At 40.5% G+C, this 72,089-nt stretch overlaps 1 protein-coding gene across 1 annotated transcript; it reads right to left on the bottom strand.

The window, feature by feature from the left end:
* Positions 1 to 15,688: 15,688 nt before the first annotated feature.
* On the bottom strand, positions 15,689 to 55,642 carry LOC134575849 (prosaposin-like). The gene is made up of 14 exons (XM_063435284.1): positions 55,586 to 55,642; positions 44,247 to 44,380; positions 44,073 to 44,147; positions 43,472 to 43,597; positions 43,131 to 43,322; positions 42,787 to 42,927; positions 42,316 to 42,372; positions 23,346 to 23,459; positions 22,709 to 22,807; positions 21,261 to 21,444; positions 18,348 to 18,511; positions 18,062 to 18,142; positions 17,863 to 17,970; positions 15,689 to 16,597 (listed from the first exon to the last, which is right to left on the bottom strand). Exons 1-14 carry the CDS (start codon positions 55,623 to 55,625, stop codon positions 16,562 to 16,564), a joined length of 1,551 nt encoding a protein of 516 aa, XP_063291354.1. The 5' UTR covers positions 55,626 to 55,642; the 3' UTR covers positions 15,689 to 16,561.
* Between the last annotated feature and the right edge of the window lie 16,447 nt (positions 55,643 to 72,089).

The following is a 72,089-nucleotide window of genomic DNA, read 5'->3' as shown; positions in this document are numbered from 1 at the left end:
TTTTTTGTTTGTTTGTTTTTTACATGTCATGTAGGTCCTTCTCATGCTACCAAAACAGCTCTGATGCATTGAGGCATGGACGTCACAAGATCTCTGGATGTGTACTGTGGTATCTAGCAGCAGATTCTTTAAGTCCTGCAAGTTGTGAGGTCGGGCCTCAATTGATCGCATGGTATTGGTCGTATATATATAAACATACAACTCACAATTTGCAATAGTTCTTTTTTTTGTTTTTTAAACAAGGCAAAAATTATGGAGTTTTAGTTACAGTATGTGATCATACATTGCATAAGCTTGCCACAATATTAATATACCCTATTTTTTGCGGGTCCTACTCTAACAACCTAATGTCTGAGATTAACTACTGTGGCAAAAATAAACTCGCCACTGGGTTCTGGAGGGGCCTGTTTGCTCGCCTTTTGCCTCAGTATTATGGCCCTGTGGTGTATGGCCCTTTAAAACTGTTATTTGGTCATATTGGATTTTAAAACACTTTTTCTGCCCCTTTAAATCCATGAGAAAATGTGCCTCTTCCCCTCCTCCTGTTTCCTGTCCCATTGTTCTCCAGCAGGACGTTGTCCCAGGGACACTGCCCGACCAGTTTAAACTGGCTGCTTTGTCCCTCCTTAATCTCTCATCAGCCCTTGCTAAACTTTAACCCCATGGCGATTTTTTTCTGTTTGTGGTATCTGAGCGCTGTTCGGATATATTGAGCGCTCAGATCCAAGCTATCTGGATGTGGGGGTTCTGTTCAGTATAATAGGAATTATGTATTTTTATGTATTTTTACTGTTGTTGTAAATGGAGATATTCACTGTACCTGGAGATAATTAAGTTACCACACCCACTTTGTACCTGGAGATAATTAAGTTACCACACCCACTTAAGCCAATTATCTCCAGGATAGAGGAAAAGATAGACCGGCTGCACAGCCTGAATCTGTGGAACTGTTTTGGGCAGGAAAGCCATGCTTGCAGTTGGTCAAACAGGACTTCCACCTAACTTTTAAACCACTTGACCAATTTGTATGATTTTGACAAATGTTTGTATACTGCTTATGCTGGTTCAGAATATGTGACTTTATGTTAATTGCATTTATGGTTCGGAAGTTATGAATATTGTATAAAACTGTATATTTTCCTGCCTGTGATAATTAAATTAACCCATTGTGTTCAGTAATTATATCACAGGCAGAGGGGAGGGTTTGTGTGCCTTGGCTGGGAGTATCTGACTGTACTGTTCTGTTTTGATTGGTTTTTGCATCTTTTTGTCCTGTATTCCACAAGGTTCACGTCGGGGGTAGCCCTGTGGGAAAACGTGTATATAAATGCCAATAAACCCTCAAACCCCAATAAACCCTCAAACTGCTGAGTTCCTGTTTTACCCTCAACATAGAGCCTTGTCTCATGTGTGGGGGAAAAGGCTGCATCTACACTGGGGATTGCTATACACTGTATACTCCCTTGGCTATAATCACTAAGCTATTTTAAGAGCTTGTTCCTGCTTCGTTCTCTGATGGAAGAGAGGTTCAGTCTGCAGTGCTTATGGTGTCGAGTGGAGTGCTTGGAGCCCTCAGGAAGCACTAGGAGCATCCATCAACGTAGGTACCCAGGCGGGGTGCCAGGTGATCCGTTACACCTACTTACTTGTGAAATCCATCCTCCAGGGATTCCTTGCAGGGCCAGTTTAACCCTTTAACCCCTTAAGGACACATGACATGTGTGACATATCATGATTCCCTTTTATTCCAGAAGTGTGGTCCTTAAGGGGTTAAGGACGGAGGCAATTGTACAAGTTCTGATCAAGGTAAAATCTGAAATTTGAGCTATATGTCTGTTCAACCATAATTTACCTCTTTCATATTAAGTGCACCAACACTTATTATAAATAATTTTGTTCAGGAGAAACAGGGCTTTCATTTCACATCAAAATGAAATAAATTGTAGCGCAGCTCCCTGTACCCTGGCTGGGAACCTCCCCCAAGCACCGCTTCCTAGCTGGATTAGCGCTTCTGCCCCAGTCGCCGTGGCTTGACTGGGGTCCTCCTGGAGCAGTATAGGGGACTAGCTCTATTCTCTCCTAGGGACTGGACAACACACAGTCCTGGGAGCTCTGGTCCTTACAAGGACTTTCCTCGCTGAATCTCCCATGAGCTGGAACAACGTGCTAAGCAGTGATTATAGCCCTTCCCCTCCCAGTAACTAGATGACACATAGTTCTGGGAGTACAACTGGTTTATTGCATCCAAATACAGTTTTATACACAGACCCCAGCATGGGGTCTCCATTGACTTCATCACAAGCAGCTCCCAGCAATCGCTGGGCCTGGGAGATAATTCCATTAAAGACTGGTAAGCTAATTATCTCACAGGAACAGAGAGGCAAACAAACATAAAAATACCCCAAAACATAATAAAAACATAAAATAACCCCACAAATAATACATTGCTAAATAGCCCTGATCTGAGCGCCAAAGTTCATCAAATAACTCTCAGATCCATGTAGTATAGAGGAAACTCCACTGTGTTAAAGTTCTGATCAGCCGCACACATGGTCCTATGTCCTGAGGCACCTTCCCTCCAAAAAGCGCTCTCCTGGCAGATTTCTAAGTGGTACTAAACCACGGACCAAGTTGTCCGGGAACCGCACAGTCACCTCATGCCGAAGACTGTTCCATAAAATTTGCGGCTAAGTCCCGCTGAGGTAACCAGGAACCCACAAAGTCGTCATGTCAAATTTAGTTCCATAGCAGTAGTACTGCTGGGACTATTCGTGGGGTTGGTGCATGCGAACAGCCGCCAGAGAGCCAGCATTCGGTTCTATTCAAATGAAGGGAAAGTGCTGAACCAGGAGCACCCAGCTAAGTAGTGGCTGAGCAGCGTAACTCCCAAATGGTGTCCCAGACCTGGGCCATAATCAGTGGGCAGGCTTCTACACTCCTCCAGGAGTCTGTGGCAAAACATACGTGGGAAGGAGCGTTTGTTACATATAAATTGATTTTCTCACCCCTTCTGAGTGGTATGTGTTATTCCTCATTCTCGGGCCTGGGAGTTTGAGAGTTCTGCGCAGTATTTTAGCAAGTGCGTTGGATTGTGTATTTTGTATGTTGTATATTTTGGCTGCAGCAGCACCCTATAATGTTATGCATGTTCAGGTGAGTGCAGCCCTCTTGGTTTCATATATATCTATATATACATATATATATATATATATATATATTTAGTTACGGATACTGTCCCTGTTCCCCTATCTTTTCCCTGAACTAACTATCTCCTGTGCCCCTGGTTCGATACCTTCCCTCCTCTGTTCATTTATTGCTTAAAGCACCCTCTCTGCGAGTCATTCAGCTATAACTCCCGAACAGTCCCCAGTGGAACTTAACTGCAAACCTCGGTTATGGCTACTGGACCTCGCGGCTTCCAGTCAGCTTGAGCTGTTTTGCCTCATTTGCAAACATGCCAGGAGAGTGCTTTTTGGAGTGAAGGTGCTACAGACTAATTAGCTTCATGAACCCAACCTTGCCACACTCACCCTATCACTGTCAGGATTACAGTATGATCCAGCACGTAGAATTGTGTAACACAGAGGACTGATAGGTAACGTATACCGGACCTTAGAATGGCCGGACTAACATACCAAAGAATAGTCAGGAATAGCCGAGGTTAAGGGATACAGAAAGAGACACAATGATAAGGGGTCAGGGATGCCAGAAAACAGGGAAGTCAAAAACAATGCCAAAGTCACATGGAAGTCAAAAATTACCAGAACCAATAACGCGCTCTCAGACAACCACAAGGGAAACCACGACAGGGCACTGAGCAGGATGAGAACTGGGCCTAAATACCCCAAAGGCAGTTACCAGATTCCCATTTGCATAATTGCTGCTCAGCATAAACCCTCATGTGGATTTGATTGCTGCTCTGCACAAATTTTCCTGTCAGGACAGTAATGTTGTTCGGCACAACTTTTCCTGTCTGAACAGTAAATTCCATTAATCACATCTTTATAAGCGGATGAATACGTGACATTACCCCCCACCTGAAAAACGCCCACCGGGCGGGCAGGACCAGTCTTGAGAGGAAACTTGGCGTGAAAATAGCGAATCTTGCGGCCAGCATGTATATCAGATGCCGGAACGATCGGCTGGTCCATAACCTTTCCAATCCACCAAGTACTGAAAAGTGCCCCGAGAAAATCTGGAATCAAGTATGGAGGAGACCTCATACTCTTCCTGTCCAGAAACAACTAAGGGAGGTGGAGGGACACTTGAGACAGTATATTTATTGCAAACAAGAGGTTTGAGCAAGGACACATGAAAGGTATTAGGAATTTTTAAGGAGGCCGGAAGGGCCAGAGAGTACGCAACAGGATTGATGCTACGAAGGACACGAAAAGGTCCAAGGAACCTAGGAGCAAATTTCATGCTACGGACTTTGAGCCTGATGTTACGAGAAGATAACCAAACCCTCTCACCCACTTGGTAAACAGGGTTGGCACCTCGACGTGTATCAGCATAATGCTTGAAACGGTCAGCAGCAGATTGAACTTTAACCCAGGTATCACGGATGGAAGCCAGACGGTCATCCAAAGCAGGAATTGCCATTTTAGAAAAACAGCCAATAGGACAGTAGGATGCCGGCCATTATTATTATCAAAAAATGGACTATGCCCAGAGGAGTCATTGTTTCTAGCAAACTTGGCCCATGGTAGTTATTCGGACCAATTGTCTTGGGTGCTATTAACGAAACAATAGTGATGTCGCGAACCCGAAATTTTCGGTTCGCGAACGGCGAACGGGAACTTCCGCAATCGTTTGCGAACCGGCGAACCGGGCGAACTGCCATTGACTTCAATGGGCAGGCGAATTTAAAACCCACAGGGACTCTTTCTGGCCACAATAGTGATGGGAAAGTTGTTTCAAGGGGACTAACACCTTGACTGCGGCATGCCGGAGGGGGATCCATGGCAAAACTCCCATGGAAAATTACACAGTTGATGCAGAGTCTGGTTTTAATCCATAAAGGGCAGAAATCACCTAACATTCCTAAATCGCAATGAATATGGATTGACACCATTCATTATGTGTCAGAGTTCCTGCAGGCAGCTGCTCAAAGCTTCTGCCCTTTCTTGCAGTGGGGCTAACACCCACGAAACGCGTTAGACCATATCAGTCTGAGCAGGATACGGACGCAGGATTCTGAGAACCAGCAGCAAGGGATTCCTTCTCCTCTCCCTTCCACTGAGAGTGTAACATTCTAAGATCTGAGGACCGATCGGCCAACAGCGTGCATCACCCAGAGTGAGGTCTGGGACGCACGCCAACCTCACAGCCGACAGCCAGAGATCACAGTTTTTTGCAACAATGTATCTATATCCATCCTGGACGGTCCCTGCGGTTTACCCGATTTAAGAACTGCCAAACTGCTGGTAATATCCTTGTAATACGTTCCTGGCTCATATTTTTTAATACTTTTTAATATCTTTAATATTAATTTCCAGTGTTTTTATCTGATTGAATTACTATGTCTAATAAACTTTGCACTAATTTTATCTACCTATCTCTTTAATCATTTTTAAATATTTTTTTAATTTTCTTAAAGTGTTACGGCTTTATAGTGCATCACAGAATACAGTTACATATACTGTATGTCTACTTCATGAGGTTTACATCTTTGACATAAAGTATAATATTTGGTATATACTTCACCTTACTCTGTCTCTAACAGATTTAAAGACGCATACACCGTATATAATTGTGCCAATTTATACTACAAATAGGAAACAGTTCCTCATACTGTTTTCCTGTATCACCTTTACAGTTTGAAGCTTTGAATTAAAAGTATATTATTTGGTGTGTAGTAAGTTTGACTCTGCCTCTAGCAGATTTAAAGCCATACACCCCATACATGTAAGTGCTGTGTTCCTCCTGAACTACCAGAATATATTTAAATAAGCCTTTCTGAGTGAATTGACTCCTGGACCCACTGCACCTGATCTCAGGTGCGTTTCAAACTAGGCTATTATTGTTATACTGTATTTTGTAAACTTTTGATTTTATTTTAACTAAGTCCCTGAGGATGTTCCAACATTGGAACGAAACACCTAGGACCTATCTTTCTCATATACTTTTTAACCATCGGCAATAAATGAAGCTTTTTTACTATTTTCCTGATTCATGCTCTCTTCATACTCCTGAATATTGAAAAGGGGAAGGAGAGGAGGATTATGTTTAGCTCCCCGCCCCCCCCCCCCTCCCCCAGTGCTATCGGGAGAGGCCCCCTACAGGCGATTGTTATCCTAACATTCTGTGAGTGCAATTGGCGTGTCGTACACTGTTTAACCCCTTAACGCCGTTACTTCGTTCTATGCCGTCCCGCATTAAAAGGGCTTTAAAGCCGTTGCGGCGGCATAGAACGCCGTAACGGCTTGCAGCCCCTGGAGGTCCGGTGGACTTACCTCCACCGCGATCCTCTTCTGGAGGGCTGCCTGACAGCCCAGGCAGCCCCCTCCGGCAAATGAGGCCCCCGGGGGCCATGTGATCGCTCTCAAAGAGCGATCACATGGCCCCCTATAGCTGGCTGTGGATCTACCAGCAGGGGGACTGTCTGAAATGTCAGACAGTCCCCCTGCTGGTGGGAAGTATAAAAAAAATATTAGAGAAGTTTAAAATTAAAATAGAAATGTATTTATATATATAATATATGTATATCTATTATATATATAATATATACATATTATATATATATGTAACGTCATACAAAGTGTATTTTAATATTAATATAAGTACATATATTAGTATTAAAATACACTTATAATGACGTTACATATATATAATATGTATATATAGTATATATATATAATAGATATATACACATATATTATATATACGTATAATTACAATAATAAATAAAATAATAAAATAAATAAATAAAATATTGAAACAAAATTTAATATAAATTATATATTCATATGTAATTTCATTCTAACTATATTTTGTTATTAATATATATATATTGGTAACAAAATACACTTAGAATGACATTCTATATATATATATCTATATATAAAATACAAATAACCTCAAATATATATATATAGAGATAAATACATATAATTACATAAAAGATTACATTAGTATACACGTAGAATTTAAATAACTATAAATGCATATATATTAAAATTCTACATGTATATTTAAGTAATCTTTTAGCGTAATTATGTGATTTGATTAACTAAAATTTGATTGACATGCCTGACAACACAGTGAGAAAGTGCAGAGAATTTAATTTGCAAGCACTATATTTGACCCTGTAACTCTCCAAGACACCATAAAACCTATACATAGGGGGTACTGTTTTACTCAGGAGACTTCGCTGAACTCAAATATTAGTGTTTCAAACTGGTAAATTGTATTACAATGATACTATTTTAATATTTTTTTATTTGCATTTTTTACAAACGAACGGCACTTTTATGGACTATATTATTGTTGTAATATGTTTTACTGCTTTAAAACACTAATATTTGTGTTTAGTGAAGTCTCCCAAGAATAACAGTACCCCCCATGTACAGGTTTTAAGGTGTTTTGGAAAGTTAGAGAGTCACATATAAGGCTTGCATTTAATTTTTTTACATTGAAATTTGCCAGATTGGTTATGTTGCCTTTGAGAGCTTATGGTAGCCCAGGAGTGAGAATTACCCCCATGATGGCATACCATTTGCAAAAGTAGACAATCCAAGGTATTGCAAGTGGGGTATGTCCAGTCTTTCTTAGTAGCCACTTAGTCACAAACACTGGCCAAATATTAGTTTTTGGCTTTTTTCACACAAAAACAAATATGAACGCTAACTTTGGCCAGTGTTTGTGACTAAGTGGCTACTAAAAAATACTAAACATACCCCACTTTCAGTACCTTGGGTTGTCTACTTTTTCAAATGCTATGCCATTATGGGGGTAATTCTCATTCCTGGGCTACCACACCGTCTCAAAGGTAACATTAATAATCTGGCAAATTTCAATTTGAAAATGGAACATTCTATATTTGACCCTGTAACTTTCCAAAACACCATAAAACCTGTTAATGGGGGGTACTGTTGTACTCGTGACACATCACTGATTACAAATATGTGCATTTTTTTGCAGTAAAACCTAACAGTATTATGACATACACAGCTAAAATATCAGATGGAAATACAAATTTCAAAAGAAAATTTATTTTCTCACATTTTTTTTATTTTATTCATAATAAATTATGTTCCATATATGAATAGTTAATGATAAATTAAAGCCCTGTTTCTCCTGAACAAAATTATATATAATAAGTGCGGGTGCACTTAATGTGACAGTGGTGAATTTTGGTTGAACAGACATATAGCGCAAATTCCAGTTTTTGTTTACGTTTTGTTTTGATCAGAACGTGCACTATTGACTCCGTCCTGAAGGGGTTAACCCCTTAAGACCGGAGGGCGTACAATTACGTCCTTTTTTAAGCGGCTCTAAACGCCGCCGGGCGTAATTGTACGCCCTCCGTTTTTTTTTTACTTACCCGGTCGCCGGCGATCCCACGCCAGCGATCGCGGTTGGGGGGACTCCCAGGGAGCCCCCCGCGGCACCTCCGTCTTCTTCAGCCCACCTGGGCCATGTGAGAGTGAGGTCCTTGCGAGGACCTCACAATTACATGGCCGGGATAGCTGTTGCCAGCAGGGGGTAGTCCCCCTGCTGGCTGAAATAAAATAAAAAAATGTTAAAATGAGTGTAAAAAAAAATAATGATATACTTAGATCATATATATATACATACACACACATACACTGTCTAGGTGTATTTTAATATTAATATAAATATAATTATATATATATATATATATATATATATATATATATCTCAAATTACACGTAGACTGATACTGATTAAATATATATATAATTATTGTTATATATATATTTATATATAATATAAAAAAATATGTAAATACGTAAAAAAATAAAATTAAAAAATTAATTACAAATAAATTATTAAAAAATATATAGATGTGTTTTATTTCCTTCTAACTGTATTGTGATATTAATATATATATATTTAAATCAAAATACACGTAGAACGAAATAATACATATATCTATATACATAAATATATACGTATATATCACTATATATATACCTATATATAAATAAAAATATTTAAAAAAAATATACATATATTAATTTTACACATATATTTATGTAATATTTTTACATAATTAGGTATCCTAATTAATTACAATTAGCGGGACCTGCCTGACAACCCATGCCGAAAGTATAGGGAATTTAATTTGCTAGCACTATATTTAACCCTGTAACTTTCCAAGACACCATAAAACCTGTACATGGGGGGTACTGTTTTACTCGGGAGACTTCGCCGAACACAAATATTAGTGTTTCAAAACAGTAAAATGTATTACAACGATGATATCGCCAGTAAAAGTGACGTTTTTTAGCATTTTTTCACGCACAAACAGCACTTACACGGACGATATTATTGCTGCAATACTTTTTACTGTTTTGAAACACAAATATTTGTGTTCAGCGAAGTCTCCAGAGTACAACAGTACCCCTCATGTACAGGTTTTATGGTGTTTTCAAAAGTTACAGCGTCAAATATAAGGCTTGTGTTTCATTTTTTTTCACATTAAAATTCGCCAGATTGCTTACGTTGCCTTTGTGACCCTATGGTAGCCCAAGAATGAAAATTACCCCTATGATGGCATACCATTTGCAATAGTAGACAACCCAAGGTATTGCAAATGGGGTATGTCCAGTCTTTTTTAGTAGCCACTTAGTCACAAACACTGGCCAAAATTGGCGTTTTTTGCATTTTTCACACACAAACAAATACTAACGCTAACTTTGGCCAGTGTTTGTGACCAAATGGCTACTAAAAAAGACTGGAAATACCCCATTTGCAATACCTTGGGTTGTCTACTATTGCAAATGGTATGCCATTATCGGTGTAAATTTATTTCCTGGGCTACTATACAGTCTCAAAGGCAACGTAACCAATCTGGCAAATTTCAATTTCAAATGTAACACGCTAACACGATAAAAACTGTACATAGGGGGTACTGTGTTACACGTGAGACTTTGCTGAATACAAATATGTGCATTTTATTGCAGTAAAAGCAAACAGTATTATGACATTGACAGTTAAAATGTCATGTAGAACTAAAAAAATAACAACATTTCTTATTTTCTCCCATTTGTTTCATATTAAATTATGTTTCATAGCTAAATATTTGATATTAAATGAAAGCCCTGTTTCCCCTGAATAAAATGATATATAATAAGGGGGGTGCATTTAATATGAAAGAGGTGAATTACGGTTAGACAGACATATAGCGCAAATGCCAGGTTTTGTTTACGTTTTGTTCTGTTCACAACTTGTACATTTGGCTGCGGTCTTAAGGGGTTAAGGGGTTAAGGACTGAACCAAATGTACACGTTGTGATCAAAACAAAACGTAAACAGAACCTGAATTTGCGCTATATGTTTGTTCAACCGTAATTCACCTCTTTCATATTAAATGCACCCCCCCTTATTATATATCATTTTATTCAGTGGAAACAGGGCTTTCATTTAACATAAAATATTTAGCTATGAAACATAATTGAATATGAATAAAATATTTTAAAAATGGGAGAAAATAAGAAATGTTGTTATTTTTTTAGTTCTACATGATATTTTTCCATTATAACATTTTATTGCTTTCTTAAAGTATGTGGGGTACAGAAAGAAGAAAGGGATGGGGTACAGAACAAAAACACGGGGGGGGGGGAGATAGGGGAAGCGTAGTACATACATACATTGCAGTGTCAGCAACCTATACTTGCCAATGTGTCCGATGCTCGGTTGCGAGAAATTATATGTATCACTCTAAAAGGCAAAAGCACAATAGGTTGGCATAAGGCAGATACAAACATTGATCGCCATAATCAAGTGCTGGCAGGGGACAGGTCTAGGTGGACTCCGTTAAGTATTAGCCCTCATTGAGGGTCGCGTCTCCCTGCATAGGTTGTACGTTGCTCATAGATGCCTTTTCTGTTATTTTTAGTATGGCATTCAACCATTATCTTTTCTATTTGAATGCTTCTCCATTAGGGATGGGGGGAGCCAACCTAACCTTCCCATGTTTGCCCTTGTCTCGGTGTCGTGTGCCTCTACTAGGGAGCCGTGTGCGAGTTGAATTGTTATTTGTAGTGCTTGTTTAGTTTCGTATACACATACCTTACACAGCATTCCACCTTAATCGTCCCTTTTGGGCTTTGGTGGTATGGGCAGAGCTGTCGGACTAAGCGGCTGTCTCGGGCTGTGCGGGAGGTTCTTTATGAATCTCTACATGATATTTTAACTGTGAATGTCATAATACTGTTTGCTTTAACTGCAATAAAATACACACATTTGTATCCAGCGATGTCTCATGTGTAAAACAGTACCCCCTATGTACAGGTTTTATGGTGTTTTGAGAAGTAACAGGGTCAAATATAGTTTGCCATCTTAATTGGCACATAAAATCAATTCAGGACACTAATCTTGCCATTTATCATCGATTACATCACATCTTGACAGTCAATGGACAATTTGCAAGAAGGTATGTGTCACGTTCACATTGAGTTTGAAGGAGCTCAACTGCAGATTTCTGATTAATTAGATGTGAATGTGAGGAGTTGAGAAAATAAAGAGATGACTGTTCACCAGGAAGTTTAACTGATACTGTGTCTTTAATAATTTTGATTGAATAAACACAGGTACTGTATCTTTAAATGGTTCAAGTTGTTGAGTGGATTCTTAGATTCATTTATACAATTGAATTGAAGCAATAATATGAAGGAAGCAAAGTAGCTTTAACTTGCAGAGATTCGTTTTAACTTAAATGATAGAAAACATCTCATATGGTGGTAGAATGGTAATTAATTAGGAATTACTCCTATAACGATAGGAGGAAGTGTGAGCAGGATGAGCTTGCTCAGTAGTCAGGGAAAGTTCGTATAATACAGCGAGGTAACTTAGCTTCCAGAGGATTTGAAGTTGGTTCCAGAGTGCCTTCCGGAGCGGTTCCGTGGAGAGATGTCGAGAGGAGTCAAGTGCTAGCCGTGGTCGAGGAAGGAGAAGGAGGTTAGTCGTTTACGAGTCCGGGTCCGTACACAGGTAAGGTTGAAGAGATAAGTTGCAGCCGGTATAATTCCGCGGTACGCTGTTCATTAATCCAGCGTCTGTTGCCTGGCGCGGTCGCATTATGTAGCGCAATGAGACCGCGTCAGAGGGGGGTGTGGCTACAGTCCGTCAACCCGGAAGAGACAGGCAGTGCAAGTAACGGCCATGACAGTATCCCCCCTGTAACGAGCACCCACCGGGTGCTATCCACGTGGTTTGGATGGATAACGTTTGTGGAAAGCTGTACGCAGCCTATCAGCATGAATCTCAGAGGAATCTTCCCATGAATCTTCATCAACTCCATAACCCTTCCATCTAATGAGGTACTGTAGAGAGCCACGATGGATCCTTGAATCAAGAATTTTTTGCACCTCGTATTCCTCAGTACCATGTACCAAGATAGGATCAGGAGAAGTGATTACATTTCTTTGAAAGGGATCAGGATGATAGGGCTTGAGCAAGGACACATGAAAAATGGGGTGAAGCTTAAAAGTTGGTGGAAGCTTCAATTTCACAACATTAGAGTTTATGATAGACGTTATTTGAAAAGGGCCATGAAACAGGGAACTCAACTTCTTCGAAGGACGGTTGGTGGAGATGTTCTTTGAGGAGAGCCAGACAAAATCGCCAACTTTATAAGAAGGGGAAGGTTGTCTCTTAGCATCATAAAACTTCTTCTGGTTAGAAGATGCCACTTCAAGATTCTCATGTAATTGTCGAAATAAGGAGGACATATGAGAAATTTGATCCGAGACAGTGGGGTTAGATGAAGGAATGATTTGAGAAGGAAATGAGGAGGGATGAAATCCGTAATTGGAGAAGAAGGGAGTCATTTTGCTACTTGTATGAACTGAGTTGTTATAAGCAAATTCGGCCATAGGTAACCACGTTATCCAATCATCCTGTAGGTGGGAACAATAACAACGTAAATACTGTTCCAGACATTGGTTAACTCTTTCAGTCTGCCCGTTGGTTTGAGGATGATAAGCGGAAGATAGTTTACGTTGGATACGAAGGGAAGTACATAATGCATTCCAGAATTTGGAGATAAACTGGGTTCCGCGGTCCGATATGATTTCATCTGGGAGTCCATGAAGTTTCACAATGTTATCGAGAAATGTTTTGGAAAGTTCTGATGAGGAGGGTAATTTCTTCAAAGGAATGAAATGGGACATCTTTGTGAATCGGTCTACTACTACTAAAATGGTAGAATGGTGTTGAGAAGGGGGAAGTTCCACCAGGAAATCCATAGAGATGGATTGCCAAGGTCTCTCTGGAACTGGTAGGTTCATCAGCTGACCAAAGGGTTGATGACGGTCAGATTTGGATCTTTGACAGGTTGAACAGTTTTTCACGTAGGATTCGATGGTGCTGTCCTGACGCGGCCACCAATAATATCTTTTGGATAATTCGAGGGTCTTTTTGATACCTGGATGACCTGCCAGAGGAGAGTCATGAACAAATTCAAGTATTTTATTCCTAAGCGAGGGAGGAATGTAAATTCTATTATGAAAATAATAGAGACCGTCCTTCAGTGATAATTTAGTTGATTTAGGAAGGTCAAGAGCATCTGGATGAAGACTTTTTATGTCATCTATTAGGGATGTGACAATTCCGATGACTGTATGGGGACTTTCTACTTCAGGTTCTTGATGAATTCTAGAGAGGGCATCCGCCTTTTGTTCCTTGCCCCAGGTCTAAAAACGATTTGAAAATTAAACCGGGAGAAGAAGAGGTTCCATCTTACTTGTCTCGCAGACAGAGTTTTGTTGGAGTGAAGATATTCAAGGTTTTTATGGTCAGTATAAACTATTATAGGAGTTTGGGTTCCTTCTAGAAGATGTCTCCAGTTTTCTAAAGCTAATTTTATGCTTAATAATTCTTTTTCTCCTATAGGGTAATTCTTTTCAGCCGGAAACATGGAACGGGAAAAGAAGGCAACAGGGTGAAGAGGATCTTGAGGAGTTTTGTGTTGAGAAAGGACAGCTCCGAGAGCAGTTTCTGAAGCGTCTGTTTCAAGGACATATACACAGGTGGGATCAGGGAGTTGAAGGATAGGAGCAGTTGTAAACCTTCTTTTCAATTCATCGAAAGCCTTTTGGGCCTTTTCATTCCAATTGAAAGCATGTTTTTTGCTGTTAAGTGAATTAAGTGAATGAGTTACATCAGAGTAATTTTTAATGAATTTCCTGTAGAAGTTAGCAAAGCCCAAGAACCGTTGTAATTCTTTTACGTTAGAAGGAATGGGCCAGTTGAGGATACAACTGATTTTTGAGTTATCCATTTTAAATTTTTAAATTTGTGTCAGGGTAACCCTCCTTTACCTTATAAACTTATACCCAGGGTTATGCCTATGACAAAAGGATAATTGATTCCTAGCATGTTCGATCCCTAGGTATTGCATTTGGAATACCTGGTGCACTGCTTCATTAAAATGTGTGACAAATGATGTAACAAGCTCGGTTCGGTTCTTATTGCACTTTTATGATCCCCTATTCATGTGGTTAAAGTTCTACATGTTTAACCACATAACTCTTGTTACAAGGGCATTTAATCAAATATATTATAAATCTTGTCTAATAATTAACATAGTTATTAAAGTTAAACTATAGTGACAGGAATACAAACCTGTATTCCTGTCACCATAGCTGCAATATAACTATGTAGCCCCTCAGCCCTATGTTACCATTATTTAAGCACCACGCAGAATCAACTGGCGCTGGCCTGCCCTCGATACCTCTCCTTGCGTGACATAATTAAAATTGATTATCTCAGCCAATCACAATGTTTTCCAATAGGAAAGCATTGGATTGGCTGAGAAAGTCAATTCTGATGATCTCAGTCAAAAAGGCGGGGTGGGTGCAAAGCACTGCCTCAGGAAGCACCTCTAGTGGCTGTCTGAGGAGTGGCTACTAGAGGTTGTCCTAGGGAGCAATGTAAACACTGCATTTTCTCTGGAAAGAGTGTTTACAGAACAAAAGCCTGCAGGGACGGACTATAATCACCAGAACTACATTAAGCTGTAGTTGTTCTGCTGACTATAGAGTCCTTTTAAGCGTATAACCTAGGATTGGATGTGAGAAGTCTACTCTTTGGACATTATTGCAATTGAAACACCTCCCACAATCATACATTCCACTGTGGAGAAACACGCTTGGCGTTCCAGCACAGAGTTAGGCAGATGATTATAAAAGCCTGGGATGCATTTCAGGCTTTTATAATCTGCCTAAACTAGAGGAAGACCAGGACCCAAGTCCTACTGCTTTATACTCCTTATTCTACTCAATATAATTAGAGCCAAGAACTAGCTGGAAGTAGCACACATTTCAGCTGCAAATCACATGGCAGTGTCCATAATCACAGTGTTTCCAACTTATATTTTAATATTAAAGATTATTTGGCTACAAAAATCACTCTCATGTTAAAGTAAAGGTCAGTGGAATAGATCCCTGTGTGATTTAATGCAGGAGAGAAATACACGACTTAATTGATAAATACACTGATTCCATATTAAAGTTATTTTATTGCAAAGGCAAGTCAGTAAAAATAATTTACAAAAATATTGATGGCCATACCAGTAGTTACATCCAGACACGTTTCCAAAGCTCCAAAGCCAACATAACATGTCAACTGCCTCCATTTTGTCAACATTCATTTCTGGTCTGACCTACAGGGGCTCTGCTTACAAATTAAGGCAAGAAATCACTAGCATTACCCAGAGACCCAAGTGTACTACTTTGTTTTTTTAATAGACACCAATACCATTCACTCAAATAAGTGATTCACTGTGTGGATAACAGCCATGTGGCATTTGGTGTCTAGTTAATTTGTTTAAAATTAGATCTACCACGTAAGACAGAAAAATAATGGTAATCTTAAAATGATTTATAGCATTACAAACTGTAAAAATTTACTTTGCACCGGTAGAGTTTATATAGAGTATACCGCTCTATTAAAAACAAACCTACATTCCCATATGTTCTTTAGAACTACATTTATGGCAAGTTACATTCAAATAACGGACTATTCATGACCACCTGTTAATTTCCAGAAGAAAATAGATTGCTAAAATAACCATATGCCTGGAGCAGAAAAATCTTACCCATGTCCCAAATTTAAGACTACTTGGTAGTTAGCCCGGATGTTAAAGAGGCAACAGCTATCATAATGATCTAACTAGGACTTGAACTAAAACTTGAGTTTTTTTTTTTCTGTTAGATCTTATCTGTGATTTTAGATTAGCAAAAATTATGTACAGCACATTAACAATATCAGACATGAAGCGAAGAGTCCTCCATTGACAGGCAAGCTGGAACGAGACAATTTTCGATCTGCAGAAGTATTGCTTCAGATATTCTTCAGTCTTTCGGAAGAGATTAGTTCCACACGTGCCGTCTGCAGTGTTGAATTGCCTGAAGAAAGACGAGAATGTCTTGTTATTTGAGATTATTGACGGTTTAAACTGCTGAGCGGAAATGGTGAAAATTCAACAGGTTTTCACAGTTATACACTTAGGTCATGGAACACACATCAATATCAAATAAACAAAAAAACACTAAAATAGTGTTCTATGTTTTATGAAGACTTAGAGGAGTCTTTGATATATCTACATCATAAAGAGAAAAGGGTAATTGTTATTTTAAAACCCCTCTTTTAGTGCGTTCCTTCACTGGTGTTACTGTTTGTTGGGCAAGAAGTTGTGATTCACTTAAGTCATGGGCCCAACGGTTTATGATACACTCATGACAAGTTAGCTAGAGAAAGGTTCTGAATCAAAATATTTTTTAAAAAACCACGACAACTAGCACCCTAGATAATGAGGTTTGCCAAAGGATTGTTTAGCAGACTTCTCTGTTGAAGAGGAACGGAAACTAACAAGACTTACATAGAGTAAAAACAAAGTAAATTGCTATTGAGTTTGAATATCACAAATAAAAGCTCTCCCACTTTTGTTAATTTACAAAAGAGAAGGGAATTAAAAAAAAATTAAAAATATTATGCCCATCACTAAATTTTCATCATCTCAACTATAGCATGACCACGTTTCCAAATCAGTTACAAGCACAGGAGAGTCAAGTGAAAGATTCAGCAATAGGTGAACAGAAAGCGGTTCATAATTCTTTGCAGAGTTTATGGAACCAGGAGTAGCCCTTTGTGTCCCTTCACAAAGCGGCTTAGACACCAACGGACAGGTACATAGAACTTGCAGTAAAAGGTCAAAAGCATTTCCTGCTGGTATAGTTCAAGTAATTATATTTTGCAAAATTAAAAGCTAGAAAAACTGATCAAAGTAGGTAGGTATTATCCTATCAATCTTATGCTCATTTGTCCCCCTTTTCCCTTTATTGAAAATGAGATCTAGTCAGGTGCAAGACCAGTTCTGTATTTAGTGAGTTAAAGGATTAACAATTAAACAAGGTGAAGTGGAAAGAGGAAAGTTCTACCGGCTGTCTTAGCACATTCAATAACTATCACATACCATTTATTTATTCCAAGCCGGTGAGGTTAGTTTATGTTCTGCAAGAGTTTAGAACTTTTTTCTAAATCCACGAAAAATTGATAGGAAAAATAATCTTACCCGTGTTCCTTCGTTGCAATTGTTAAGCTACTCTTTTTATTTTTTACAATTACCATACATTACAAAATATAAAGGTGGTGTTTTCATTGAAACACTTACATTGCAAACTTTAGCAGTATTCATGTCCCTACACCAGTAGCTTGGTCCCATCATGCATTTATCTGTCCCAAGAAGAGGCAACTTGGAACCTGGACAAAGACTTAGCTTCTAAAAAGAGGAGGGAGAAAAGTGTTCATTTCCAGACAGACACAAAAACACACACAGACAAACACAGACAAACATAATTTTTTATACTCACCATACACACATAAGTTGGGTCCAAAGCTTGCAGAAGCAACTGCACAAACATAGGCTCATATTCAGCAATAATTGAAAAGCACTAGAATAGATGAACAAAAAAGTTATAGGAATTGCAAACTGCTGAATTTTATCCAATAGATCTCAAATACAGAATCATTAGTAATAGCATTAAACATTAAATAAAAGAGTTTAGTATAGCACATGAAAGCTGTTAAAGTGATCCATGCTCTATTAAGAGGGAGTAATTCTCTTAAACCGATTAAAAGACAGTCAAAGTGTTATACCTGATCTTTTATAGAATCTGGGAGGAAAGCACAGACTCTTTGTAGTGCAGCCTTAATTCTCTCTTCTGTGACATTTTTCTCCAAAATCGTATCTACGTAATTCACAATCATCTTGCACACCTGACAATATTCACCAGATGTCACCATCTCGGGGTCTAGTTTTACTGGGAAATTAAAATAGCCATTGAATCTTGGAGAAAGTTCTCAGTAATATTTATTCAATTAACATTAAAAGATTAACATAGGAAATATAAAACACAACCTAGCTAGGAAATCATGGCAACTAGTTAATGTTAACAATGTCACACAATTGATTACAGTTCATTTTACGGGGTATCCTTATATTTTACCTCTTCGTTTTAGCTACACTAAAAGCCTTATAGCAGTGAAGTCTTGTCTTGGCATATTTATAGAACTAACCTGAATCATGAGAGGGGGTATAGCACAGTGCTACTTAATAGCAAAATTGTATTCATACAGGTTTTTGACACAACTGCCACAATGTAATTACCAAGATGGATTTACCTCCAAAATCTACACCTGTGTCACTGGCAGACAAACATTAAGCATTGTGGGAAGAGTAATTTGGGTGCAGTGTTAATGAGATGTAGGCCACTACACCTATCTTGGAGGAGAAGGAGGAGATCTTTTAAAGGGTTCTGCTTTTAGAAGTTGTCATGGTAGGAATCTGGATGTGTAGTGTTTATGCCAGAGTTATTTCCTAGCTACACAGCTGGCACCACAATTATTCCATTCATTATAAAAAGACTATTCCATCAATTCTAAAGATATTTATTCTATGGTTTGTCTATAAGGCGTTAATCATCTTAAACTATACATTTGTTGCAGGTTACATGTAATCTATATATTGCTGTAACACAAGACTGGGAGGATAGCTCACCCTCAAGGAGACAACTTGGGAGGCTACCGTACTTTAAATCTATAGTATTCCATGTGTTTAGATTTCACATACGAGTTAATAAAACTGAAATAGGCTGGCATATATACACAGTATGATAAGTGAAATCAGAATATCTAAGGCAAGATAAATGCATGCATGGCAAGATATCACCTGACACAACAAAAGCTTGGTGAAGTGATCTTTGTCTACATAGACACACTTACCAAGACAGGATACATTAACACAGGTTAAAGGGTCAGGGAGCCTGATAGTTTACCTGACTTACAGAAACACAAAACTACTATTCTTAACTATATCTCTACTACTCAAGTGAACGGGTTTAATATTAACTAGAGGAAAGTACAAGACCAGGATGGCACTAGTGCACCTCAGCAATTTTTTTCCTTATGTGACGAACGCCCCTTTGCCTGGACGTTCGCCACGGGCTTCTGGAGGAGTGTGGAGGCCAGCCTCCTGGCCACTGTCTGTGGGCCATGCTAACAGGCTATTAAAAGACTTGGTTCATGGGTTGGTTCAGGAACTGAACCAACCCATGAACTGCAGAACACCTCTGAGCTTATTGACCCTTGTTAGCCTCTCCTGACACTTCAATCATTGTGGGTTTTAATTGTGCGGCTCAGTGGCCGATGTTCGTATGCAAAAACGTGTGGGAACTGTGTTGGTGGCCATCGTGTTCGCAAGAATGCAGGCAGTGGTGTTTGGGCATCGATCGCGTGGAACTAAAATCGGACAATGAAACTCCCAAACACCGCTGAACTTTGACGAACGCCTGCTTCTTCCCCATAAATGGCAGGAGAGCGCCATTCGGTAGGTTTGTTCTGATGAACCATACGAACAAACGCCAACAACAAGCCAGAGTGTGCATTTGGTATTTCTTTCGCATGGAACGCCCGAAGTTGACCGTCAAAAGCACAAAACGCCCTGGAACTGTTTTGGGCATAGGACCATGTGTGCGGCTGGTCAGAACTTCCACACGGCTGTGTTTGTGGAATCTAAGCGCTTTTCGGATATGTTTGGCGCTCGGATCCAGGCTATTTGGGGATGTATAGACTGTGGGAGTATTTTTGTGTGTTTTTCAGATTTTGTCATTTTCTGCTGAGTCACGGTGACATTGAATTTTGGGGACATTTGTGGGTGTGTTTATGGGAGTGTCATGGGCGTCTTTGCTGTGTCTCTGTACTGTATAAAAGTGGGCTATTAAGCCTGGATTAAACAGTTTTCTGTTGTACCGTTCATCAAGTCTAGGCTGATGTTTGGGTAGCTCAGTGCTTAATCACTGCTTCACTTGGGATTTGAGAGAACTACAGCGGATATACTCGGTCGGAGTATTGGAATTTGTTACACCTTATATTTGGGAATACAACACCAGATGAACAGATCTTTGTTCTAAAGTGAATGTGCTGGCAGTGAAGTCTTGATGTGCATCATGGGAGATATTGTTCTGGTTAGCATAAACAGGGTTTGTGGTGTATGAGTGGCAGAAGCAGTGTGGGCCAGCGGGTGGGTGTTCTATTACCTCCAGTGACTGTAGCACCAAGTATGCTGGAGAGCGGATATTACCTTTGAAACTCCAAAAGCCGAGGGGAAAAGAATATATATATATTTATTTATATCAACAATATATTTGGACTTTATATTTATTGCTTTTGGAGCAGTTATGTGCTATTGTGCTATCACAAAATGGTCACGACAGGATCATTTTCCAGGTTACAGTTGACTAGATTGACAAAACAGGAGGGGGGGGAAAAAATAAAATAATAAAACACAAACACAAGAACACTATTTATAAATCTAACAATAAGAAGTTGAAAAAGAATGATGAGAAATATTGTTTTAAGGCATAGCATAGTACACTACAAAAGGTATCTCAAACAAGGGAATAAATAATTGAAAAGACATTCCTTGCTAAATCATCACCAATTCTCTAGTGTTAGAGGCCATGGCGTAGGCAAGCATTTCAGAGAATGTTTTAGACGCATCATTAATCTTACCAATATCTGATTTTTGTTTCGAAGAGCAGACACCAAGCATGGTGCATATTAGTTTTGGATCAACTTCCTGTTCCAAAAGCTCAATAATGGCTTCGCTGTAACGATCAATAAAGTCTGTGCATTTCTGTCTGTATTTGTGAGGAAGGATGTAGCAGACCTTCTCCAGAGCATGCTCTATGGCTTGCTGGAAACATAGAAAATATAAAGGGATTTATGTAACTGCACAAGTACATTTCACAAATAAAATTAAAATAAACAAAACAAAAAAAAAAATAACACTTTTTCAGCTATAAAATAAAATTAAAATAGCATCAACAGCCTTCCCATGTACAGCAATGTGCTTTGCTGCAGGAAAAAGCTTATAATCGAATAGTGATAGGGAAGTATTACCACCTAGTGCATAAACTACAGTTTATGTTTAGGATATGTTTTATGAGGTCCATTATTCTTTTATTCTTTTAATTAGAGGCTGATGGAAGTGGCAATAAGCACTTAATGGTTTTCTATCCTGGCAAGGTATATGTCCCCAGCAGTACATCAGGATATTGATACGTTTTACTATTAATAGGACTAGATATGAATATAGGAAGAGAAATACACACACACACACACACCACCTCCGCCCCCCCAATCGACATCCCAAAACTAATTTCAGAGAGGTGGCTGACGCCCTCCTTCCCTCCTGCGCACCCTCACACACAACATATTATAACTACTTACAAACACTATTAACACACAGACACATGCACACATACTGATACACCAAGATTACAAAACTTGACATACCAATACACACACTGGCATATAAACACAACTTTACACGCAGATACATGCACTAGCACATACACACAGACACACACAATCTGACATACATGCAGTCATCTGTTTGCTTACCTTTTGGGTGCTGGAGGGTGGCGTGCTTGGGGTCCTGGCTGAGGCTGATAGGAGTGAGCATGCAGCAGCTCCAGCCTCCCCATGATGACTGCGGTGGTGCTGCCTCCAGCCTCCTTCTCCCTCCCACGTGACTGTCTTTTTAGCTGGGAGGAAATGACTGGAATTCACTTCCTCCCAGCAGGCAGAAAATGCAGGGGCCCTTTCAGGCTCTTAAAGGGCCGGGCCCCTGTTAAGGAACAATACCCTTCGGGTGAGTAATCAGTAGGGCATTTATCACGTGTAATATACTGGAAATCACACACACAATAGGACATACAATGCATGTCAGATTGTGTGTGTGATTTCCGGGATATTACATATGAATTGCAAGTGTCAGGTGAGCTGTATTAAAAATGCAGGAGTCTCCTGGACCTACCGGGAGACTTGGGATGTCTGAACATATATACATACACACACACACACATATAGAGAGCTTGGAAATTCTTGTTCACGAAGGTAACCAATAAGCAATCACACACAATAAATAAAATTTAACTAAAATGCAGCTAAACTACCTTTGACTGATTGCGTTCCAGAAGCCTTTCAAGTTTTGATACCATCATTTTACACACTTCACAGACTGGATCTATCTGAACAGAAGGCTCCTTTTCTATCTAAAATAAGAATAATAATTGCAAACCAGTTAAAGGGGAAAAAATAAAAAATAAACACACCACAGACAAAGCATTAACTATGAGATTGCCCACTTCAATTATGTCTAAACTCTCCTCTTTGCTGTAGAACATTTACTTATAAGAGTTAAAATTACCAGTTAGGAATTCAAAGTGAATTTAAAATTGAAGTTGAAAATAGCTGAACTGGAAGCATATCCAACTTGGGAGAAATGGTACAGTTTGGTTATTTTTGCTTTAGATATGAAATGCACCTTTAATTCCAGTTATAAATATCTTCTCCCTTTTGCTTTGGAGAGAACCCAAGTGTGTCAGTTCTGGGAAAGGACGGTGTGCAGCACAAAAGGGAACCGGATGATAAGGAAGCCAGAAGCGGCAGAATTATAGCTATCCAGTGCTCAGTCAGTTTTGCTAATCACATCAGTGGAAATACAGAGTATGAACAAGTCTCATAATCTCCTACTGGAGAGCGCTTTATGGGATACACTTCACATTCAGTAATATTTGTTGATTGACTTACTTTGATAGCTGGCTGCAGGTTGACTGCTGGAACCAGTTTAGCTGGGGTAAGAGATTGTGGAGGTGCATTCATGTCACCACAGAATGCAACAAGGGAACAGATCTGTTTTGCAGTCTAAAAATAAAAAAAATAAAAATGAAATAAAAACCACCAAAAGTAAATAAATGTTACTTGCAAGTAAAACTGAGAAAAAAATGTCTAAATAGTTAAGTGGATACAGTATTTAATTATTTACACACACAGAAATTAAGATTAAATACACTAGGAACACATTTGAAGTTTAGTGAAGGGTTGCGAAAAAATTAATTAACAACTATAGGTTGGAAAGCCAGTTAGGAACAAAGGAGCAACCAACATGTCTGGTAATTGCTGATTTAACCCCTTAAGGACCAAACTTCTGGAATAAAAGGGAATCATGACATGTCACACATGTCATGTGTCCTTAAGGGGTTAAAGGACCACTATAGGCACCCAGACCACTTCAGCTCAATGAAGTGGTCTGGGTGCCAGGTCCCCATAGTTTTAACCCTACAGCTTAAAACATAGCAGTTTCAGAGAAACAGCTATGTTTACACTGCAGGGTTAATCCAGCCTCTAGTGGCTGTCTCCCTGACAGCCACTAGAGGTGCTTCTGCGATTTACACTGAATAAATTGCACTTATTTGACGCTGGACTCCTCACAGACCTCCAGCGTCAAAAAAGATCCCCATAGGAAAGCATTGAGTAATGCTTCACCTCCTCCGCCCCCTTACGTAGAGTTCAATTGTTCACGCGCCCTACGTCATCCCTTTTTTTTTCTTAAAAAAAGGTATTCACATATAATATTACAAAAGGGAAAAAATAAAATAGAAAAAGACATGAGGTATATATAAAAACATTACAATTCATTGCAGTTCAACAGTTATTATGACAGAAGGGAAAGACATTTTAAATATATACAATTAATCTTGAAAACCCTCTTTGCTTTATCCTATCCCTTTCTTTGTATAATTATACTCTTTAGTGAGTTTTCCTGCCTTCCTTTATTTTTATTTTCCCCCTGCTTTTCTCTCCCCTTTTCCCTTCCTCTTCCCTTTCCTTTTCCCCTTTCACTTTCTCCTTTTTCCTTTTACACATAAAACTAAATCATATATTCATTCACACAAAAAAACAAAAAAAACACACACTATCTTTTGCTGAGAGTTAATCGTGTACTACTTATGGGAACCTGAAAAGAAGGATTAACATTCACTCTCTCTACCAATCGAGTTCCCTTTAACTATAACCTTCTTGAAAGTTTGCGCACAGGTACCACCGCCCCAACTACGTTTACCACGCATATAGACCATGATGTATGCTAAGTCTCATTTCTTCTTCCTAACTTTGTAATCCATTTCTGCCATGGTTCCATTCGTGGATTATAATAATTATCTTGTCTCAATATCCCTATCTCCATTTTACAATTATTCAGCACCTGATGTTTTATCATCTCCCAAGACGGGGAATCTGGAGTCTTCCAGTATCTTGCAAGAGTAGCTTTAGTTTCTATAAGGATATGAATAATTATTTCTTTTTTATCCTTTGGAATTATGGGCCATCCAAGATGTAGGATCACAGAACTACAAGTAAAATCTAGATCCACCTCTATTTCTTCCTTACAGAATTTCGCTACCTTTTGCCATAGTTGAAATATATTCGGACATGACCACCATATATGAACATAATCTGCTCTAGAAGAAGCACAACGCCAACAGAGATATTGCATTCCTGGGTATATTTTTGCTAGCTTAGCTGGAACATAGTGCCATCTATCAATAATCTTATAATGGCTTTCCGATAGGTTTAAATAATGTGAAGCTTTAGTTACTGCTCTGTTAGCCTTAAGCCATTCATTTCTCGTAATTCTAATTTGTAAATCTTTTTCCCAAGCTTTTAAGGCTGGGAATTCAGGGATTAACTTATATTTGTTACATATTTTAGAGCATTTTGAGACTAGATTTTTACTATGTTTAATATTTAATAAATTTATGAAAGTTTGTAGTTCCTCCGAGATAGAAATGTTTTATCCTTAAATATGTAAAATGTTCTCTGTAGGGAAGATAGAAGGCTTGTTTAATCTCTTCAAAAGGTCTAATCTGCTGTTGTTGGAATAACTGATTTATTCTATTAATGCCTTTACCCATCCATGGTTTAAGATTAAGATCCTCAATATTAATGGACAAAACATTCAGGGGTAAATCAATAATGATTTTAAATCTTTTTTTCCAGTTTTTCCACTGGGCCAATAAATTGTCTAAAATTAGACCCATATCTTCTCTCTCACCCCTGTGTATTTTCCAAAATAGGGCCAATAGATCTGGAACTTTCGCTCTTCTAGCCTCAATTTTTGCCCATGATTCTCCCCTAGAACTCTCTTTCATAGAGGATACAATATGCGCCAATGAACAAGATTCGTATATCTCTTTAATATCAGGTACTCCCATCCCTCCTAGTTTAGGCTTTAAATTAAGGATTTTTTTATTAACCCTAGGTTTTTTTCCCCAGCCATATATATTTTTCTAAAGCTGATTGGATCATCATGAGCCATGTTTTAGGCATTTTCAAAGGCAACATGCGGAATACATAGCTCCATCTGGGAATCAAATAGGCCTTTACAACATTAATTCTACCTATCCATTATATCTCTGCGGTTCTCATGTCTTTCAGTTGTTTATTAATTTGCATCATTAGAGGCATAACATTATATTCAAGAATCCTATCAGGATTACTAGAAATCTTTATGCCCAGATAATGAATAAATTAGTTTGCCCATTCAAAACTATGTTTCGCTCTAATATATGATTTCTCGTCCTTATTTATATTTTTAGCAAGAATAGTTGTCTTATCTACATTTAACTTGAAATTTGAATACTGTCCAAATTCATGAACCACCCTTAGCAGTTAATCTATTGATGTTATAGGATCTGATATAGTAGCTAAGACATCATCTGCATAGAGTAACGTTTTATATTCATCTTGGCCTATTGTGATTCCCTTGATTTTCTCGTTATGTCTAATGTCACAAATCAGGGGTTCTATATTTAGCAAATATTGCAACTGGGACAAGGGACAACCTTGTCTTGTCCCGTTTCTTATATTAAACCATTCTGAAATTATGCCCTTCCCAATTGTTCTAGCCATCGGGGAACTGTATAAAACCATAATGGCATTCAGAATCCAACCTTCAAAGCCAAAAGCTTTCAGGGCCTCCCTAAGGAAGTCCCATCTGACCCTGTCAAAGGCCTTTTCCGCGTCCAATGACAGGGCCAGCAATGGATTACCGACTCATGAGTATAATCCAAAATATCAATCATTGTTCTTAGACTATTATTTGATTGTCTATCCTTCATAAAACCAACCTGGTCTCCATGAATTAAAGACGGGAGAACTCTTTGTAGTCTATTTGCCAAAATGCTTGCATACATTTTTATATCAGAGTTTAACAAGGCTATGGGACGATAGTTCTTTACAAATTCTGTAGGTTTGTCTGGCTTTTGTATGGGAATTATATTTGCATATAATATTTATTTGGGTATGTCTTTTTCTCTAACTATATTGTTGAAAAGATCTTTAAGATGTAATGCCAAGACATACTTAAATTGTTGATAAAATATATTTGGATAGCCATCCGGCCCCGGTGTTTTTTTTTTTGTTTTGTTTTTTTTAAGAAATCAATTGCACTCATAATTTCAATCTCTGAGAAGGGTTCATTAATAAATTTCAGTTGTTCCTTTTATAGTTTTTTTTAGACTTTTATTTTGAAAATATATTTCTTGATTATAGGGTTGGTTGGGTAAGTTGTACAATTTTTGATAAAAGGAATTGAATGCTTTACCTATTTTTTCTGGTGTTAATTGCATCCCTTCCTCTGTGATAATTTTTTGTATTGACTTATTCAGTTTATCACCTTTAACTTTATTTGTGAGCATTTTGTTTGCTCTGTTTCCTCTATAGTACCATTTTATTCTTAAATATTCCAATTTTTTTGCAGTTTGCCGAAGTAAAATTTCATTGATTTTATTTTTTGTTATTGTTATTTTCTCGCTTAAATCTGTAGTTGGGTTATTTTTATTAGAATTTGTTAATTTATAAAGAGATATATACAATCCTGTCAGAGAAGCTTCTTTATGTTTTTTATTAATTGAGCCTAATTTAATAAAGTGTCCCCTCAAAACTGCCTTATATGTACACCAAACTATGGCGTCTGATGTCCCTTTATTTTTGTTCTCAACAAAAAAAACGATTTGTTAGATATTTTATGGTATTTATATCATGGGCCTCCTTCAACAGAGATTCATTAAGTCTCCAATTATTCCTAATTTTAATATCTGGTGATATAGTAAAATCAAGTATTAATGGGTTATGGTCTGACCAGGTTACTTCTTGAATCAGAACCTTTTTAATCCTATATGTAATCTCTATAGACCCTAAGAATAAGTCTAATCTGGAGTAAGTACAATGTGCCTTGGAAAAACAAGTAAAGTATTTTTCTAATGGATGGTTAATCCTCCATAAATCCAATAATCCATACTTATTTAGCAGGCTTAGAAATTGATTTGATAATTTCTTTCCCCTTTTATCTTGAGTAACCCCTGTTAATGAAATTCTGTCCAGCGTTCCATCCAAGATACAATTAAAATCTCCCCCTATAATAGTCTTGCCCTTTTTGATTTTTTCTAGTTTAATCAATACCTTTTGTATAAACTGAACAGAATTAGTATTGGGAGCAGAAATATTGGCAATAGTAAATTCTTTATCTTGTATTTTACATATGACTAAGATAAACCTTCCGTTTTTATCTATATCTTGGTATGTAAAATTCAACTCTGCTCTTCATTGGAGGAGAAAAAGAAATGTGGAGTGGCCTTCTTAGTAACTGATGATTTAGATATTCAAGTTACATACCAAGATATAGATAAAAACGGAAGGTTTATCTCAGGGCCGGATTAACATAGGGGCTGATGGAGCTGCAGCTCCAGGCCCAGGCCCATGGAATAGGCCCATTGGTTTTAAAAAAAAAAAAAAAAATTTTTTTTTTTTTTTTTTTTTTTTTTTTTACACACTACTCCTAGGGTTGCCAGATATTTCTCATGTATTTCTTAGGGTTGCCAGGTATTTCTCAGAAGTATTTCTCAGGTATTTGAGGCTGCCTAGCTGGTGCCAGCATTGCAGTAATACCGGCAATACAAATGTCTGTTGTATAAACATAGATTATTCTGCAATACCAGCGCCGGCCAGTAGGGGTCGCTGTTTGTGTGGAGAGAGGCAGTGATAAGAAGTTACGGCATCTCCCTCCCTGCCTCTCTCTACTCACTGATCCGCGGGGGAGCAGCTCTGCACAGAGAGTCCAGACAGCAGCTCCGAGACATGGGGACGCTGAGACATTGGGACACTGGGGAACATGGGGACCCTGAGCATGGACGTCCGCAGGAATTTTTCCGTGGGGGGAGGGGGGGCATAATTGTAATGACATCCATGCTTGGCCCCTTTTTGACAGTGTCATGAAAGGGAAGGAGCATAGTCATTTTCACATAAAGCAAGGATGAATAGCGTTTTCACAACTATGGTGTTAGGAATATATGTTTGTATTCCTGACACTATAGTGTTCCTTTCATCAAATTACAGGAACATTCTGGTCACCATAACAACTTTATCTAAATGAAAATGCTGTGATGCAAAGAGGCCCCTGGGTGCTCTTTCTTTGAAGGGGTGAAACCGCTCTCAAATGGTTTACCCCCAAAGGCTTCCTTCAGCTCCAGATCTCCAGGTCGCTCAGTGGTATTCGACTTCTGAAACAGAGTGTCAGGAAGTGCAGATTGACGTTGGGCATGGGTGCCGCTGATTGGCTAGAGTGGTCAGCTGACACTCTAAGCCAATCACTAGTTCCCGATTCCTAAAAATGTTTTAGCCAACAATGTTTTAGCCAATCAGCGGCACCCCTACCCAGCGGCCCTCTGTGTTTCCTGACACTCAGTAAATAAAAGTGAACACATTAACACTGATATTGTTTCCTGCTCCCTCTTCCTACTCCTTGCTGCCCCTTCCTACTCCTTGTTGCCCCTTCCTACTCCTTGCTGCCCCTTCCTGCTCCTTGCTGCCTCTTCCTACTCCTTGCTGCCTCTTCCTACTCCTTGCTGCCTCTTCCTACTCCTTGCTGACCCGTCTTGCTCCTTTCAGACCCTTCCTACTCCTTGGTGACCCCTCCTGCTCCTTGCAGACCGTCCCTACCCCTTCCTGCATCCCCTTCCTATTCCTTGCTGACCCCTCCTGCCTCTTGCAGACCCTTTCTACTCCTTGCTGACCCCTCCTGCTCCTTGCTGCTCCTTCTACTTTACCCTCCTGCTCCATGAAAACCTTTCGACCCCTTCCTGCTTCTTGCTGCCCCTTTCTATTCCTTGCTGACCCCTCCTGCCCCTTGCAGAACCTTTCTGCTCCTTCTACTTTACCTTCCTCTATGCGGTCTCCCCCCACCCCCCATCCCTCACTTACCTGCTCTGTAGGCTGCCTCTGTGCTGCTCCCCTGCGGTTTCAGTCATGAGAGAGAGGCAGGGATAAGCTGTAGCTTCCTGCCTTTCTCAATTCACAGCGCCACCTACTGGCCAGTGCTGGTATTGCACTGTATTCTCACACTAAAACGAAAAATAGCAGCACAAGCTGAAAAATCCGGGGGGGGGGGACAAGTACCCCCCTTTACCACCCCCATTCAGACGCCCATGACCCTGAGACACTAGGGACACAGTGGCCCCATGTCTCCCAGTGGCCCCTAGTCTGTGTCCCCATGTCTCCCAGCCACTGTCCCTAGTGGCTCAGTGGCCCCATGTCTCCCAGTGTCCCCATGTCTCTAAGTGTCCCCTAGTGTCCTAGTGACATCAGGACACTGGGAGACATGAGGACACAGACTTTAAGGGACACTGGGAGACATGGGGATACAAACACTAGGGGACACTGGGCGACATGGGGACACTGAGAGGCATGGAGACACAGGGAGACATGGGGACACTGGGTGACTTTGAGACATAGGAGACATGGCAGTGTCCCCATGTCTCCCAGCCAGTGTCCGTAGTATCTCAGTATCCCCATGTGTCCCTGGTGTCTCTCAGTGTCTGTAGTGTGCCAGTGTCCCTAGTGTCTCAGTGTTCCCTAGACTCCCAAAGTCCCCTAGTCTCCCAATGTCTCTGTGTCCCCATGTCTCCTAGTGTCTCTGTGTCCCCATGTCTCCTAGTGTCTCAGTGTCCCCTAGTATAAAAGAAAAAATCTCAGGCACTCACTGTGATAGATTTAGGCAGGCTTATTGGACACCGCAACGTTTTGACCTGTACCCAGGTCTTTATCAAGTCTCCAATGTCCCCTATGTATCAGTGTCCCCTATGTATCAGTCTCTCAGTGCCCCATGTCTCTCAGGGCCCCATGTCTCTCAGGGCCCCATGTCTCTCAGTGCCCATAGTGTCTCTGTGCCCGTAGTGTCTCTGTGCCTGTAGTGTCTCTGTGCCCGTAGTGTCTGTGTCCCCTAGTATAAAAGAAAAAAATCTCAGGCACTCACTGTGATAGCTTTAAGCAGGTTTATTGGACACCGCAACATTTTGACCTGTACCCAGGTTTTTATCAAGTCTCCAGTGTCCCCTATATATCACAGTGTCTCAGTGCCCCATGTCTCCCCGTGTCCCCTCGTGTCTGTCACCCAGTGTCCCCAAGAGTCTCAGATTTCCCAGGTCTCCCAGTGTTCTCTAGTATCTGTGTCCCCATGTCTCCCAGTGTCCCAATGTCTCTCAATGTCCCCTAGTGACATGGGGACACTGGGAGACATGAGGACACAAACACTAAGGGACTGGGAGACATAGGGACACAGACATTCCCCCTTTTTGTGTATGTTCGCCCTTTCGGCCGTTCTGGTTATGTGATTTGTGTCAGTAGCCCACCATTTTACCGCATCTATTGACTTCCTGCGTTACTGGAGACTGCTGTTAGGGGGTATGGGTTTACTTGAAAGATGAAAGCATGAGATTAGCAAAGGGTATGTGTTTTCTCATAGTTGCATCCTATGAGTTTCCCTACAGCATCATCTCCATCAGATACATGACGCTTAGGAGGTAGGACTGTTTTAGTGTTTTGGTCAATAAGAGTTTGTAATTAGGCCCATCATAATTATCAGCACCAGGCCCACTGGGCTCTTAATCCGGCCCTGGTTTATCTTAGTCATATGTAAAATACAAGATAAAGAATTTACTATTGCCAATATTTCTGCTCCCAATACTAATTCTGTTCAGTTTATACAAAAGGTATTGATTAAACTAGAAAAAATCATTACATCTTAAAGATCTTTTCAACAATATAGTTAGAGAAAAAGACATACCCAAATAAATATTATATGCAAATATAATTCCCATACAAAAGCCAGACAAACCTACAGAATTTGTAAAGAACTATCGTCCCATAGCCTTGTTAAACTCTGATATAAAAATGTATGCAAGCATTTTGGCAAATAGACTACAAAGAGTTCTCCCGTCTTTAATTCATGGAGACCAGGTTGGTTTTATGAAGGATAGACAATCAAATAATAGTCTAAGAACAATGATTGATATTTTGGATTATACTCATGAGTCGGTAATCCATTGCTGGCCCTGTCATTGGACGCGGAAAAGGCCTTTGACAGGGTCAGATGGGACTTCCTTAGGGAGGCCCTGAAAGCTTTTGGCTTTGAAGGTTGGATTCTGAATGCCATTATGGTTTTATACAGTTCCCCGATGGCTAGAACAATTGGGAAGGGCATAATTTCAGAATGGTTTAATATAAGAAACGGGACAAGACAAGGTTGTCCCTTGTCCCAGTTGCAATATTTGCTAAATATAGAACCCCTGATTTGTGACATTAGACATAACGAGAAAATCAAGGGAATCACAATAGGCCAAGATGAATATAAAACGTTACTCTATGCAGATGATGTCTTAGCTACTATATCAGATCCTATAACATCAATAGATTAACTGCTAAGGGTGGTTCATGAATTTGGACAGTATTCAAATTTCAAGTTAAATGTAGATAAGACAACTATTCTTGCTAAAAATATAAATAAGGACGAGAAATCATATATTAGAGCGAAACATAGTTTTGAATGGGCAAACTAATTTATTCATTATCTGGGCATAAAGATTTCTAGTAATCCTGATAGGATTCTTGAATATAATGTTATGCCTCTAATGATGCAAATTAATAAACAACTGAAAGACATGAGAACCACAGAGATATCATGGATAGGTAGAATTAATGTTGTAAAGGCCTATTTGATTCCCAGATGGAGCTATGTATTCCGCATGTTGCCTTTGAAAATGCCTAAATCATGGCTCATGATGATCCAATCAGCTTTAGAAAAATATATATGGCTGGGGAAAAAAACCTAGGGTTAATAAAAAAATCCTTAATTTAAAGCCTAAACTAGGAGGGATGGGAGTACCTGATATTAAAGAGATATACGAATCTTGTTCATTGGCGCATATTGTATCCTCTATGAAAGAGAGTTCTAGGCGAGAATCATGGGCAAAAATTGAGGCTAGAAGAGCGAAAGTTCCAGATCTATTGGCCCTATTTTGGAAAATACACAGGGGTGAGAGAGAAGATATGGGTCTAATTTTAGACAATTTATTGGCCCAGTGGAAAAACTGGAAAAAAAGATTTAAAATTACAGATAAAATCATTATTGATTTACCCCTGAATGTTTTGTCCATTAATATTGAGGATCTTAATCTTAAACCATGGATGGGTAAAGGCATTAATAGAATAAATCAGTTATTCCAACAACAGCAGATTAGACCTTTTGAAGAGATTAAACAAGCCTTCTCTCTACCCTACAGAGAAAATTTTACGTATTTAAGGATAAAACATTTCTTAATGGGTCACAGAATAGCGGATATTTCGGAGGAACTACAAACTTTCATAAATTTATTAAATATTAAACATAGTCAAAATCTAGTCTCAAAATGTTCTAAAATATGTAACAAATATAAATTAATCCCTGAATTCCCAGCCTTAAAAGCTTGGGAAAACGATTTACAAATTATAATTACGAGAAATGAATGGCTTAAGGCTAACAGAGCAGTAACTAAAGCTTCACATTGTTTAAACGTATCGGAAAGCCATTATAAGATTATTGATAGATGGCACTATGTTCCAGCTAAGCTAGCAAAAATATACCCAGGAATGCAATATCTCTGTTGGCGTTGTGCTTCTTCTAGAGCAGATTATGTTCATATATGGTGGTCATGTCCGAATATATTTCAACTATGGCAAAAGGTAGCGAAATTCTGTAAGGAAGAAATAGAGGTGGATCTAGATTTTACTTGTAGTTCTATGATACTACATCTTGCATGGCCCATAATTCCAAAGGATAAAAAATAAATAATTATTCATATCCTTATAGAAACTAAAGCTACTCTTGCAAGATACTGGAAGACTCCAGATTCCCCGTCTTGGGAGATGATAAAACATCAGGTGCTGAATAATTGTAATATGGAGATAGGGATATTGAGACAAGATAAATATTATAATCCACGAATTGAACCATGGCAGAAATGGATTACAAAGTTAGGTAGAAGAAATGAGACTTAGCATACATCATGGTCTATATGCCTGGTAAACGTAGCTGGGGCGGTGGTACCTGTGCGCAAACTTTCAAGAAGGTTATAGTTAAAGGGAACTCGATTGGTAGAGAGAGTGAATGTTAATCCTTCTTTTCAGGTTCCCATAAGTAGTACACGATTAACTCTCAGCAAAAGATAGTGGGGTTTTTTTTTGTTTTTTTTGTGTGAATGAATATATGATTTAGTTTTATGTGTAAAAGGAAAAAGGAGAAAGTGAAAGGGGAAAAGGAAAGGGAAGAGGAAGGGAAAAGGGGAGAGAAAAGCAGGGGGAAAATAAAAATAAAGGAAGGCAGGAAAACTCACTAAAGAGAATAATTATACAAAGAAAGGGATAGGATAAAGCAAAGAGGGTTTTCAAGATTAATCGTATATATTTAAAATTTCTTTCCCTTCTGTCATAATAACTGTTGAACTGCAATGAATTGTAATGTTTTTATATATATGATTGCGACGTATGATGCGGGTTGGTCTGAAGTCAGAAGGTCCCTGGACAGATTTTGGCCCATTTTACTAAATGATATACAGCTCAAAAATGTCTTGGGCTCACATATTGATATCACGGCCAGACGGGGGCGTAATATCCGGGACATGCTGGTACCCAGCCATTTTTCCACCATGCCACATCCACGAGCCACTTGGTTGGGTACTCAGCCCTGTGGTTCATATGGCTGTGGAAGATGTGTAGCATGTAGATACATATCTAGAGGATCCAAAACCGTGAGTGACAGTGCAGGACAAGGTTCAATTAAGATAAAGAACTTCTTTAATTGCAACACCAAAGGCCTTGTGTACCTGCTGTCATGCTCCTGTGGAGTAAAATACGTGGGCAAGACTTTTAGGGCATTCAAGGAGAGAATTATGGAACATGTACGGTCTCCAAGGAATCGCCTTGAAACACCTGTCTCGAGACACCTTAAAGAACACCATCACGGTGACTCCAACAACCTTAGGTTCTGTGGCTTGGAATTAGTCAAAAGGAACCAAAGACGTGGAGACTTTGACAGGGTCTTGAGACAGAGAGAGTCAAAATGGATATACAGATTAAAGACACTCCAACCTCGGGGTCTGAATGAGGGTTTTTCTTTTGCCCCATTTATTTGACCATACTATTTTTGAGTGCCCTACTTTGGGCTATTTTGCTTCATTGTGTTTATACGAGGGTCTTGCTTGCAAGAAACCCCCCCCCCCCTGTTTTTGAGCCAGGCCACTATTTTATTTTTCATGTACAAACCACTCTGTTTTTAATCTATTGATTTGGTTGCTATAATAATCGTTTCTGACAGATGAAACATTTATTATTATTTACTTTCGTCCTTTTTTCCAACCCTCCCTCCTCCTTTCCCCTGTGTGGATATGCCATCAACAGAACATCTATGGACAGTGTAGACGGGAATATATACACTGGCCCACCACATTAACATCAAAATGGATGAGGGGTAATTCCCTCTAACAATATATCTATGGATGGAGGTGTCTATGTGCATGGGTTATTCCACTATAAGGGGGGATATATATACCTGTTTACAACACAAGAATTCCATTTGTAATTCATCTGATATGTAAGATTCATTTTTGAAGTTAATCATAGAGTGAAGTTTAATTTCTCACATTTATGAAGTTATGTTTCTTTAAATTTTGGATTAAGTATGGGCTATTCAAATAGGCATGATATATATACACACCTATCCATGGATATCTGGCTAGGAAGGCTTACTCCACACTTAGCCTACTTGAATAATTTCATTAGAGAAGGAACTCTGTCCTGTCATGATGATCTGTATCTGAGTCTAAGCTCAAATCCTAAGTGCTTGCGCATGCGCTCGCAATTTGATGCGGTCATGCGCACTTCACTTGTGGGCGGTGATTACACTCCTTGTCCGGCTTTGATCAGCCGTCTGGCGGACACCATCGAATCCCTCCTCCCGTGGACAGGTAGGAGGGACTTCTGGTATTTAAGGAGCTAAGGGAGGGTGTTGCACTGCCATTTACTTGCCCTTGAGAAAGGCGGTTAGACCGCCGAAACGCGCGTTGGGCGACTTGTGCAGGGCGACCTGTGCATACATTAATTACTACTTAGCTATGATTTGACGATTGTGTTCATGGCTTCTATCGACTGAGACTACAGCTTGCAGGATATCCCCTAAAGAGATCTATGTTATAGTATAGGGATCTATGACTAATGCTGGTGCGACAGAGTCCGTTCTTTCTATACTGGACCCTGTTTAGACAGCACTTTTTCTAACCAATTTGATTCCTCTACCTCTTATCTCCCTATCCTTTCGATTTAACTTCTGCTAGATTAACTGAATATACGGAGTTTTTTCACTGCTGGAAGCTAATACTTAGTAAGGGATTCTTTAGGAAGAGTTTACTTGAGTTTTTTTTCCCCCTACTTTTTGATACATAAAGGGGAGACCCCCTGCTGTTTGTTTTACTGCAATTAATTACTAAACAGGCTGGTATTCCTCTGTATATACTTTCTGTCAATGTGTTCAACTGTTTCATATAATTATACAATAGTTGCACTGCTCTGACACATTGTGATATATTTGTCTATACAAGGATAATACCTGAATACTTTACCAGCTAGTACTGTAGTCTCTAGTCTTTGTTTTAATTTCCACCACTTAGGGTGTATAAGTGTGTTTTTTTGAGATTTAAATAATTATCATTATTATTGTTATTATATTTTTTTGTTTCAATAAAGGTTGTCAGTTTTTTTTTTTTTTTTTTATAATTCTTTATTTTGGTCGTGCATTTATGAAAATTACAAACAAGCTTTCAATAAGTCACAGCATCATGGACAAGCTTCAGTACAATATGTTTAAAACTTGAAGTGACATTTGAGGGTCATGCACATTTTTTTTTTTATATATAGATGCTTAAACAGGCTTTAACCATTTAGTTGCAACTGGGGAGTTCGGCTAGGCATAAAATAAGGATGGGTAACAGAAAATGTTAACATTGAGCTCCGTTAAGTGATAAGTACAATATAGTAGCTTATACTATGTGGTTGTATACATATGGCATTAAAATAATATGTTAAGTACACATGTCTGCACAATTAGGACATGTTTGGAAGAAAACATGCTGAGTAAACATGAAAACAGTGCTAGTGATTAATAGTCTTTTATGACTCAAGCTTGTGGTCTATAGTACTGTGGTAGAGGAGTGTGTTTCCCGGGAGGCTTCCCAGGTGAATCAGGCTTTAAGTCCCGTTATGGTGATCTGAGGATGAGAGCATGCTGGCGTGCTGGGTGAAACTGGGGTGGTTCTGGGCTCAAGGTGTGGGCACTGGGGGTGGATTGCTGGGGTACCATGGTACCTATATTCATCCAATGCCGTGTGGAGGCTCTGCGTTTCCCAGTCCTGAGAGTCTCTCTATGGAGCCTTGCTGCTTTCCCAAGTGTGGGTCTGCATTCAGGGGTCGCTGTGTAAGCCCGGCTGTGCAGGAGCGGCAGCTTCTTCTGCGTGGCTTCAGAGACCGGCTTGCTTTGTGAGGCAAGCACCTTGCTGCAGCCCTGTCGGCCCGTGGCAGGCTGGTTGTGGCTTTGTTTGCCGATTTTCGCATGCTGGGAAGCTTGGGTGTTTTCTGGTGCGTGGCCCGCGTGTGCTGGGAGCCGGGTCTTGTGGTCCGCCATTTTCTGCCTCTCCGTATCTTGGATACTGTGGGTTTGTCGCTGGAGAGTGAAGGCACTTTATGAGGTGTGTGTTCTGTCTCAGTAAGTAGTGCTTGTTGCTGCCTACTCTCCAGCTTCCTCCAGAAGGCTGTGAACAGGCTGTCTAGTCTGGCTTCGAGGTCCCAGTGTGGGTGAGAGCACGTGGCGTCCGCCATATTTCGATTTCCCGTTGCTGGGTAGTGCTCGTTCAGTGCCTGCTCGTTTGTCCCATGCAGCAGGGTTGCCTCCCTGGAGTGGACCGGGATCACCCCCGCCGGTCCCTGGGGGGGGGGGGAGAGGTAGTATGTCGCTGTGTCTGCATCGCCGGTGTCAAGACGAGGAGAGCGGCCGTCTCTCCCCATCTCCGCCATCTGTAGGCCACAGCTGGCTAGCTCAGGTTCCCGGTGTCGGAATCGCAGGGTTCTGGTATCGGAGGATACACCAGCTCTCCCCAGTCTAGGGTAGAGCAGTTTGGTGCTTGAGCAGGTCATGTGATTGCGGTTTGCGGCAGGGAATATGCTGAGAACAGCGGGAGCCCTGCGAACATGCGACTGTTCCGTTAGCAGGTCAAGCTCCGCCCCCAAGGTTGTCAGTTTTTAAGCTACTATTACTTGATATTCATTTGGGGGTAGCAGTGGTGAGGAGAAGTACCCCGGCTATACGAGGAGCTCTCCTCATCACTTTCTTTGTTTTCTCTATATATCTAGGGTTATGCCCTTCACTACCCCTGTAACCCTTTCACTTCCTGCCAGAGTTTTCTTTGGCCGGTAGTTTATTGTATCTGTTTTTATACATACCTCATGTCTTTTTCTATTTTATTTATTCCCTTTTGTAATATTATTTAAGAAAAAAAAAGAAAAATTTCAATAAAGATTAAATATAAAAAGAAAAAGTAGTAAAAGGAGTGTCGTAAAGTCAGGATAGTGTTAAACTAAGTAGGGTCTGTGGCGCCCCCTTGAATATAGTAAAAACTTACCTTTTTTCCAGAGCTGCACAGTTCTACCGACTCTGGCCCCAATCCCAAACCACCTTAATGACCAAGATCATCTAAACGGACAATCTCAGCCAATCACAATGCTTACCCACAGGAAAGCATTGGATTTGCTGACATTGTCAATTTTGATTATCTCAGCCAAGGAGGCGGCCCAGGGCCAAACACAGTGAAAAAATACAGATACAGAGTCTAAGCGCATCACCCAAAAGGAATACCAAGTGACTCAAACACCCGTGTGGTAACCTCTCTTGTCCACACTAAAATCAAACAGAAATATATACATACATAGTGGGTGGAGTTGCTTGGTTCAGGGTAAATGGTGGTAGTATAAATACAGATGAAGTGGCTGTAGAAATAAAAAAGTAGACAGGCACCTAGTGCAATATCGTACAGTATAACAATGGTACAATATACAATCTATATTTCGGTACTCACAAGGAGAGAGCCAGAAGATTATGGCTCAATTTTGACGCCTGTGGGATAATCAGAAGGGATCCCACTCCCTTTGGACGTGCAGTAGTACCGAACACCAAACACAGCCCTGGCCAATCGCACCTCCTCATAGAGATGCATTGAATCAATGCATCTCTATGGGGAAAGTTCAGCAGAGCATGGAGACGCCGAATGGCAGTGCTGCACACTGTTCAGCACTGCCCTAGGAAAAAACCCTAGTGGCTATCAGAGGAGTGGCCCCTAGAGGTGTTCCTAGGCTGTAATGTAAACACTGCATTTTCTCTGCTGCACAGTGTTTACGGCATGGTTCGTCAACCTGGTCCCTACCGCCCACTAGTGGGCGTTTCAGGATTCCAGGTGGGCGGTAGGGATTTCCAGGTTGATCGGGCGGGCGGGTGCGAGCTGGCGGTACCCGTGCGTCTGGGTACCGCCGTGACCATTTGCGGCTCCGGCCCGCCCGGTAAACCGCCGGGGCCGCCTTCCAAAGTGTCCATCGGGTGGCCCATGCTGTCAGGGCCACCCGATGGATGCGGATTGTAAAGGGGGCTCGGTCAGCGCTGGGCGCTTTAACAGCGCGACCGGGCCCCCTGTGATGACATCAGAGCTGGGAGGAAGTGATTTCCCGGTCACTCCTCCCAGCTAAAACTGAGATCCGCGCGGGAGGAACACCAGGGAGTCAGAGTGGGAACTCTGACTCCCATCCACCTGAGCCACCACTGGACCCCAGGGAAAGTCACCCTCCTGCACCTTAAAGGTAGGAAACAGGAGGGTGAGTTAAATATAATGTGTGTGTGTGTGTGTCTTTGTAGGTATGTCTTGTGTGTGTGTGTCTGTATGTATGTGTCTTTGTATGTATGTCTTGTGTGTGTGTGTATGTCTGTATGTGTCTTTGTATGTATGTCTTTTGTGTGTGTGTCTGTCTGTATGTGTCTTTGTATGTATGTCTTGTGTGTGTGTGTCTGTCTGTATGTATGTGTGTCTTGTCTTTGTATGTGTCATTGTATGTGTGTCTTGTGTCTGCATGTGTGTGTGCATGTCTGTGTGTGTCTGTTTGTATGTGTGCCTGTCTGTTTGTATGTATGTGTCTCGTGTGTATGTGTGCCTGTCTGTGTCTGTATGTATGTCTTGTGTGTGTCGTATGTGTGTCTGTATGTGTCTTGTGTGTGTGTATGTGTCTGTCTGTATGTATGTGTGTCTTGTCTTTGTATGTATGTGTCATTGTATGTGTGTCTGCATGTGTGTGTGTCTATGTATGTCTTATGTGTGTGTCTGCATGTGTGTGTGCATGTCTGCTTGTGTGTGTGCCTGTCTGCTTGTGTGTGTGCCTGTCTGCTTGTGTGTGTGTGTGTCTGTCTGTTTGTATGTATATGCTGCAAGACTAAATATTTGATATCTGGTTCGATTTTCGTAAGGAACAAACGAAGGTCTCTTTCGGTGATATTCAGACGACTTCTCTGTTTGCGCATAATATGATTTCTCATTTGTGCGTCAGCTCATCTCCTCTCCCTCCTCAATTCCCCTCCCCACCTTTTTTTCCCTTTTTTCTATTTTTTAACCATCCTTATAGGAATGCCCAGTAGGAAGGCTGAGCTAGGTAGCCCACTTACTATAGTCCACTATAACATACAGACACACACACAGGACACACATACAAAGACACAGACAGGCACACATACAAAGACACAGACAGGCACACATACGTGTGTGTGTGTGTGTGTATGTGTGCCTGTCTGTGTCTTTGTATGTGTGTCCTGTGTGTGTGTCCTGTGTGTGTGTGTCCTGTGTGTGTGTGTCCTGTGTGTGTGTGTCCTGTGTGTGTGTCCTGTGTGTGTGTCCTGTGTGTGTGTCTTGTGTGTGTGTGTGTGTGTGTGTCTGTATGTTATAGTGGACTATAGTAAGTGGGCTACCTAGCTCAGCCTTCCTACTGGGCATTGCTATAAGGACGGTTAAAAAATAGAAAAAAGGGGAAAAAAAGGTGGGGAGGGGAATTGAGGAGGGAGAGGAGATGAGCTGACGCACAAATGAGAAATCATATTATGCGCAAACAGAGAAGTCGTCTGAATATCACTGAAAGAGACCTTCGTTTGTTCCTTACGAAAATCGAACCAGATATCAAATATTTAGTCTCGCAGCATCAACCTCAAGGATCTCATTAATCACTAGTAAAGGTAATTTCAATTTACTTTATTGTTTTCTCATTAAACATTATAAAGTTAAAAACCTCATAAACCTGCATTAAGTAGAAATAAAAAGATAAATGTACATACATTTATTTTTTTAAAAAAACACCCTCCTTTCTTAAAAATATTCCGCATTTGCGCGAAAACTGGTGGGCGGTAAGGAAATTTTTTCAACCAAAAAGATGCATTAGTGGGCGGTAGGTAGAAAAAGGTTGACTACCACTGGTTTACGGCAAAAATCCGGCAGGACATACTAAACTGTAGTTGTTCTGGTGACTATAGAATCCCTTGGTTGTCTGACATGGTTTGCGAAACAAAGTATTCTCTGAATGATCTAGTCATCATACTAAAATACTGTAGAAGCCTTCATTTGTATCAGTGCTTTTGATCATTGACCCTATAAACTGGCCAGCTGCCTGGCAACATGTCCTGAAAAGATTCTAAATGTTTGCTTTAAGAATGGGGAGGGGGGAGAAAAAAGTTTACATAAGTCAGCAGTAGACCATTTTACAAGCAAGAGAGGAAAACCTCCTTCAAATCATGATTAATGAGACATTTGCATGTAATACAGTCCCTTTATGCATCATTCCTGGATTTCTCTTGCACTGTGGTGACGGCCATCTTTAGTCCTCTTTGAACATGACGAATTTCAAAGTCTGGATAGCATAATAATGCACTTCCGAGAAAGCCAGTGCACGCTTATGGTTTAATTATTAATGATTGCACACCATGTTCACCAATAACATGCTTTTAGTTTGGATTTATGCTTCTAACCAGAGGCTTACTAGATGACTGTCCAGAACATTGGCAAGTGAGGAGAAGCACTGAAAAGGATTTTTTTTTTTTGGGGGGGGGGGGGAGGCGGGGAGAATTAAAAAAAAACTGTAATCGTTTTTAGTTTACTTCTGCACACAAAAACCACAACATTTTAAAAGGGCACTTTATTGCCTAGACTAAAAGCCTAAAAATGACTTGACCACCAATAAGGAGAGCAGGCTAAGAGTCACATTTATCAACAGGAGTAGTCAAACTCACCATCTGCAGCACAGCTTGCATGACAAACTCTGCATACTGGTTAATGTAAGTCTTGCACTGGAAGAAGTTACAAAATAAGCCAATTAAAAAAAGGTACACATTCCTAATGCATTTACACACACTCTTTAAAGCCAGGATTTGGGTACATTACAGCCCAGAACGGTGTCTCTCCATACCCTTCCATTCCCCCCTCTCCACTTTAGACATACATTATTTTTCAATTTCCATAGTTTTTCTGGAAGTTTATTATTCTTTAGGTATTACTTATAGAATGCATATATTTAGATGATCTCTCTCTCTTTAATGTTCAAGTATTTTGAAAAGTACAAAATGCATACCTGCAGTTTCTCAAAAACAACAAGGCATCAAGGCTGCAGGAGAAGCATCTAAGCCCCCAAAATTAACTCACTAAGATGGATTTGGAGCTTAGACTACCCTTTATGTTGCAAGAGAAAGAAAAACCCAATATACCATATCACTGAGGCCACCACCAAGCTGATCACATCCCTTTAGGGCTCGATCCACCAATGACTGGTAAAAAGAGGAATTGCTTCGGAGCGTTTCTTGCAAATCAGTTACTAGCTGTAGACAATCTTGGCAGACATCCCCAGTCTAAAGAAAAATAAAGAAAAAAGAATTAAAAAAAGATAAAAGTGTACATTTTCCAGGTGCTTCAGTACTTTTAAAATGCTATTTTTGCAAAAGGTTATAAAAAAAAGAAAAAATTACGTAAAAAAACAACAAAACACACAAACGCAAAACAAAAACACACACCACAGGTAAACTTTAGACTGAACTTAAGCCCTCCCCCTTACCTTAGGTTCCTGAAGAATATCCTTCTCAGGATACAGTAGTAGAGGAACATTGGCTATGAAAGGGTAAACCAGTTTTGGGTCCACTGTTTCAGGGATCTCATTAGTCTGGAGCTGCTGTGGACTCAAGCTGCCAAGATGCTGTTGAAGATTTTTGCATAAACCAATTGCACCACATGCTACACCTGGATTTTCCTAGAGGGTTAAACAAACAACGACAAAAAAAGCAACTGAGGTTCAAGCAGTGAAGCATGTCGAACAATTTTGAAAATGAAGTATCACTTTGTGTAGTGGCAGAAACTTAATTCAAATAATATAAAAAAAAAAATATACAACACACATACCAGCTCTGATTCCACAAGCTGATACACAACTGGGTAGTAGGTGTCCACCAATTCTTTGCACTCCGAAACAAAGGAGGGATCATGGAACAAGTCACACACTTTATGTAAGTAGTTTTCAATTTGACTCTAGAAATATGTAAAACAGCAATGGTTAAACATTACTTCTTGCCAGTTCAAAAGAAGCCACATATTGCTTTAGTTTAAAGTAGTTAATATTTACCAAAAAATAAATAAAAATCTCTCCATCTCTAGAATAATGTCTCCCCCATTCAGGCAATAGCATACATTTTTGAATGCATGATGCATATCATTTTTCAACTTTTGCAGTACTATACCAACATGTGGAGAATGTGAGGGGTCACTTGTTCTATGTTATCTGTTGGGTCCGGAAAAAATATATAAAGTTGCAAAAAAGTACTTTATAAAAACACTGCATTTTGTAATAGTTATAGAAACTGCATACAAATATATTCTAGCTGCACTGCTTAACCCCTTAATGACACATGACATGTGTGACATGTCGTGATTCCCTTTTATTCCCAAAGTTTGATCCTTAAGGGGTTAATAAATAATTGAGCTGCAAAATAGACAGAAGCTATACCTGTGTATCGTTCTCCTTCAAGAAGTTCCCCACTGCGGTCACTATCTCTTTGCACAGATCACACTCAACAGATTTCTACAAAACAAAATCCAGGTAAAATTTTTATTACCAGAATCAAGTTAAAGAACGCACAATCACTTTGTCCAGCAAATATAAAGCAAGTTTCACACTTACCACTGTGGGTTTGTTCCAGACATTCTGCTGGCAGTGCTTAACCGCGCCACACTGAGATGCAGTTTGGACATTCACACACCAGACTACCGCGCCACCGGCACATTGCTCTTTCCCCAACAAGGGAGATGCAGAGACTGGAGAAAGGGGAAAACCAAAAACACACAAAAGGTCAATAACGATCTAAATAATAGACATTAAGCAGCATTCTTACCTCTCAGTACATTAAAGATTCTAGATGCTACAGTTAATAGTAAAAACATCTTAATGCATTGGTATCTCAACAGCTTACATAGAAATCCCATGATTCTCCACTCAAGCCAAGCCAAATGCTGCAAATCAAACAAATTCCCTTTGAACCCTTAAGGACGCATGACGGAAATGATCCTACCCCTAAGGACGCACAACATAAAATTTCCATCATGCAGTATTTTTCCAGCAGGGTCTGTTTCCCTGCTGGTAACATCAGGTATTTCACACCAGAAAACCCAGGTATCATTAGAAACCTGGAACTCCCCTCTATCAGCTGGGACCATTTCTAGACTGACAAGTGAGCTGCATGCAGAGCTCAAAGTAAGATCTGCTTGCAACTCTTTCAATGGGGATTTACATCCCCATAGACAAAAATGTAGTATAAGCAGGGTTAAAACCCAGCCCACACCACAAAAACCTAGGTATCAATAGATACCTGGGGCTCCCCTCTGTCAGGTGAGGCCATTTTTAGTGGCCCCAGACTTTTTGATGGACTGCATTAATTGCTAGAAGTCAGCATATCATAGAACCCTTTAAATCCACAGAGAACTCTGCAGCTGAGCGATCAAGCTCAGCTACAGTCATTATCTCAAGTGATCTGGTGCTTGGGAGACCCCCAGGTTCTGAATAGACCCTGGAAGGTCACCATCTATGCCCCAATGCCATTCTGATCAAAGCTGGGCTTTTTTTAGTAGCATTTCAATGCATTGGGCATAATGTTTTTAATGTAAGAGATAGAAGACTGCAATATAGAAAATAGCCAGTAGATGGCAGCAACGTACCACTGTCCGTTTTAGTTTAAAATCCCTTTACTAATATTAGTACCGAGAGGGAAACCTTTGGGATTAAGATTAAATTAAGGATTATTATTCGGTGTAGAATAAGTATTAGATTTATTATTATGTTTATGATTAGATTTATAATTAATTTTAGTATTGGGATTATGTTTCAGGTTAGGATTCAGATTAGGATCATCACGGGCATCTTTTTGGAATTCCTCTGCTGACACCAGCTGGGGAATCCTTCTAACACTATTGCTAGTTAGGATTGAGATTAGGATTAAGTTTATAATTAGGGCTACACATGGGATTAGGGTACGGGTTAAGATTGTGGTGAGGTTTATGATTAGATTTAAGTTTAGATTTGGGATAAGGATTTGGTTTAGAATTAGGGCTTGGTTTAGGATTAGGGATTTTGATTGGGACACACTAGATTAAAAAAAAAATAAGCATAAACAATACTATGTGTATGTCAAAAACTTACAAATTAAAATGAATACCATAATCTTTGAGGAGAAAAAAAAAGGGTAACAAAATGTCACTTCAATAAAACTCAAAATATTTTATGTGAGAGTCCCCTTTTGCAAATGATATGCATCGGTGGCGTAATGAAAATATACGAGCGACTAAAATGACCCAACATGCACCAAACACCCAGCTTCAATTTGCTAATTTTAAAAGAAAAACTATATTCGGGCGGATACAATTTCAGCCCTGTATTTTCACAAAAACCTGGCTATGTTCTACAAAAGGGCGTCATTTTGTACTAAGGAAATATAGCTGAGAATAATTTATAGATTTTTATTAAAGTAGCATATATCAAGTTTCCAAAATAAACCACTAAAGTGCAACGTGTGTGTACAAAAAAAGCAAAATTAAAACAATACAATAAAATTTGAAAGAAATTGGTGCTAAAATAACTGTATACCAAGGCTCAAAATATACCATATGAAATAGCCTGTGCTGTCTACTTTCACAAATGGTATGCATTTATGGGGTAATTTAACCTGTCGAACTGCTACAATGCCTTAAAATGAGAGCCACATCAAATCCATCATCATAATTATAATTGTAAAAACTGTAATGGTCAGGACTCTTATGGCACTGTAACTTTACAGGATAGTGGAAAAGAGTTTGGCATAAACTGACGAAAAAATGCCATCACGTTAAGGCACAATACACAACATATAAGATACACTGTAGTGTCTACTTTCACAAATGGTAGGCCTTTGTGGGGCAATTTGAACAGTCAAACTAGTACAATGCCACAAAATGAGACTTGCACCCATCAAACTCATCTATCAAAATTATCACTGTGAAAACTGAAATGGTCAGGTCTCTTTTATGGCACTGTAGCTTCACAGGATAGTGGCAAAGGCATACATTGGGGGTATCGTTTTACTCAGTAGATGTAGCTGAACACAGTATGGGGTTTACAACAGTAGTACACATCAGGTTTACAAAATACACATTTAAAAACCTTGTTATATGTGTGTATGTTAAAAATCTGAAGAAAAAGACACGATTTTACAGCAATATTAAGCAAAGGATGCCGGCGAAATGGCTAAAAAAAAAGTGTCAGAATCCCCTTATATAAAGAGCCTGTGATGTCCGCTTTATATAAATATATATACTTTTGTGTGGCAATTGTGTTTTCTGTGATGGCTATTAAGCTTACAAGACCAACATACCAATATCTAAAATCACTCGACATTAAAAATTCATTTTATTCCTTGTATTTTGTGACCTGTAACTTATAAAATAAGCTGAAATCCCAGACATAATATGTACTCTAAAAATCAGAACAACTAAATGAATTTATTTTGAATTACATTCTTCAAGCTGCACCTATTATACATATGTTATTGGCTAAACTGTGAAGAAAAAAAAAACGCTTTTTTTAATTTATTTTGCAATTTTTTTTTTATATATGTACATGTCACATCAGATTAAAGCCCTCTTTGTCCTTTAAAAAAAACAATATATAAAATAGGTGTTGGTGCAATAAATAAGAAAAATGCAAGTTGAGGTTGAACACAAAAAGCAAAAAATTAAAAAATTGCTTGTGTCCTTAAGGGTAAGTCCAGCTTGAAACTGCATCCTTAAGGAGTTAATCATTATAGACGAGGGGAGTGGGAAGGGGAATAAAAAAAACCAAAAAAAAAACAAACACACCACACAAGGTCTTTATGCCACATACTGGAGTTTCATTTTTGCACGAGAAGAATCTGGTTTACACCAAAAGAGCCGAGACATTTTCTATTTCATTTTGTTTACAGTTCTGCTTATAAAAGGGGGTCTTTCCCCATGAAACTCCTTCAAAATTACAAAATGTCTGTTGAATATCCACAGCATCAGCATCATGTAAACCCTAAGCAATTTGGCCCCAGCATTTTGTGAAGATCCCAAGGTGACAAGACTGCTTGAACATCAGTATGGCAGTCCAGGAATGAGAATAACCCCATCATGGCATATCATTTGCAAATGTACACAAACCAAGGTATTCAAAACGGAGTATGTCCAGTCTTTTAGTGGACACTTAGACACAAACCCTGGCCGAAGTTAGAGTTAATTTGTTACAGGGTTAAATATATGGCTTGGAAATCAAATTCTCTGGACTTTTTGCCCAGTTTTTCAGGCTGGAGGGAGGGCCCTGTCATTAGGGTGTGCTATGAAGCCAATAATATCCATTAATGCCGGAGTTCTATAAAAATGATGCTTAAAGTGCAAGGTTAGAGTCACAGAAAGAGGCAGGGAGGGAGAGCAAACCACTTCTGAAAGCACCATTTTTTTTAAATACCCCTTCCATTGTTTTGATAGACTGAGATTGCGGTCATGTGATCACTTCTCTGTAACTCCATGCATATACCATGTCATTACTATATCTAAAGAGTGTTCCCTCGCTTTTGACAAACTGGTTTGACAGAAGGAAACTAAACATCCAATAATAAATAGTAAGATCGCGATCTACTCCTAAATATGCAGTACCATATCATAATGACAATCGCGCTCACTTGTATCCAGATGTGAGTGGGATTGTCCACAATTGGTTAGGGGTTGTGCTCCGAGGTCATTGGTCCATTCTAAAAACCAGGCTAAATATACTATTGTAAAAAGGGGAAAATGGGGATCATTTAGGGCAAAGGAAACTGGCAGGTGATACAATATAGCCATCACCTGCCACGTTCTTACTAGGACAAATGGGGCCTTGATAGACATATTTTGTATCATTGATAACATGTCACTCATCACATAATAAAGTTATACACAATATATAATGTATGAAAATGTACATGGATTTACATTCCAATTCAACAGATAAAATAAAAGTTAAATATCCAAAAAGGACAAACAGGGGGCGGGGCCGGGCCGCCGGGCCGACTGGACGCCATCCACATGGGCTCCGGGGCCAAAGGAACAAAAGGGCACGAAAATAGCCCCAGAACACGCCCAAAATATACCCCAGATGTCCGCACATTACGTACCGCAAGACAGGCAAGCAGGGAAGACCGGGTCCGGCCTCCGTGTGGCCGAGAATCGGAACGACAGCGGCCATCACACGCAGCATGGAGCCGCGGAGACACCGCGCGGTATGGAGATGCCCTCGGCCCGGGGCGCGGCCCCGCCTCCCCCCTCCTGGCCGGCGGGGGTTATCCCGGTCCCATGGCGGGGGCACGGGCCACAGCGGGAACCCTGTGTGAGTCGGATGCCGACCGCCTACACTGGCGAAGGCCGTGTGAAGGTCAGCCAGCAACAGCAGACACAGCCGCAGAGGTGGAGTCCTACCCCCCGGAGGCAACACCCTGGCTGAGATTAACAGACGCCCGAACTTCCACAGAGGTCCCTGAAGCTAAGTGCCGGACAGGGCTAAGCCCCACAACCTACAGGGACACTCCTTAAGGGCCATATAATGAGGAATGTTGCCTCATGAAGAGCCAAGATGGCCGCCAAATGTGCAAGCTGCAGGGAGGTACGCGGGGTCGCCTGGGCCCTCGGTGTGACGGATCCCGCGGATGGACCCCTCCAGGCGGCTGACTGGACGGCGCGGAGCCGGCCCTTATCCCAGGATTTGGTGGTGGTCCAGGGAAGGATGCCCCCAACTTTGCGAGCCCTGTGTCGCCGGGGCGAGCTGGACCCCCGGCGGACCGGTGGTCGGGGAGGCGAGCACCGGCGACAAGCATGAGACCGGAGAAGGGTGAGGCACCATGGGGCTGGAGCTCTGACGGGGAACTGTGGGAGTTGGGGAGGTGCAGGGGACAAGGGGCTGAGGACTTTTCAGGGGTGGGAGTCTGCCGGACTACCGACATCCCTGAGTGCCCACAGCACCGCAGTGTCCCCGGTTGCACGGCCGGAGCAGGCCTGGAGGGGAAAAGAGGGGGACAGACGCACCGGGGGTGCTAGAGAGACCTTGCAATGACCGACCAACTGGACAAAAAGGGGCACACCTGGCATTGGCATACTAGAGGCCACAGTAGAGGGCAGCCCGCACAGCTACAACCTACCTTGCCAGGCTCTGCTCTGCCACCTCTAACGGAGAGGCTCAATTAATGCCACTATACAGCTCCACTTCGCCTGAGCACTGTCCCACGCAAAGGATAAATCAAAGCTACGAAGGACAGATAAGGCTGCTGGGACTGTTTCATGATACTCCGTTTGTGAACTCGTTCTTTCTGCAATTATAGCTTTTAGTTTTTACTTGCTTTGATTATTTGATACGTGCTGGTCGTTATTAAGTTAGCTTAAAATGCTACAGGAATTCATAGCATATGCTATTATACCCATAGGGGTTAATGATTGACGCTGTTTATAGCTGCGTATATAGTTGCTGCCAGCTACATGACAAGATGTGAAATAGCCTCTTATTACCTACATGACAACCATATACCCTTATTGTATATAATGCCGGGCTAATACAATGCGTTCCACATGGGGCCAAACTTGCCACTTCTCGTAAAGGTGGGAGTCCTTATGCAATATATATATATATATATATATAGTTTGTTTGCTTACCTATGCTTATCCCTCTGAAAATCCTGCTAGTTAACAAGTACATTTCCAGGCACTGTTTTGAAGTTAAATAACGGTTGACTCTTATTTCTGAAATGTCCATGCTGATAATAGTACACTGTATCCAGTGTACAATGCCCTAATGGGTTACATATCGGCACGGTAGACGTACTGATTTAATACAGCACAATAACTGCGTTATACGTTCCAACGTCTCAGCACTTCCGCATCCTGCCTAACCCAAAGCACTGACACAAGCCAGCGGTCACGACACTCTTGCATACAGCCTGCAGACACGGACCACAGGCATACACCTACTGACATGGGATACTGGCTCGAACGACTAACATAAAGCACCCACATAATCAACACACACGCAGCACAACACTTACTTAGGGTTAGACATGAGTATGGCTCAGATGACTACACGGCCTGCATAATGCGTTAATATACCCGGTGAATATGCCCTTGATAACATTAACAAAAATTTAGAACACGCAAAGTATATGTCCACTTAATTTACTTAAATACACCTTTATTTAACCAAGTATAAGACGCCCCATGCGGTAAACGCCATTGCACGCATAGCTGGACACAGGTATGGCTCGGACGACTAAACGGCCAGCAAAATGCGATAAAATGCCGATTGAATGCTCTTGATGTGCCAAATTTCGCTAATCAATGCATATTCAGTTTTCTGTATTATTTGTTTGCTCTGACTTGTTTGCCTCTGCGCAGGCACCCATATGTTACTTTTACTGATTCATAAAATGCCTGCCCAAGCTCTATGGCGACTCTAATAAACATATTTAAAACAAAAAGGACAAACAAGATATATTAATATAATTAATTGAAACGTGTCAGTGTAGATAGGTACTATACATACCAGATCAGGTATGATGGATGGCAAATTTTTTAGTGTGTAAAGGGAAAAAAAAAACACAACAGAAGTGCTAAATAATCCTTTATAACTGGGTTTGACAAATCCCAGGCACCAGGTGTGTATGGCGACTAGAAATTTTTCCTGGCGCCTGAGTATTTGTCAGCCTGTTCCCCCCAAGGCGGCCGGTTGGGGGAGAATGGAGGTGGCGGCAGAGCTATGATCTTCCTGCTCTGCTCTCTCACATGCCATGCTGTAATGCTGGAAGACAGAATATGACATCACTCCGGCCCCTGCATTGCTAATCAGCGCCCATGGGAGCAAAGCAGAAACAGCTTAAAGATAAATCAGTGCAGCCCCACTCGACCCCAGGGAACATATTCAGGTAAAGAGGTTGGGTGGACTTAAATAAAAAAGATAATTTGTGAGTGTGCCTGCTACTGAATGTGTGTGTCTGCCCATTAGTAACTGCACTCAATCCCAGCATCCACCGATGCTCCGGAACAGGACCAGCAATCCAAACATGTTAAAGCAAAAAAAAAGGAATTTCCAGGCACTCAGAGTGTTAAAGCCGCAGGCAGATTTTAATGAAAGAAAAAAGCAGCAACGTTTCGACCTTCTGAGAGGTATTTTTCAAGACTGAAAAACACTTCTCAGAAGGTCTAAACGTTGCTGCTTTTTTTGTTTCATTAAAATCTGCCTGCGGCTTTAACACTCTGAGTGCCTGGAAATTCTTTTTTTTTGCTTGTCTGCCCATTAGTGTGACTGCATAGGAAAGGCGATTTTACTCTTCTTTTTTCCCACACCGTGCCAGTTTGGCTGTGGCTGGCCTTGCCTTTATAATCGAGATAATCAATCTTCATGTTTTTGGCCAACCAAATGCTTTTCCGGGAGGCATAATGCCACACAGTGCCAATCAGCATCTCCTCATAGAGATGCATTGAATCAATGCATCTCTATGGGGAACATTTAGAACCTCCACGCAGAGCATGAAGACGCTGAATCTAGATGCTGCATACTGTACATCACTGGACTAGGAAGTAACTGTAGTGTCCTTTGTGTTTAGTGACCCCTTAGGAATTTTATTTTTACTGTCTCCTAGATTCAAAGCAAATATGTCAAGCCCTGCTTTAGAATAAATAAATGCAGAGGATAAAGTAGAAAGAATATAATAAAGTATACACACCCCATAAAATGTTCAACTAGCAAGGGATTTAAACTATGAATGGTGTATGGTTTAAGTCTTCATTTTTACCCTAAAGGTGCTAAGATTTTACATTTGTAAATCCACCAGAAGTCAAAATAAGAAGTGTTGGAGATGGCTACAAGGAGTCAAAAGGACAATAAGCATGATAGTAAAGGGGGGACCCTCTTTCAGGAGACCGGGTTATAATGTAACTGATCGCAGGCTTATAATGGAGGAGACTAGCCTGCTAAGCAAAGGATTATAATTTGTGCCCTTAACTTGAATAACTGCTGAGGAAGCATCTTCATTGTGAAGAATTTGCAATTGCTTCTAAATTCTCTATTTCTGTTCTCCTCGCTTGTATGAGATATGTATGAGATATTGGGATAATTCCCATGGATGCTTTGTTTTGTTACAATGGATTTTCCATAATATAATCACTACAATTAAGTTTGTCGTCTCCTGATGGATGGTTCCTGCAAATTCTATTTAGATCCTTCATGAGTGCAGTATTTGCAGCATTAGCGTTACTTTTCTGATTTGTTAGGATATTTGGCACAGGTATATGTCCCCCAAACATATAAAATGTAAACTTTTATTTTCGTTTCTGTTCTGCTGGAGTTTGTTGTTCAGTGGTTTTTGATCCACCTCCTAATCAAGCATCCATTACAAGATTTCAGTAAAATGAAGCATCAGAGTTTCATTTTGGGATTCTGGGTTATTGTGGTTGTTTCAAACGCCAAGAGAAAGAGTGGAATACAATCAGAATTGTGTCTAAAATATCCAACACTGGTTACCCATCTTAACTGATAAGGAAAGAATGTTTAGTAAGTACATGTGTATTCAGCATGTCACACAGTGTAAGAACACTTGACTCAAGGACTAGTCAAGTTAAACACTGATATGCAAACAGTCAAGACTCAAGAGCCATTCATTCATTTCAACACATGTAAAGATTTAGTTTTGTGAAGTCTGCTAAACAAACCATATCCTGAATCAGTGCGTGATGGAATCTGTGGGCCAATCGAAAATCTAGTGAAAAATGCATGTACGTGTGAGTTGGAGTGTATGGCGCATGTTGGATTACGATCTTATTGATCACGCTTATGAGTCAGCAATCATGCCACTTCAACAAAGTGCATACGTAGACACAAGAAGATCATGAGACATACTTTTGATACAGTGTGCAGTATTGTATACGAGGAGTAATGCAGAGTACTTTAAATACAAATCACTTCAAAATATATGTAACATTGGTTAGAAGGTATGGAAAAGGACTTTCAAAAAAAATATTACGCATATAGCATTGACTACTTGCTAAATATTGTTGAGGAATTGTGATGGTCCTGTGGGAAGGAGAAAGGGCACAAGGGGAGGAGGAGAAGGGCTGAAGGTATCTATGTGGAGCCAGGATTCTGAACGGTTACTATCTGGTTATAAAATAAACCAATTTTATGCCCATGTATTGGTGTACAGTCTCAAAATACCACCTAAAGTTTGAGTTAGGACATAAAGTGTAAGTGGATCACAGTAAAATAATTTCTGGCCTCTAGGATTAAAAATCTTTATAATATTGCAGCTCCCCACCCCTGATCCCCCCCCCCCCCCCCCTTAGTATGGTTAATGAAAAAGCATTAACCATACTAAGATAGTCTTGGAACACTACAGTCTACTCAAAGACAGCTATTGTTGTGTACTAGGTAGATTTTGCAAATTAGAGTTTAGACACGGCCGTAGCGTTTTAATTTAAAATAAAAAAAGCTACCCAAGATAAATTGATTTGCAACTCATCTAGGATACTGGAAGAAAAAGCATTATGCATACATAAACATACAAGATCACAAGACAAAGTAGCTAAACAACTTCAGAGTACCTGATTATTGACATTTGTCACCTCATCATTCCTAGAGCTATTGATAGACACATGGTGTACTCTAAGTCACAAGAGATAGTAACACATAGTAATGCGTAACTAAAGCACTTTGAGACATTGTTTCACATAACTTTATAAAAAATTGTTAATAGACAAATAGGCAAATGTAGTGTAGACCAGGGCACATCGCTCAGGCTCATAGTTATGTTTCTGAAATGCAATAGATAGGCATTCATAAGTGATAGACTTAATATGGAGACCTTCTCTTCTTTTCCTTATAAATTAAGTGCATACATGGGTACAGGTCTTATTACCACTGTTACCAATCCATTTTTCCTTTACCAAGGACATGGATAAACCAAACCTCTTACACATCTGTGTAGTGAGCGAGAGGTGGAATTGCTTTGTGTTTAATTTGCGTAAAAGTGATTTTGGGGACACTGCATTTTTTTGTCTAGCTGCATAGAAGAATTCAGTTAGAGGACAGCAATGTTTACAATGTACCTTTATTATACACATTTTGGCTATCAGACATAGCAAACAGGCACTTCTACGTTAAAGACCTTCGTTTTCCAACAATCTTAGCATCTTCACGCAGAGCATGATGAGATTGAACATGTCCATGTCATCAAACTGGAGTACCAGTGTGACTGCCATAAAGCCCCAATGTTCACCAGATATATCTAAGTAAGGAGCACAACTCTTAATAAGAGACTGATATTTATTGGCACTTTTACTATGCCAGCCCCCTCCATTTTTACGGTGGTACCCTGAACCTAAAAGACAGAAAAGAATACCCAGAAGTAGGCTAATCAGTAAAATTCAGAGCCAAGAATAGTCAGAAGGCTGATTCACATTTCAGAAATGGGCTCAGTGTGAGCCACTGTGTGAAATTGAACGTTTAACCTTCAAGAATACAATGTATGCAAAATTAGTTATTTTTCGAAAGAATTGCTATGACCCAAATCAAGGATGTCTTTGACAATAAATATTTCCTGTCCTCTCAAAATTATAAATAAATCAAAAAGATACAGTTATTGCCCAATCGCAAACCTTCCGTTATAGATTAAATTCCTGCCAAGGAAATAAAAGCTTTGACCCCTCTCTTGTACCCATTTTACCAATGAGTAGCTATAGGTTCTGGTGAGAATATTGGGATTTAGAATCAGAACGCCTACACGTTAGATAGAGACAGACAGAGTAAAACTAATGACACTGCACAGAGAATACACTAGGTATATTAATTGCATTTTACGTTCCCATGGAGACAGGCTCCGTTATCCCCCAGGTATGACATATGAAAAGCCCTTTATTACGTCATACAGCCCCCGTGACATCACTGACACTAGCTGCACCGAATGTTACCTGAGACCAGCAGACACAGCAGCACAACACACAGCTTCATGTCGGCGCAGAGTGTGAGCGATCACTGGAGCTGCCCTGGGTATAACAGATAGAGAGCACGCCCATCGGCGGAGAGGGTCACATGGGGGGAGGAGAGCCGGTTACTGAATATCTGGGTGGGCTTATGGCATTTTAGGTTCTGCTAATTTATGGAACCAAACGCTTGTAGTCAATTGGAAGCAGAATTTCAAAACCAACGCTATGGTGTCTGGAGACCCCCCTCGCTAAACTGTGCTGTATGGGCTTAATATTTAAAGTCCCTGGATCTTAGGTGTGTAGGTTTGGTGTCACTTATGTGGGCTAACAGTTGGCAATAATCCCCACCCTGCTGATTGATGAAGCCAAGGTGGCAAAACGTGTTTTAGCATGTTAATAGTGGACTTCATAATTATGAAGTGGACTTCATAATTATTTGGAGTTCATTTAATAAAGTTTATTTTCTGGCAAAGCTCCTTCTGGTAGTTACCTTAATATACAGGTCCCAGGTATTCCTTTGGAGAGTGTCACCCCACATAAGTGACACCAAACCATCACACCTAACAGCCAGGGACGTTAAAGGACCACTATGGGCACCCAGACCACTTCAGCTCAATGAAGTGGTCTGAGAGCCAGGTCCATCTAGGATTAGCCCTGCCTGCTGTAAACCTAGCAGTTTCAGAGAAACTGCTATGTTTACATATGGGTTAATCCAGCCTCTAGTGGCTGTCTCATTGACAGCCGCTAGAGGCGCTTCCGCGCTTCTCACTGTGATTTTCACAGTGAGAAGATGCCAGCGTCCATAGGAAAGCATTGAGAATGCTTTCCTATGGACTGGCTGAATGCGCGCGCTGCTCTTGCCGCGCATGCGCTTTCAGCCGATGACGACCAAAGGAGGAGGAGAGTCCCCAGCGCCGAGGGAGCCCGACGCTGGAAAAAAGTGAGTGTTTAACCCCCTTCTTCCCCCTTCAGCCCGGCGGGAGTGGGATCCTTAGGGTGGGGGCACCCTAAGGGCACTATAGTGCCAGGAAAATGAGTTTGTTACTAACGTGAGCACAATATCATCTTCTGTCTCTAGCACTGTTTCTGTTATTACTCTTTGAGAATTTGGGATTTCCTGTGAAGAATGTGGGATGCTACCTCTATGACTGCAAGATAATAATTTGAGTGTATTTATTGCACATCTGTATCCAGTACTTCCTGCACTATCTGTATTCTGTTTTTTATTTTTCATATAGGGCATTGTGACTTTCCAGTTTATCACTAGGTAGGAGGGTAAGATATTCCTCCATGATCACTAGCGCTCCACTAAAGTTTATGTTTTACCCTTATAGTATTTGGTTGTTTTGTTGTGGTATAAAAAGGTTATCCTGAATGTGTTTTTTTAACCTGCTATTCACCTATTACATTATTTATAATTTCAGCGTCTTTTACACACTACTTTTGTATGTTGTTTTTATCTGGAACACTTGCCCATTCAGAAGAGGGGTGTAGGCACCCTTGAAGATTTTTTTTAAAATATCTTAATTTTACTTTTCAGTTTACTTTTTACCAATCCAAAGATAAAATTAAGTTTTTAGATTTAGAAATTTATATTAAGGAAGTAGTCTCTACCTTCAGGGTCAGGTTTTACATCACAAAACTTTAATATTAAAAACGGGACCAGACAAGAGTGCCCTCTTTCCCCCTTTTTTGTATATAAAGGTGTTAGAACCCCTTGCGATTTCAATAAGACAAAATAACAAAATTAAAGATTTTACGAATGCAGTAGGACAAATAACATTAAATATCTACGCAGATGATATCCTAGTATCATTAGAAGAACCTAAAATTTTGGTCCTAGAGCTTCTAAAGGAGATAAGTAAATACTCTAAAGTCTCAGGTTATAAAAGGACATGGAGAGGTTAATAAAAACATAGAGACACTTAATAAATTTCAGGATATGTTCATGATGACAAGAGTACAAAGGCCTGAATCACAGATGCACCAGAAAAAAAAAAAATACCAGGCTAGTACATGTCTGAAATTAAAAAAAAAAAAAAAGGGAAAAAAAGAAAAAAAAGGAAGGTAGTCTCTAGACAAAAAGTTTCAAAAAGACAGTTGATTGTAGTAAGCTTAATTCCTGCTCACAGTCAACACAAAAAAACATGGCTCAACAACATCACCTTCAGCCGGTTCAGGAGAATAAGGCCCAAGATCTGTTCAGAGACTCAAATCTGTGATATCCAGATGCTTGAGATGAGAGAACAATTTTTAACTAAGCGTTATAAACTGGATTTGTTAGATGTAGCCATTGAAAGAGCATTGAACTACCTAGATCTTGTTCTTTCCTACGATTTCAGAAAAAAAATCTGCTATTGATTTATATTCACCAGCCTTTAATGATATATCTAACAGTCAAGCTACTACAATGAAATCAATTATTAATAAACATTGGGCTATCCTTAGGGGTGATCCAGCACTTAATATTGTAGGTGATAAACCTAGGATTATTTTTTATGGAGCTCCCAACTTGAAAACTTTGCTAGCTACCATAGTCAAAAAAACAATCTAGGAACACTATGAAAGATAATAGGCTGAATGGCTTCTCTAAATGTGCTAACTATGAAGGTTGTCACATGAATCAGTGCTAACGTAAAAGGATCCAACGATTTGTCTCTACTAAAAAAAGATTTTACCATTCAGTCACATTTAAATTGTAGTTCCACATGGGTATATATGTGTTAGTACGGCCTTTGGTAAACAATACATCGGAAGGACCAAAAGAACATATTATAGAACACGTCACAAACAGAAAGGGGATTCAGTCCTATAACGTCACTAAACACTTCAATCTATCCATAATCAAAATCCACAAGGGCTACAATTTATACCAATAGAGAAGGTCTTTGTCAATTGGGGGGGAACAGTGACAGGAAACGGGACAAAACAGAGGCAAAAAGGATTTTTACTATGGGTATATTGAACCCCAACGGTTTGAACGTCAACCTTCAACTTAATGTTTTTTTAATTGATTGATTTTCAATGGATTAATTTTTCTCACTAATTTGTATGTTTGTTTTTTATTTAAATTTTATTTTCATTTATAGTTACATAGTTACATAGCTGAAAAGAGATTTGCGTCCATCAGGTTCAGCTTTCCTCACATTTGTTTTTTTGCTGTTGATCCAGAAGAAGGCAAAAAAAAAAAAACAGTCTGAAGCACAATTTTGCAACAAGCTAGGAAAAAATTATTCCTTCTTGACCCCAGAATGGCAGTCAGATTTATCCTTGGATCAAGCAGTTATTGCCCTACATTGAAAGATTATATCCTTGAATATTCTGTTTTTGCAAGTATGCATCTAGTAGCTGTTTGAACATCTGTAGGGACTGATAAAACCACTTCTTCAGGCAGAGAATTCCACATCCTGATTGTTATTACAGTAAAAAAAAAACCTTTCCTTTGCCTTAGACGAAATCTTCTTTCTTCCAGTCTAAACGCATGACCTTGTGTCCTATGTAAAGTCCGGTTTGTGAATAGATTTCCACACAATGGTTTGTATTGGCCCCGAATATATTTGTGATTTGTGATGTTTTTATTTATTTTATTATATTTTTTTTTTTCCATGTTTACTTTTTATTGATTTACAGATGAAAAATAGGGGTGGGATACAGAAAGGAAAAATGGGAGGGAGGGGGGGGGGGGTACGTGTACATATGTATGCAAAAATTTACATAGGTGGTACATCAAGAAGTACATACGGTAAACAGGCATCATACATAGGTATTTAATGCATTTATTATATTACTGGAATGGTAATGGTAAGGGAGCAGCAAATGTATATTGGTGTTGCCTAGTGCGTAAACTTGTGGCCCTCCGCTGTTGTTGTGACACTGTATGCATTTACCGATTTAAGGTTATAGTTTAGCATGTGCCCTGGCAGTCACCCACGTGACATGGAAATTGCCATGGTGTATGGAGGTTGTGATCTAATTGTATGATGGGTTGCAATCAGCACGGTGCTGGGCTATTGGGTCGTATTTGGTACCTGTTAGTGTGCGTCTACTGTTCCGATTTCGTCGGTACATGTTAGGCGTGTAATGTCTACACTATGGGTTTGCCATTTCGCCCATTTTTTTGCGTATGTGTGAGGTTGACCACTCAGTCTATATGCCATTTGCTCGAACTCTGCTATGGTCTCGAGTCTACTCCCCACCTCCTTGATGGATGGGGCGTGCTTGGTTCGCCAATGTGCGGCTATGCTAGTTTTCGCCGCTGTTAATATATTTATCAGGACATGGTTGTTCCCGTCAGAGAACAGCTCCGGGGCTAAATGTAGCAGATAACATTCCGGCGTAAATGGTATTACATGGGACGCTATTAGTCTGACTGCTTTTTGTATTGTGTGCCAAAACTTCTCCAATCGTGGGCACTCCCAAAATATGTGTAGAATGCTGCCCTTGTGTAGCTCACATCTCCAACAAGTGTGTGGGATAGATGGATACATGGTCGCTAACCTGGACGGCACTAAGTACCATCGCATCAACAATTTATTATAGGTTTCCCAATGAGACAAGCTATGGGACGCTTTTTTCGTTGTCTGCATGGCTTGTAGCCAGGTCGGAGTGGGAATATTGATGTGCAAGTCTTTTTCCCATTGCTCCATGTACTTGTGTTTGTTTAGAGGGTCTACATCATTTAGTGCTCTATAGCAGAGGGATAGGTGTTTCACATATGGTCGCTTGCCTATACAGCATAGACCGAGTTGCGTAAGTTGGGAAACATCACACTGTTTGACTTGTAACGAGTGAAGGATATGCTTGAGCCTGAGATAGGTATACAACTCTCTAGGGGATAACATAAATTCCTGTTGAAGGTCCGGGAAAGATTTAATGCCCTTTTCTGTGTATAGCTGCATTATTGATGTGAGACCTTTTTGGATCCATGAGTCCAAGTGTAAATTCTCTGAGAGCTCAGAGATCGTTTGCATGGGGGCAAAATATAGTGTGTTGTGTGTGCCCGTGAGGTTTTTCGCCCATTTCCTCCAGCTGTCTAATAGGAATCTCGTGCATATCAGGGGTCTACCCTTTTTGTTATCCCATTTTGTAAACGAAGTCAACAATGAGTTTAATGTGTATGTGCGTAGACATGCATTTTCCAAATGTACCCATATAGGTGGGGTGGGGCGGGAGAGTACATCTAGGCCGTGAGTCAAGGCAGCTGCTCTATAATAAGCTCTAATGTTTGGCATTCCCAACCCTCCTTTGGTAGGTGGAAGCCAAGTGAGCCTGTTAGCTATTCTCGGGGGCTTTTTTTTCCAAATGTATGTATTAAATAGAGTTTGAAATGCGCGTAACAATTTGTCTCCTAAAGCAATGGGTACAGTTCGGAACAGGTATAAGACATGGGGAAGCGCCATCATTTTAATGGTATTTATCCTACCTAGCCATGAGATTTCTAGGTTTTGCCAACTATCCAGTTTTTCTCGCAATTTACCTATAAGCGGGGTATGGTTTTCTCGGACTAAGTGTGAGGTCGATTTGGTCAGGTTTATTCCCAAGTATTTTAGAGAGGTTTTCCTCCAATCAAAGGGGTGCTGCGATTTGAGGTGTTGGACTGTGTGCGCAGGTATACCTATTGAAAGTGCCTGTGTCTTTTTGAGGTTATTTTTATAGTATGATACGCTTCCATAGAGCGTGAGGAGTTCCATCAGGGACGGGATAGATTTAGTCGGGTTTCTGAGGAACAGGAGCACATCGTCAGCAAAGAGCGCTAATTTCTGTGTTCCTACTGGGGTGTCGATGCCCTCTATGTCTTGATGTTGTTTGATGTGTAGAATGAGCGGCTCTAAACAGAGTATGAATAGAAGAGGGGATAATGGGCAGCCTTGCCGCGTACCATTGCTAATATGAAAGGATTCAGAGAGGAAGCCTGAATTAAATACTTTTGCTGATGGGGATTTATATAGGGCCAATATACCCTGTAGAGTCTTTCTCGTGAGGCCCATTTTTAGTAGTGTAGTGCACATATAGTCCCAGCCCAGGCGATCGAACGCCTTTTCGGCGTCGAGAGCTAGCACTATGCCTGCTTGTCTACTTACTTTAGCCCAGTTAATCAGATTAATAAAGTGCCTAGTGTTGTCTCCCGCCTGTCTACCGGGGACAAATCCTGCCTGCTCCTCTGAGATCAGGGCTGGCAGATGCACTTTCAGCCTGGTTGCCCAAAGTTTAGCATAGAGTTTGATATCTGCATTCAAAAGAGAAATGGGTCTGAGGTTTTCGCATTGCGTCGGTGGTTTTCCCGGTTTGGGTAATGTGACCACATGGGCTTCTAGCATCTCCTGGGGGAGGTCTCCGGATTGTTTGATAGCGTTAAAGAGTTTGGTTAAATGGGGTGCAAGTATGTCCGCCGCTTTATGATAATAATAGTTAGATAACCCGTCTGGGCCTGGGGCTTTATGTTTGGGCAAGGACTTAATGGCCTGCCGTATTTCTTCCTCAGTGAACGGGTCATCTAGCTGTGCACTTGCTTGTTGCGTTAGTCGGGGCAAGAGTATATTGTTCAAGAAATCTTCTATGTGTGTGGCATTGGGTTGCGGGATGTTGGGATCGGTTTTTAGATTATATAATTTGTTATAGTATAAAGAGAGCTCATTCACAATATCTAGGGGGTTGTATAATTTACCTTTGGTAGGGGAGTCTATGTACGGGATTTTGGATTGTAACTGTTTAGTTTTAAGTCTGTTAGCTAGCACTTTGCCCGCTTTATTACCATATGTGTAGTGTTTGAGTTTTAGCGTTCGTAGCCACCGTTCTGTGGTCACTAGGTCTAGAGCTTGTAGTTTCTTCTGGATGTCGGTTATTTGTGCGGTGACACTTTTGGTTGGGTTTGTTTTGTTTAGAGCCTCTAAAGACCTTAGGTTTAATTGAAGGGTATTACTGGTATCAGCGACACGTTTTTTTTGTGTCGAACCTTCTCTGATGAATATGCCTCGCATGACTGCTTTATGAGCTGTCCATATGGTTTGAATAGGGATGAGGTCAGTCTCGTTATTTAAAAAGTAGTTTCTTGCTTCCCTTATGGTCGTATCAAGGACCTGCTGGTTATCGAGTAGGCTCTCATTGAGTCTCCATTTCCCTCTGCCCCTCGCTTGGTACAGGGTTCGGAAGGTGATGTATAGGGGTGCATGATCCGACCATGTACGCTGACCGATCTGAACCTCGTCGACATTAGCCAAAGTGGCCTTATCCACCAGGCACATATCGATCCTTGTGTAAGTGTTGTGCACTTGTGATAGATATGTGTAGTCCTTTTCTTTAGGATACGTGGTTCTCCAGGTGTCATATAGATTATAAGTAAATAGGATTTTGCTAAATTCAGTGCAATTGGAAGCAGCATATGCAGTGGGTCGTTTGTTGTGTTCCCTTTTAATATCTAGGTCTGGATCTAGTGTGCAATTAAAGTCCCCGCATATTATTGTGTGGCCTTGTTTTATGGAGTCTATGCGTTTCATAGCTTTACGGATGAAGGAAATTTGGGCTTCGTTTGGTACATACATGGATACAATGGTAACCTGCATTCCATTAAGGCTTCCAACCAAGATCAGGAGTCTACCTGATGGGTCCACATAAGATTTGGTTTCCTGGAATACCCAATCTCGGTGGAAGAAAACGGCTACTCCCCGAGACTTGTGGGGGGAGTATGCGTGGAATGTTTGGGGGTAGTGGGGTGAACTGAGTCGGGGAGGGTTGCGGATACAAAAATGGGTTTCCTGGAGGCATACAACAGCAGCTTTTGACGTATGCATGGTTTGGACTGCCAGACATCTCTTATGAGGGCTATTCAATCCTTTCACATTTAAGGAAAATATTTTAAATGTTGTGTCTGTCATAGTAGGTGCGGATAGAGTTAGTTCTTACATAGTGTTTCATGAACACTGCACCACTCATTACATTGGTATTGGTATTGCATTGGCACCTAGGCTGAGATTGCCAGTTATGCATATATGTTGCAGGTATATCACGGGGGTGAGACATAGTTTTTCCCATATCGTTTAAGCGAAACATATGACGTACTAACTGGGGGATGGGGGCAGGGGTGAAAGTCAGGAGGGGGGAACTGAAACCAACCTGCATAAAGTGCAGGGGTAGATTGTGCCTCAGATGGAAGATTGCTCCTCTCATCATGTGTGCACTGGGGGGTGGTGTGAGAGTGGCCACCGACAGGTATGCGTGAAAAAGTTGTGCTATCGAGCCACCTTGTTTTATAAAGGTGTGGCGTTCCTACTGAGGTTAGTAATCAAGTGTCATCTCGTGGATAGCCCACCGACCACTAGTAAATGTTGCGTGCCCTGTAGTATTGTGTCGTCATCAGCTGAAGTTTGGGTGAATCTGTTGTGTTACAACATCCGCTCACTAGCAGTGCGTGAGGGTATTTAATGTTGTTTGTGTACGTGTGAATCTTACATAACATTTGTTATAGCTAGGAGAAGCATATTATAAAAGGCTAATAGTAAGAAAAAAAACAAATTAATACTGAGAAACACCAATAATAAATCATTAACGGTACCTAATATTCCTGCACATATCTATCTGTTCAGTTTCTGGCTGTACAGTGCATGACATGCTTTTTACGTATCTGGAAATTAATTATAAAAAAAACCTGACATCTATTTTGTGTCCAATTGATTATGCAATAAAGCCTCGTGCGGCTTGCTAACGATTATTTTCAAACATAGATAGAATGTGGACCTTCTGAAGAGATTTGTACATATAACATTATCCATAATTAGAACTGGACCTGTATCCAACTGACAAATAATTGGTTTGAGGCCTTTGTGGGTGCTTATGTGCGCGTGCTACTGTACGCACTGCTAAAGGCATGTTACATTACTGCGCCTTCATAGGCCGTGTTATACCCATTATTGCTATGCGAGGTCAGTTGTTAGAGCCTGCATTAGGGTGCGTGGTAAAAATGACATAGCGGTGGTTAATCACCCACATGTTTGTCTCAGTACTATCGTGGTAGCGTTAGACACAGTAATGCTAGGTAAAATAAGCAACGGTAGTACATGCAAGTGTGGGCATATGTGCAGTATGAATTTCAGTAGTACAGTTGCATAACATTAGCATGGTTAATTTAGGGCAGCAGAAGGCAAACAATAGAGGCGATACTTAAGTGGATTCAGCGGATCCGACGAGATGTGGTGAACATATTGATTCAGTCCGCGTTTTGCGAGTTCGGTTTCATGGGGGCGCCTATCATGGTCCATTCGGGTCTCATCTTTTTCGGTTGTGCTTTCTGCGGGGAGCTGCTGCCCATGTTGTGGTGTAGGCCCCAGTCCTTGAGTTTCGCCATACCGACTTCTGCTTCCAAGATCGCTTCCGTTCTGCCTTTGTACCATACCAGCAGTTTGGTTGGATATCCCCATCTGTACGGTATTTGATGGTTTCGCAGTGTTTTGGTGACATTAATGAACTCTCTGCGCTTTGCCATGGTTGTCGCGGACAGGTCAGCGTAGATGCTGATGTTTTGAAAGGGGTCTGGCAGATGTTCCATTTTCCTTGTAGAGGTGAGGATAGTTTCTTTCGAGGTATAATAATGAAAGCGGGCTATCACGTCCTTAGGTGTGTCTGCTGTGAGTCTGGCTGGCCTGGGGAGTCTGTGGACTCTATCCAGTGTCCAGGCTGAGGCCTCCAGCTGCGGTGCAATGGCGGCGCACATGGTCTTCAAATATTGTGGCAGCGCCTCCGTGGAAATTGTGTCCGGGATGCCTCTGAACCTGAGGTTATTCCTCCTTGCCCTGTCCTCCATGTCAGCTACCTTTACTTTCATATTCAGTTGTTCTTCTTCCAGTTTGTGTAGCTGATCCACAACATCATTATGAGCTGAGCACAGCTCCTCCATTTTGTTTTCCAATCGATTTGTGCGTTCACCTAAGTCCTGGACTTCCTCACGGATTTCTTTTGTTATCTGCCTGAAGTCATTTCTCAGAGACTCCTTCAGTGCTTGTAACATGATGTGCAGGCTATGGTTAGTGACTGGGGCATCACCTTGGGATAGCTGGACTACATCTTCCTCTATGATGTCGTCTGCTCCTTGCGTGTGTAATTCTGATTCGGCGCCATCTTGTTTTTGTCGCGGGCGCTCTTTCTCTTTCTTACTTGTGCGGATCGGATCCGTTAACTTGAGCTGCTTGGACGGTGCCATGGATATCAGAGAGGGTGTATCACCCGGTAGGTAGGTGCTAATATGTGATTCCGGCTCTGTCTGTATAGCTGTATGCTCGGTGGTCGCGGAGCTCTCACTTCGTGCGACTACTCCATGCGCCCGGTAGCCCCGCCCCCTATTTTATTATATTTTGATATTGATTGTGGGGATATTTATGGGATAATAATGTAAACAGATGAGAAATTGCCCACGATTTTCAATTCTCAGATCCCTAAGAACGTTTATCGTTATAAGTGAAATGTATAACCATATACCGGTAATTAAAATCACCAATTGTTATAAAAATAGATAATTTATTGTGACATTTTAAAATAATAATGATGAGTAACATGCATGATAATAATCAATGGAATTCGAGTATAACATGAATATGCAATACAATATGGCAATAATAATTAATATGCAGTATAAAAACAATATGCAATACAAAGTAGCAATACGTTTCCTGGTTAACATAAAACGTAAGACGTAGTTTAGAATCTACACATTAGGTGTCAAGATTGATTTACGACCCTTTCACAGAGACAAAGAAAGTTTTACGGAGACAGAGCATTCCTTAGAGCTGCAGTAAAAACTTTCTGGCAGAAGTAACCCTTTCAATGCTGGCTAGACCTCTTCTAGGGATTTAAGATCTACTCCTATGTAATTTTAAATAAAAATAATATTTAAATAGTCAGTAACCATTTCCTTGATTTTATCCAATGAGAGAGATCTACTATGTTATATTAGCTGATATCTTATTAATTTGTCTAAACAGATATTTAATCTTATTTATAGCAAATCAACACAGCTGGATAATATCACGATATTCTAATATGTGATTAATCACATAAATACATTATTATTGTTTTTATCTGCAGAATAAAAAGCTTAATTATGTATTTCTTATTTAGCTAAGATTTCTAAATCGAAATCTGATCGTAAATTATTCAGTCATATATCATACTATTAATTTGAATTAATTTTAATTTATTAATTGAATGCCAGTATAGTTACCAGTTATGTAGATATTTTCTCATCAGATATCCTCAGGTAACTAAGTGTCAAGGAATGTTTCTCTCTGGCTCTGCATGGAGTGTAAGAGTTTCTTGGTTACTCTGATCGCCCGATTCTGCCTGGATCTCTCTGAATCTCCCGAGAGTGTTGTAATGTCTCTCTCTTTAATCTTTGAAATCCGAATCTTCCCTTGTCTTAACTTTTTTTTTTTTTTTTTTAATTCTTTATTTTTGTAGTGCATAAGATGGTAACATACAGGCACATGGTACCCCAAAGGCAATCCACATGCGTATTGCAAGATAAGAGTACATTGCATAGGAAACATTAGGGTGTGGTAGTACGGTGCACTATTTTTTATATATATATGGTCACGTTTAGATCATGCTGAGTATTGTATAGATTGAGATTCTTATGAGACATCAAGAAATTATACAGGAATATAGCTTTGCACTTGAATTATATGGTTACATGCAGGTTATATGCTTAGGTTTTAGTTAAGTACATGCTTAGGTACCAGCGATTTAATTTCTCCCTTTACGCCCCTTAGCCACCCATGGATGCAGTAGGCAAGGCCCAATGAATACACTGTTAACCCCTAGCCACTGATAGCTATGCATGGAGACATAATACAGTAAGGCAGGTAGCATTTCAGTATTTTACACTAGGGAGGGTAAGTACTATTCTGTTCATGCTTAGAAGGACTCTTTGCGTCCGGAATGTCCTGCTTTCTATGGATTCAGTGCGTTCTCCCTGTTCCCTGATAGACTGCTCGCGGTGCGGCTGCTGTGGGCTGGCTAGCCGGTGCTGTATGGGGTGCTGTGCGACGTCCGAATTTCTGGGCTTGGACCTCGGAGTTTCCAAGGGGTGATGTGGTGCAGAGTGAGGGCTGGTATGCTCTGCTGGTTGCAGGCTTGGTGCGTTGCGCCTTTTTTCCCGCCGCTGGTTGTTGATCTCTCCCCTTGCTGGAGCTGAGAGCCTGAGAGGAGTTCCACAAGGTTAGTGTCCCAGTAGGGTGCCATATTGCAGGTACACGGCTGGAGTCCATGTGTGGCTGATCCCGCAGTGCTATTGAGCCACGTTGGATGCGGCAGTTGTGGGTTAGGTCTCTCCCGCCGAGATCTTGAAGTTTAGTGTGTGTCCTCCGCCATTTTGAGATCTGGCAGTACAGCAAGGCCTCAGTCCTACTCGTGGCGGTCTGGGTGTCAGGGTTTCTGGGTGAGGACCGGGATCACCCCCCCGGTCCAGGGGGGGGGAACGGAGCCGGTTCCTCGAGGGCCTAGGCCCCCGGCTGGGTACTGTTCGGCGGGATAGCGGGGCGTCGGCCGTCCGCACCGCTCACCGCTGGATTTCCCTCCCAGGGGACTAAAACTCGGCAAGTTAGCCTCTCCCTGGGTCCAGGGCACCACGCCCGTCGAGGGCCGCCGTTGCCGGTCGGAATATTTGGCCCAAACAGCAGGTTAATCTTGGCAAGGCTCAGGTTTTGCTGGAGCTGGTCCGTCTTGCGACCGTCCAGCTCGGCGGTCCGGCCCCGCCCCCCGTCTTAACTTTTTAAAGGGAAAAATTCCTTAGGTGATAGCCAATCACAAATGTGGGGTGTGGTTCCCTTCTAGGTAACCATTTTAATATTTGGACTCTAGATGGCAGTATTGTTCCACTAGACATACCTATCCAGGAAAGAGTTAACTTTTCCTGGTGGCTATTTTTGACGTCATTTACGTTATCTATATGTGGCCATAACTTTATATTTTCTGTCAGATCAAGAAGATTTCTTCAGACTATGCGTCTCCATTTTCTGTAGTAATTCCTAATATGACCGCTTATAACACTATAGATGAACTCAAAAATACAATGAGAATCTGTTGGTATAGTAAGTAAAATTTAATTATTTAATCTCCTCTGTCACCTAAGTCTGGGAATAGAATTTATTTATATTCCATTAGTACCTAGACAGTCTCTTATCACTTGGGTTGTTTATACAAGACATTCCATTCAGCTCGGGCAAAGCGGTCAGTTTTAGAGAAAGGATAGAAATTCTGTGTCTCTTTGTTAGCTTGAAACTAACAAAATGGAGTCTTGTCTGTTCAACAATGACTTCAGAGTATACACTTTGTATTTCTATCATAGCACAAAATGTCTGCCGATATAAATACCCTGACATAACCCCCCTTTAGTGCATATCATAGCCAAGTAATTAGCTTATGAGTAGGCACTATGGAAGTCACAAGACATATTGTGCAATCACATCATTTCTAACATAGGCTCTTGCACGGAATGAACATCTTTGTATATTTTTTTGTACCTGTAAGTGTTTTGAACTTTATGCTTAGTACAATCAACCATAATATCATTATTATCATAACACACCCAATAACAATCTTAACATGGATGAACCAGTCAACACGATCAATAAGGTCAGTATCTAACTCAGAATATTTAAATGTGTCCACAGAAATGTTATCTTTCTTGATTGACATTTGGATAGTGTGGTTGGGCTTATGGTCCAGCAAGAACTTTAGATTAGGATCTAGAGGGATATCTAGATTCTGGAAGGGATCCACCATCTCAATAGCACTTTCGAGGACGTCAGTGTATACTGGGTATAGCGTAACGTCACCGATGGTGATACGAGAGTCGTGGGGAACCTTGATCAATGATACAGGTGCTGGTAAGGCAATTACTTTATTCGTCACCTGGTCCCTGCGAAAAACACTCATGTTTTTAAGACACGTGCTTACCAACCATTTATCTTTTACTAAGATAGCATGCACTAACGCATTACTGTCGGTTTTTGACATAGTCACTTGACATGTTTCAGAGCCATGTTTAAGGTACTTGATCCCACACAAAGCATTGGTAGAATCGTACACAAAAGGTTTTCCATCACATTGGAAATTATTGTCTTTGAATTTTGCACAGTCATTCAAAATGGGTATTGAATACCAATCTGGTATCCACGGTTGAAAAGCCAAAACATCTGGGGTTTGGACTTTTACATGGATATTTTCCTTCCATGTACCAACGTTGTAAATTGTTTTAATTTGAAAAATATTTTTGGGAGTTACATATGGTATGGCCAATAAAAAGCAAATCTCCATACGTTCCGGATCAATTAAGAGAGGTATAGTACTCCCCATCTCAAAGGCCAGATTTAATTTCATAGGCTCAATTGTTTCTCCATCCACATTGGCAAGCATCGCATGAACAATATCCTTGGATACAAAATACAGAGGTATGCGTCCCCCTGCCAATTCGATCATTCCAGTTTGCACTTCGTCGAGAAAAGCAAGTGTGTGGAACAATATTGGGTCATGCAGAAATAGAAGTTCACGCTTGAATAAGTCATGACTTTGGTGCAACTCAGTGGATTTGGCAATTAACTCCGAATGCAAATTTGTTGTAACAACTGTGTCTTCCACAATAGTTAACACGTCTTGGAGAAGTGTTCTTTGCTGTGTTATCACCTGATGAATATCGTTAATATGTTGCTTTAGCGCATAGATTTCCATATCCAGCTTTTGGACAGTAATAGAGTTGGCTGCAGACATTCCAGTTGCGACAACTGCACCAACAGTGGCACAAACTAATGCAACAATTATAGCGGTAAGGAACCTTTTGGGTCGGTTGCTCATCGAAATAAAACTGGATACAAATGGTTTCCGGGCTTGCTCCAAGATGTTTCGCACACGGCCCTGTGCTCTTTGGAGATGCATCTGGTACCAAGTCTGTAACTCAGGAAGCTGCATCGATGAAATGTTGTACGCCTTCTCAATGGAAATCTTGGGGTCAAAGCTGACGAACACACGTCGGGTAAGGATCCTCTTCTCTGTCAAGATGAACCCTGGTGTCTCTTGAATCAGGATGCCGGAGGATGGTCCCATCTCTGCGATCGGGTCGGTCCGTAGCTCTTGGCACAGGAGCAGTACGATCCAGAAACACGCCACATCCTTCTTGGACATCTTTCGACAGTCACGGATCAGGAACTCGTTTCAGACTTATCTACTAATGATTCAAGGTTTGTTAAGTATACAAACTTATAACAGTGTGGCATCACTTGGCCTAGGACAACACATTATTACGATTCATCAACATATCTATTCTTTCTAATTCTATTTTTATAACTTCATCCTTTACTACATTTATTACTGACTCCTCAGCAATATGCATATAGCAGTTAAACAAGCTAGTAACCTGCTTAGAAAATGTAGATATTGGATGGCAAGGAAATGGTTAATGACATGAACGTACATGAGATCATGGCACATCACAACATTTCACATCATACGATACCACGTGAATCAAGCATTCATCCAGGTTAGTCGTTCACCCTTCTGCATCCGAATCCACACCTATAATCCTTAATTGAGATTTAGGATGACAAGCACGCAACTGGTTAATGTGAACCCACTTTTCAATAAAATTACCATCCTTAGGAATTTTTATTTTGTATGCTACTGGGGAAATTTTGTCAATGATGACTAATGGCCCTTTCCAAGAAGGTAAAAATTTATTTTCCTTGACTTGATTTCGCGCAAAATTATACAGACTTGATCTGTTATCTCATATTCCTTTTTCGTGGTTTTTAAATCGTAATAGGTCTTAACCCCTGTCGCTGCTTTTTCTAGATTCTTTTGGGCAAAAGCAAACGCATGCTGTAAATGCTTGCGCAAATCTTCGATATACTGATGCGTAGTGGCAGCATTGATCAAATTATGATCCGAAGTACGATATAGTAAATGCTGTGGTAAAACCATCTTTCTTCCTGTCATCAATTCAAAAGGTGACAATTTGGTAGCAGTGCTAGGTGTAGCTCTAATCGCCATTAAAACTAGGGGCAATTTAATGTCTCAGTCTTTACCAGACTCCTTAACATACTTCTTCAGAATATTAACGATAGACTGGTTATATCGCTCTACCCCCCCGCTAGACGCAGCGCGGTATGCAATATGTAGCTTTCGTTTCGTTCCACATCTTAGCCATTACTTCGCTGGTAAAATGACTACCTCTGTCTGACTCAATTCTTTGAGGTAGACCGAACCTGGAAAAGACATGGTTAATCAACAAAGTGGCGCACACGGTACACGTGTTCTCTTTACAAGGCAAACATTCTATCCACTTTGTGTACATACATGTAACGGTTAACATGTATTTGTTACCTCTTGAAGATCTTGTTACAGGACCTATAAAGTCAATTTGAATATCAGACCAGGGTAATGACACCCCCCTCTTCTGAAGTGGTGCACGATGGGTTGGACCATGGGGTTGATATTGCGGACAAATCAAGCA

Source organism: Pelobates fuscus, chromosome 10, assembly GCF_036172605.1.
Source record: "Pelobates fuscus isolate aPelFus1 chromosome 10, aPelFus1.pri, whole genome shotgun sequence".
In the NCBI taxonomy this organism is placed as follows: Eukaryota; Metazoa; Chordata; class Amphibia; order Anura; family Pelobatidae; genus Pelobates; species Pelobates fuscus.
The sequence above is the reverse complement of the archived record's forward strand: the minus strand, read 5'-3'. Positions and strand labels throughout refer to the sequence as shown.

Excerpts from the sequence above, each read along its gene's own strand:
- LOC134575849 (XM_063435284.1), bottom strand. The coding sequence starts at position 55,625 with ATGAAGCTGTGTGTTGTGCTGCTGTGTCTGCTGGTCTCAG. Across the intron at positions 18,512-21,260 it reads GAAACAAAAATCAGATATTG|TAAAACTAGACCCCGAGATG; the intron begins GTAAGATTAATG and ends TTAATTTCCCAG. Across the intron at positions 16,598-17,862 it reads ATACTGCTAAAGTTTGCAAT|GCAATTCAACACTGCAGACG; the intron begins GTAAGTGTTTCA and ends GTCTTTCTTCAG.